Raw genomic sequence first — 72,089 nt, 5'->3', positions numbered from 1 at the left:
ACTCTCGTCGTGCTCCTCTTTGTAGTGTCTCTGAGCCTCTCTCTCCTTGTGCTCAACATAAGCCTCCAATATGATTCCCTTGTTTCTAACTCCTTTGAGATTCAACGCCATCTTTTGCTTCCACCTTAGCTTCCTATTGTATAATAAGAACAATGTTTTAGCAAGAGAAAAAAAAAAAAGAGTTTTAAGGAGTGTCCTCGAGGGCAAGAAAAATTGTTCCCTTGTCCTCTAAGTTTATTGGAAACCCAAATAAGATTATTTAAACAAAGACAAACCTTGAAATCAAGGATAAGAGTTCAATTAACATAATTAGTACTGTAGTGACCCGAAGAATAATAGCATTTTAATAATAAGAGGGAGAGAAAATAGAATCAGAAACAGAAGGAGGCCGTAGACTTCGTCGACGAACGTGGACATTGCATTTTGGGAGATAATATTAAATAATTATAATTTCAGGGAAATTGCCAGCTTCGTCGACGAACACAGGGTTTCGTCGACGAAGGCCTTAATGATTTTGTCGACGAACACAGGGCCTCGTTGACGAGAAAATACCGAGAGGCGGTTCGGGCTGCTCTGAATTTCCTCGATGAACACAGGGCCTCGTTGATGAACATAGGGTCTCGTCGACGAACCTGGCCCTATAAATAGTAGAAAGACAAGATTTTTATTCATTTCTCTCGCCCATCTCTCTCTCTCCTATGACTCCCTCTCCCTTCTCTCTTCATTTTCGGCCTCACCGGTCGCCGGATCGACGATCCAAAGCTACCACGACGCTCCTGGTGGAGTTCTCTACGCATCTACCGGAGCGGATCGTCGGGAAATCAGAGTTGGAAATCATCCCAAATTCAGGGTAATACCTTTTAGTCTCCTTTTGGCCTTGTGGTAGTTATAGAAAATGATACAGGTAAAAAAATACTGATATTTAGTTCTGCCAAATATTGGTTTCAGGGTGTTTTGTAGGAGGCCCTGTGGGTATCAGGCTAGAGTAGAATAGGGGCTTTTTAGAAATAAGGTAAGGGAAATATGCTATACTAGAAAATTTCTAAATATTATACAGTTTATTTATTTACGAAAATTATGTATTTTAGTATGGTGTGGCTTATGAAACGTATATGTGGTATGGGGATATGTTTTATAAATCTAGTTTCATGATTTTATGAATTTCAGTATTATGGCTATACGAATTTCAGTATCATGATTTTATGGATTTCAGTACCATGATTTTACGATATTTCAGTACCATGATTATACGAATTCCAGTATTACGAATGTGCAGTTCCATGTTATGATTATTCAGACTTCAGTACGTTATGCAGCATCATGATTAATTCAGTACTCAGAATCATGGTAAATCAGTTAGTTATGTATAGAAATATATTATATGATATCAGACCCTGTTGGACTTGCAGCTACAGAGCACGGTACCATTGCTACAGATACTATGTTACTTTATGAGTGCAACCACCTATTCAGATATACGTGGTACGGTCAACCACCTAGGCCCTAGAAGAGGTTAGGCTCCCCATCCAAATATGGGTTGAGGAGGGCACATCAACTGACGAAGTTCAGTGATTTATTCTTGGTTGGCTAGCCAGGGTAAATCCAGCCTACGGGCCGCACAACCTCGTCATGAGGGGCATGTCATGACGCAGATAGCCACAAGGAATAGTTTCAGTTACTATTACTTACGTATTGATTTACAGAAACAGGGATCCTACTATATACACTAGAAGTATTTTGAATTATAATCATAATATTGATATGTTAAACAATAGGGAAAAAGGGGTGGTGTGTTTTATTATTTGTACTATACTCAGTTATTCATGTTTATATGAAACAGATTTCATGATATGTAGTAGCTCAATTGTCATACACTAGTAATAGCATATTTTCTCTTACTGAGTGTTGGCTCATCCCAGTGTTGATATATTTTTCAGGTGATCCAGGTAGGCGAGCAGACAGGCTCGCAAGTAGAGGGGCGTTTGTAGTGCCCTGTCAGCAAAGTGAGTACAGAGTCGGATTTTTGTATTAACCCTAACTAGTTTGGGGTATTTTTGGGGAAGAGATGTATTTATATTTTGGGAAAACAGTGATATGTATATAACTCTGGTATTATAATGCATGGATATGTTTATTATGATTTACGCTTGTTGCTGCTTAGGTTAATGACGTAGATGGTATCCGAGTCTGTATATATATATATATAAATCATGTTAATTAAGCAGGTCGTTACAAGTACTCCCAAAAACACCCAATTATGTCATTAATGCCAAAATACCCTTAAAAGGAAATCTCCTTCAAGCGCATGAAGTAAAAAAAAAATGGTCAATAAAATGAGACTTGGTTAAAATGGGTATTGACAAGACTCTAAAAAGAAAAACTACAACACCTTTTTTTTTTTAAGAAAACAATTTTTTATTTAAGAAAAACAATTTTTTATTAAAAAATAAAATAAATAATAAAATGAAAAATGAAAAATAAAAGGAAAACCTATGAAAATTATTCTTAAAAAGTTTTTTTTTTAAAATTTTCTCATATTTTTGGGAATTAATTAAAAAAGAAACTATTTTTAAAGTTTAAAAAATAAAAAACAGGGTGAAAACTGGTTGATTGGATAATAATAGGTTATTATTTTTTAGTTTTTATTTTTATTTATGATAGAGTCACATTCTTAAGTTTGGTTGTGGAATCAAGAGTGAAATTATATTATGACCAAAATACACTTTTTATGGCCGGTAGAATTGTGATTCTAGTTCAAATGGGTTGGATTCCATCTCTATTCCATGAATTCAAATTCATTTTATAATTAAAAATTTATAAAAATAACAACAACTAGTAATAATACTAATAACAATAAATGAAAAGAATAAAAATAACTATTATTTTAAGGATAATAAATATTAAAAAGATAAAAAATATTAATAACTAATAATAATTATAATAACAATAGTATCTACTATTATGAAAATAAAATAACAAAAAAAGCAATAAAAATAAAAATAAAAAGACAATAATAAAATTATTATTAAAAAATAGTAAAAAATAATAAGAACACTAAAAATGTAACCACCTGAAAAAAAAATTCACTTAAAATTTCTCTGATACCACCTGAAATGACTTAAATATTTCATACAACGGAAGACCTTCATAATAATTACCAAAGTACTAAATTATCCCAATACAACAAAAATATCATTTCCAACATCACAATTTACATATTTATAAAAGAATAGTCTAAATACATCAAGAACATAATTTAATTAAATATCTATTCTAAATAAAACCTTCTATCTCACTCACACTTCCACTGTGCTACCCTGATTATTGTTATACTCCTCATGGCATCTGAAAAATATTTGATAATAATGGAGTGAGAAACCTCTCAGTAAGACGGAATAAATTATCATCAATGTGTGGCAGCATGAGTTCTGGTGTAGCATGAATATATACTTCAAATAATTAACTTTAACTAATAAAATCATGTAAGTCTGTACTCACACACACACACGCACATATATATATATATATATATATATATATATTGAAAATACATACTTTTCAACATAAACATACTTTGTTATAATAAGTTTCTTTATGTACATAAATCATTTGATATATATAAACATAAAAGAATTTCCCTAGATGGGTAGTCATATAATATCATATAATAACCCCACATGATCAGGTTGTGTGGCTCGTGGGCAGGACTTAACAATGGCTGGCCTACTACGCTAAGTCAAACATAACGCGTCTGTAAATACAATTGGCCTACCTAGGCTGGTCCAAATTGCTAGGGGGGGTACTCTACTCTTCTTTGGGTACAATTGATTATCTATTCACCAACACTCTATCTTAGTAGTGTGGTGGCACTGACTGATTTGGTTAGTTACAATACCGTGCTCTGAATATAATGTGTCCATGAGGGTTCCAATACCATATAATATTGTCTACACACACACACACACACACACACACACACACACACACACACACACACACACACACACATATATATATATATATATATATATATATATACATATAATAAAACTGATACATGATTTCATTTTCATAAAACCTATCTAAAAACTATCATGTCATAAATCTGTCTAAGTATTGTCATGTCATAATTCTGTCTGTATATTGTCAGATTATAGATCTGTCTGAAACTGTCATATCATGAATCTAAATAATATTGGTCTGAATAATATTGTCGTATCATGATTATGTATAACTCTGTCATAATCATAAATCTGTCTAAATTCTATCTTTCCATAAATCTATATAAAATCATTCTTTGTCATGTATCAACATAAAATATTTCATAAGCTTATCTATGCATTGAAAATAGTCATACTCATGCCACACGATTTGAGTGATGATTCATAATTTCATAAAGTACTCGAGAAAAATTCCACAAACATATATTCAGTAAATTTAAATAAAAACACGGGTACGATCAATTTCACCTATTTAATTTAATTCCATTAAATACCAAAAACCTGATATAATCAAATCTTTGTAGTTTGATTTAATTCCAAAATATTCCCAAAAAAAATCTGATTTAATCAAATATCTGCAGTTTAATTTAACTTAGGCATATTTTTAAAATAAAATCTGAATATAGATATAATTAATTTCACATACTCAATTTAAATCGGATATATTTTACTTAACATAAATCTAATTAAATTCAAGTACTCAAAAATTAATCAAGAATGTTTTAAAATAAAAACCTGACATAATTTATTCCCCTTATCTTAGCCTTTGAGTGGTACCTATGACGTCCCAACTACAAATCTACTCTGGTTAAAGTGTTAAAGAGCAAAGTTAGGACCCGGATATGACATTCGTTTTTCAATTTGATTGAAAAATGAATAGAAATCTTAGAGAGAGAGAGAGAGAGAGAGAGAAAGTGTTTGAGGAGAGAGAGAAAGAACGGCTATACGGGGGGTTTAATTTGGGTTTCCAAATTCAATCTCAGGAAGTGAGACTTCCTGAGTTGATATATATATATATATATATATATATAATATTATATTATATTAATTAATTAATTAATTACTTTTTGGATCACAACATCTTACTGTCTTCCTTTCCTATAATATACATAACGCTTCTCATTAAAGGGAATTAATTTTAAACATTGTCTAGTTAATTTTCAGCATTCACGTATACTAATTATGTTTATATACACTTATATGCATATTATTTTCTGGGGCGTTACATTTTTCCCTCCTTATAAAAATTTCGTCCTTGAAATTTGCTAACCATCAACTCTAAATGAAAACTATCGTGAACCCAACGATTATAAGTTATCTCGTGAACAATTCTATTAAAATTGAGAACTAACACGAATCGATAGATTACACCTCCTGTCCTAACACTCCTTGCTTCAACATCAACACTCAACAACTTTAATTCTCATTTCTAGTTCCCAAAGATCTAGCACCAACATAACCTTTTTCTCTCTCAACAGATAATATATTCTGGATCCTTCTTTAAAAATAGTACCTACAAAATTCAATAATCAAGTTGCAATACGATTAGGATCCCTAGTAACCACTCCCTTATCATCCTCTAGCTCCAAAATCAAATTCCTTCTAAATAAAAAGGTATTTAAGACTTTTATCATTTAAATACAGTTCAAATTTGTTTCCATATAAGTATGAACGCTATAATTTTAATGCAAACATAATAGCAGCTAATTCCAAGTCATGGATTGGATAATTGAGCTTATAAGGTTTTGAGTCTCATGATCCATAGGCAACCACCTTTTTTCCTTTTTCATCAATACACATCCCAATCCATTCAAGGAAGCATCTATAAATTCAACACAACGATCCTCATTATTTGGAAGAGTTATTGTTGGAACTATTGTTAATCGATGTTTTAATTATTGAAACTCTTATTCACATTCTATATAAATTTTTTTCCTTTCCTTGTCAACTCAATCAGTGGCACAGACATTCTAGAAAAATTCCGCACAAACTTGTGATAATATCCTACCAAACCCAGGAAGCAATGAATTTAAGCCACATTTTTAGGGGTTTCCTAACTCAATACAACATTAACCTTAGAAGAATCAATAGATAACCATTTTTTGATTATGACATGATCCAAAAATTCCGCACTAGTTATCCAAAACTCACATTTCCCGTTTAGCATATAATTGATACTCCCATAATGTTTGTAAAATTATTCACAAATGTTGTTCATGCTCTTATTGAGCCTTTGAATATATCAAAAATCATTTATAAAAACTATAATAAATTGATCAAAGTATGGTTGAATAACTTGATTCATCATATCCATGAAAATGCAAGGTGCATTGGTAATCTCAAATGGTAACACAAGAAACTTATAGTGATCATACTATGTACTAAATTCCGTCTTTGGGATGTTTGATTCCCAAATCTCAATTGGTGATAATTTGATTGCAAATAAATCTTCAAAAATTTTGGGATTTTGCCAATTGGTCAAATAATCCATCAATTCCAGAAAGTCGATACCAATTCTTAATATAACGTCATTCAACTTCCAATAATCAATACATAGCCTCAATGACTCATTATGTTTCTTAGTAAATAACACAAGTGTAACCCATGGAAATACACAAGACCGAATAAATTCCTTGTCGAGGAGATCTTCTAGTTGCACTCTAGGTTGTCTTAGTTCAACTAATGTCATTCTATATAAAGTAGTGGATATAGGCTCTATTGTTAACACCAAATCAATATTAAATTCAATCTCCTTTTGGAGGCAGCCCCGATAAACCATCTGGAAAAATATCTTAAAATTTATCACCTATGGGTAAAGAAGTTTGGGTTTCATTAACTTGGGTAATTCCTTTCATTGATGTTACAAACCCTAAACATGTGCCCAAATTCCATCCTTTCACAATCACTCAATATATCAAACATGAGAGCTTGTTAGTTGGAAGGAAACTGTCACTCCATTTGGATCTTCGAGTACTACTTTCTTTTGGAAACAACAACTAAATGTATGATAAATAGATAACCACTCTATTTATAGGATTACATCATAATCCACAATATCCATGTTAAATAGTCGACTAGGAAGTCATTCCCACAAATATTTAAAATGCATGTTTGCATATTTTGTCCACATTTATAGTCTTCCCCAGTACAATTGGTTTATCTGCAAAATAACTTTTAACCCAAACCTTATCATCGACTTCCAGTTAAACTTCTGAAACACAATGGAATGGAGAAAACTTACCAAGACTAGTGTATCCTAAACTTCCTTTATGCTGCATCACCTCCATAAAAATTTTGAAAAACCCTAAGTACAAAAACATAACTGTAAGACAAGGCAATATTCCAACATGCAGTGATACAGGATCAATATCCAACAACTTTAATTCTTCATCACAATCCCTCAGAACTAATGTATGCGGCCCTCATAGACTTATGCTTGGAAGATAAGGAAACTGAATTGAACAAACTAATTAAACAAAAATATCAATTTCCTAAATAACCTAAGATCTTGATTCCTAAGCAATAGTATCATAGAATTCCAAAGATTTGCTCCCAATGAAATCACCATAAATAAATAACCTATACCGTTAACATTAGGAAGTTAATAATAATCTTTTGGTAACAAACTACATTATTTTTCCACTATCAGAAAGAATTTAACCTCAAACTTTAAAATGCAAAAGATGAATAACAAAGACCACAGCTATTTTTCTTCTTCAACTAACACAACATGTTGTGGTTTGAATCCCAAATACAGTGGTGCAATAATTTCAATAGCAACTTCCTCAACTACCTTTTCTCACTAGTCAACCTCTTTTTGAATGAACCCACAAGGAAGGTTTCTCTTCTAATTAACACTGCCCCAACACAAAGAACGATACTCATTTAGAACCATCAAAATTTCCACATTACCCCCCACTATTCACCAAATATGAACAACCAGATAGGGCCTCCTTCCATCCTTGGGACGACCGTTTGCAAATTGAACCACAACTACACTCATCTTTTCCAAACCCACAATCGTTAGTAACTCTTGCAAGAACCTTTACTATTCATTTGTAAACCTAACTCTATAAGCTTACCATTCGAATTTTCTTTTGTCCCAATCCAAGTCTTTATTTCGCTAACTTTTTGTAATGAGTACTTTTCTTCAATTTTTAAAAGCAAAGACAAACATTCCCAAATCCATTTAACTACCAAATAAGGGAGTCTAACCCCATTAGCTGCAAATCTGGGCTTTCTCCTCCAAGCAAACAAAACACCCTATCCAAACTTTTCCATTTGCAAATTGAAGGGTTCTATTTCAATCTGACACTATTTCGTGGAAGTTTCGCTTCCATACTATATATGTGTGTTCGTTTATTTGAATTTTAATTCCATACATTAAAGAATTTTGATGGTTTCCAACTAAATTTTTCCTTAACTTATCAACTTAATATACTGGATTATCTTATTACACAAATGCAAAAATTGTAACTTCCAAATTTGAGATGACTGGCCCGACTGATCATGGGACGAGTCTTAAGCATTTCTATGGGCTAGTAATATGATTTCTTATTGCAGGATCTTCTCACACTCACCTGAATTTATTATTTCCATATCTTTCTGTGTGTGTGGCCCCATTTAATTTAAATTTATTCCATTATTGTTGCCTCGTTTTCTTTAACCACTTAAAAAAAATCTTCACTCTTTGAAATTTTAAATTCATTGGATGCTTGACTTATGGGCTATAAAAGAATATCTTCTATTCCTCTTTTGCTCGAACAAAATTTACATTTACTTCCATGACATTTTTATAGCAGCTTGGAATTGAATTTCACCCTCTACCCTCCTTAGAAAGTGATCTAATGACCCATGACTGACTTATGGAAAGATTGATTATTTTATTTAAGCACAAGAAATACGAGAGAGAATAACATACACCAAATAACTATAACTTTTCATAAAACCTTAGGATAACTGTAGAAACCCGAACCCAAAAAATAAAATAAAATAAATAAGGAAGAGATAAATAAAGGAAAAGAAAGGAAAAAGAAGGAAATTGGTATGGCAGGACCCAAATCGTCGACAGTTTTATAGAGCTTGGGAAAAATCGTCGCTGGTTTCAGTCAATAGGGGAGGGTCAACTGCCAAATCGTCGACAGTTTTGTGAGTGCAGGGAAAACCATCGACGATTTTCATGCGAGCCTGCTTACTTAAGGGCTAAGTAACACATATTTTTCATAACTTCAAAATTCACTCTCTTTCTCTCATAGTGTTTTTGGACTCTCTCTCTCTTTCTACTCTCACTCTCTCATGGTTCTACCTCTTCCGTAGGCTCACCCGGATCTCGTGATCACTCTCTGATCACTTTCCTCTCCTTTCTCATTTTGTCGATTCATCTTTGGCGGTAGATCAAAAAGCTAGGGTTTTGGATTTTCAGAACGTTAGTGGTTTATTTTTCGGGAACAAGTAAGGGGATTAAGTTAAGTCAAGTTTTTATTAAATTTGAACCGATTAAACTGCTTTATATATATATATATATATATATATATATATATATATGTATACTTATGGTTTCAAAGGTTATTTCGAAAACCAACCGTTCAAAATAAACTTTACAAATATAGGATATATGATATGGTATTTTGAATAAAATGAACGGTGGAAAGCTTGGTGTTGTCATACGAACTTCATATATTATGTTTTCTTAGTTGTTTAAATGGCTATATTCAAAATACTGAAAATCATGTGGCAGGTGAATAATCGGTATGGTTATTGTGTAACAGAATTTGGGTATGGTTGTGAAAATATAGAACTATTTGTAAAGCATACTGGAACTGTCTTTGCAAAATACTGGGATTTGATATAACGGCCGGGTGTCGGGTTTTATTTAAAGGCCGGGAGCCAGGTTTCATTTGGTGACTGAGGGCCGGGTTTTATTAAATGATATGTTTTGTACAAAATGAGTTTACAAAACAGTTTTTATTATCGAAATTGCATGATATGGTTTAAGAATCTTGATGACCAATTGTATTGTGAGCACGGTATCATTACTAGGGAATTACTATTTGGTCATGTGCGCTCACACTGTATCGAGAGGTGTAGGGTGGTTTCAACCGATTAGCTTGTGTAAGGATGAAGTGCAGATGGTTACTTTGACTGTGTCTGTGTTGATCCCCCATAACATAAGTCCAGCCTTCGGGTTGCGCAACCCGTACCATGGGGGAAGTAAATGGTGTGTAAGTGTAACGACCCGAATAATAATAGTATTTAAATAATAAAATAAAGGGAAATGGAAACTAAAAATAGAAGGAGGCAGTCAACAACATTGCATTTTGGAAAGGATAAATCCCGAGGATATAACAAGAGCTTGTTGACGAGGATGGGATTCGTTGACGAAAATATAATTAGGCTCATCGACGAGGAAATACCGAGAGGATGATTTTGGGGTTTCTAAATTTCGTCGATGAAGGGGAGAGTTTGTCGACGAATATTGTATTGACCTCGTCGACGAGGTGATGTGGCTCGTCAAAGAAGGCCACAATTTAAATAGGCCTAAAGTTCATTTTCAACTGAAATTTTCTACACAGATCTTTTCTCTTTCCTACCCTTCGGTCCCTCCACCTTCTCTCTTCGATTTCGGGCCGGATTTCCTCCTATTTGAAGATCTAAAGCCACCACGACGCTCCTGGGAAAGTTCTCTGCAAGTCTGCCGAAGCGGATCGTCGGTGGGGCTGAATTGGAAACCATCCCAAATTCAGGGTAAGGCTTTCTACTCAATATTTGGTTATATGAAAGTTGTAGAAAGTGATATACGCTTGGAAATACTAAACTTTAGTTTTGAGAAATTCCGTTTTCAGGGTGTTGAACGGGGAACCCTGCGGGTGCAGGACAAATTTTCTTAGGGACTTTTTAGGAATCAGGTAAGGGGATAAACTAAGTTAGTTCTTTTTAAGAAAATGTATGTATATTGTTATAGCATTTTGATTTCAAGAAAATAAATATATTTTTATATGATTATATTTGGGAAAATACTGTTGAAAGTGATGATATGTTAAATATATGAAAAACCTATTTAGTGTGGCATAAGTAGAATTTTATATGAAATACTGTTTCTGGGAATGTGTTAATGATATGGATTTTTTTTATAATGGAAAACCGGTGTACGGACCGATATTTTTATATGTTTTGCCGGCGTACGGATCGTGCTATGTGTATGATTTGCAAGCATACAGGTCGTGCTATGGATGTGATTTGCCAGCGTACGGGCTGAGTTATGTATATGATTTGCCGGCATACAGGCCGAGTTATGGATGTGATATGCTAGCGTATGGGCTGTGCTATGATATGATTTGCTAGCGTACGGGCTGTGCTATGATATGATTTGCTAGCGCACGGGCTGAGCTATGGTAAAATGTGTAATACTGGCGCACGAGCAAATGATTTTCATGATAAACGTATATATGCAAAATGATATGATTGATCTAATAATTAATGATATGAGATATCCATGTATCACAGTTTCAGTATATGTTATATGATATTAGAACCTGGTTGGCTTGGTCTAAGCTAGCACTTACACGGTACCATTGCTATGTGTCCATGGTCTTCGTGATCATGATATTTGTGTTAATGCCGCTGTACGGAGTGGTGTGAGATTGGATGGTTGATGTGGTTTTTAAGAAGTGTGTGAGCGACCCTGGTGTACGGACCAGGTCTGGCAGACCCTTTAGACTTATAGACTGTAGTTTTGACTTGGCAGTGGTCGACCAACCATTGTCAGGTCTCGCCTTCAGGCCACACAACCTAGTCATGTGGTGGTAATACATGACAACAGTCAGCTAACCTACCAGGAATGTTTTTGTATTATTATTATATGAGATGAAATATGTTTATGAAAATGCAGTATGTTTTACCATGTTTTGATGATATATATGTTTTCCCAGATTGACATAATAGTTACTGAATATGTTCTGTATGGTATATGTATAACACAGAATACTTATGTTGCCATTAGTTTATTTCTCTTACTGAGAGGTGTCTCACCCCAAAAGTTTATAAACTTTTCAGGAGCCCTAGATAGGAGAGTGGGAAAAGCCCCGCTGATCTAGTGTTGTTTGACTGCCCTCTTTGAAGGGTAAGTTTTAGTAGGGACAGTTGGATTTTGTGAGAAATGTCCCTAGATTTTATTTTTGGGATATGTATACTGAAATATAGTAGATATAGTGACTCTGGTATTTATGGCAATGTGATGGATGTTTTCGTATTTATAATATTGTGATTGTATGTTTCCTGTTGCTTAGGCTTCCGTTATGTGTTCTGATGTATCCTTGGTACCCATGGGTCCAGGTAGATATGATCTGCTGAGATTTGTGGTATTGAATTTATTATATTATGAAAAAAAAAATAGGGAAATTAAGCAGGTCGTGACAGTAAGTCCTAGGGAGTGTCTTTTATGCATATTTGTTAATTTATGTAAATTGTGTTATTATTTGTTGAACTGGTTTATACCGAGGAAACAAATGCATATTTTTTAACTATAAAGGTGTGAGTACTTGTATGTGAATTAAAATGCATGAATGTTTATGGCGAAGTAAACTCTCCGCCCGAGCGCTTGTTGAGAAATGCAAGTACCCTGATAGGTATCAGTTGCAGCCATATCAGGTTGCATAACGTATTAGAGTAGAGGGGAGCTACATGCATGCGCGTGTAATCTCCCCTATCATCGAGAACTTTCACTAATAAATAATTGTGTGCGTGTGTGAGTATAGTATGAGAATGATTTTATAACTGTGGTTAATTAACAACTGGTGATATTTTGTATACACTAAAACTTATGTTGGCCACACACTGATATTAATTTAACCTGCCTTAGTGAGAAGTGTCTCACCCCAATATGCAAATCATATTTTCAAGACCATCTTGAGATCGAGTTTAGCAAATTCGGAGGCAGGGTGACTGCTAGTTTTTTTGAGTGTCTACAATAACTCTAATGTGTTTCAGTTAGGTCTATAGTCCCTGGATGTGTGTAATGGTTGTATGGACTGAGTTGGTTTTTGTATTGTATTATGGTATGTAATATGGATATTTGGAAACCTTTGCGTATAAAGGTAGTTTAGAACTCTGGTAATGTATTTTGGAGAATGTATCATTTATTTCCGCTACATCATTAAAGTAGCACCCTAGGCCCCACATGGCGGGTCGGGGCGTTACAATAACTAGTATCCTCAAGAACTTTACCATTAAAGAACCCCTGAGATTTCTAATCATCTAAATCCTAGGGTAACCACTAACATTCTTTCGATTGCTCTCAAATCCATGCACACTAAATCATAAGGAAACCATAGAGAACTAGGAGTATGCTCTAATGTGCAAAGATGCGCACATACCACAAATGCACAAAATTCAATTTCAAATATTCAAATATTGCAAATGTTGACTCATTCCTTGCAGTGACTATTTACACAAGATAAAGAACATAGTGCAGCATTCCGGGAGAAAAAGGTCAATGGTTTGCCGTGACCCTTCCAGAACTGCTGGTTGTTCTAGAAAAAGTTATAGAAAACCCTTGATGAATTTATGCTTTCAGTTGCGAGTCAAAACTCTAAAATTCCAATTGTTTACTATATTTTACTCTGCTACGCATCCTATATTCGATTGCTTTTACCACACCTAGCCTATTCATTCTTATCCCCATCCTACTTTATACCTATACTCTGGTAATAATCATCCCTAGAGTTTACATAATTTGAATTCTAAGCTTTGATACCCACTATAACGACCTGAAAAAAAATTTGCTTAAAATTTCTTTGATGCCACCTGAAATGACCTGAATATTTCATACAGCGGAAGACCTCCATAATAATTACGAGAGTACTAAATTATCCCAATACAACAACAATATCATTTCCAACATCACAATTTACATATCCCTAAAAGAATAGTTTAAATACATCAATAACATAATATAATTATATATTTATTCTAAATAAAACCTTCTATCTCACCCATGCTTTCATTACGCTACTCTGATTACTATTATGCTCCTCATGACATTTGAAAAATATTTGATAATGATGGGATGAGACATCTCTCGGTAAGACGGAATAGATTATCATCAGTGTGTGGCAACATGAGTTCTGGTGTAGCATGAATATATACTTCAAATAATTAATTTTAACTAATAATATCATGAAAATCTATTCTCACACCTACATATATATATATATATATATATATATATATATATATTGAAAATGCATACTTTTCAACATAAACATACTCTGTTGTAATAAGATCCTCTATGTACGAAAATCATCTGATATATATAGACATAAAAGAATTTCCCTGGATGGGCAATCATATAATATCATGTAATAATCCTATATGATTGAGTTGTGCGGCCCGTGGGCGGGACTTAGCAATGGCTGGCCTATCACACTAAGCCAAACATAACGCGTCTATAAGTACAATTGACTTATTCAAGCTGGTTCGAACTGCTGGGGGGGGGGGTACTCTACTCTTCCCTAGGCATAATCGACTATCCATTCACCAACACTCTATTTGAGTAGTGTGGTGGCACTAACTGATCTGGCTAGTTACGGTACCGTAAACTGAATATAATTGGTCCATCAGTGTTCAAATACCATATAATACTGTCTACACACACACACACACACACACACACACACACACACACATATATATATATATATATATATATATATGATTTGATAGTATACGGACAGACTTATGATATGACAGTATTCAAACAGATTTATGATATGTTTTATGAAATCATGTATCAGTTTTATTATATATATTTATTTGTCTGAAACTGTCATATCATGAATTTGAATAATACTGTTTTGAATAATATTGTCGTATTATGATTCTGTATAATTCTGTCATAATCATAAATTTGTCTGAATTATATCTTTTTATAAGTCTGTATAAAATCATACTTTGTCGTGTATCAACATAAAATATTCCACAGGCTTATGCATGCAGTGAAAATAGTCATATTCATGCCACACAATTTGAGTGATAATTCAAAATTTCATAAAGTACCCAAGAAAATTTCCACAAACATATATTCAGTAAATTTAAATAAATACACGAGTACGATTAATTTCACCTATTTAATTTAACTCAATTAAATACCAAAAATCTGATATAATCAAATCTTTGTAGTTTAATTTAATTCCAAAATATTTCAAAAAAAAAAAAAAACTGATTTAATCAAATCCCTGCAGCTTAATTTAACTTAGATATTTTTTTTTATATCAAATTTGAATATAGATATAATTAATTTCACATACTCAATTTAAATAGGGCATTTTTTACTTAAAATAAATCTAATTAAATTCACATACTCAAAATTTAATTGAGAATTTTTTAAAATGAAAACTTGACATAATCTAATCTTCATACCTTAACCCTCGAGTGGTGCCTACAACGTCCCAAGGACAAATTCACTCCAGTTAAAGTGTTCAGGAGCGGAGTTAGGACTCGAATATGATGTTCGTTTTTCGATTTGGCCGAAAAATGAAAAGAAATCTTAGAGAGAGAGAGTGTTTGAGGAGAGAGAGAAAGCATGACTATAGGGGTGTTCAATTTGGGTTTCCAAATTCAATCTCAGGATGACTTCCTGAGTTGATATACTTTTATATATATATATATATATATATATATATAATAATAATATTAATTAATTAATTAATTTTTTTAGCACCACTACATCTTACTTTATTCCTTCTATGTAATATACATAATGCTTCTCATTAAAAGGAATTAATTTTAAACATTGTCTAGTTAATTTTTGACATTCATGTATACTAATTATGTTTATATGCACTTATATGCATATTATTTTCTAGGGCGTTATAAAAAAATAATAAAAATAATTAATAACTATAGTAAAATAATAATTGTAAAATTAGATAATTATACATTAGGATATTTATAAAAAGACTTTTTTCCCCTTCTATTGTAGAAGTTAGTAAATAATACAAGATGTTGAAAAAAAATATAATTGAAATTTATACAATCATTCTATATTATTAATAAAATACAAAATTATATTCAAAAATACTTTTACCTTTACTTTCATTTTATTTTTTCATCATATTGTGTCTAGAGTATAAATTTTGCTTTCAAAGTTTGAATTTAAATAAATTTAGATAAATTTAATATAAATTTATGTTATATTATATTTAAATTTAATACAAATTCAAATTAACGTAAAGTTAATTTTTTTATAGCTTCAACTTATGAAAGGGGAGGTAAGAGTAAGTGGGTTAATTGATAATATAAGTCGGGTTCAATTCCTGACTTGCTGAGCAAAAACCCTGAATTTACGTCCTGCATGGACTGTAGAGTCAGACAGTGTAGGTGATGGATTAATCTGAGTATCTCGTGACGCTATTAGTGATCAGATCTCATGTAACTGGATCAGTCGAGAACGTAGGATACTTATTGTAACCCCAAAAAAAAAAAAAAGGAACAAGTGAAAGTGTTAATATAATTGGATGTAGTTTTTTTCAAATTTGTGCTTTACTGCTGCTTTAGGCTCCCCTTTTAGAAAACGAATCCCACTTCTCCCTCCCTGTCTACCCTCGTAGCCGCTGGATTGCTGTCTGCGTATCTTGTCCGTCGGCGGGCACATACCTCCCTCTTTTGGCGTTTGCCGTAGCCACGTCCGCCGGCTTCGTTCCAGGTACTCTCTCTTTCTCTGTTTGTTTGCGTAGGGCTTGATTTCTCCCTCCCTCTCCTTTCTTGCTTCTTCTTCTCTCTCTCTCTCTCACACACGCACACACTTTTGCACACACACTCTCCCACTCTGTCTTTAGGGCTCGATTTCTCTCTCCTTCCCTCCCTCGCCCCTCTCTCTTTATTGTTTGATTGTTTCAATTTTCTTGAAAGTGGGCATGCAAAGAAAATTTCCTTCCAATTGTCAATTCATGGATTGCATACTCATTTTCTAGAAGATCAGCAAAGCATGGCATGGTCACTCCACTCTTTTGAAGTTGCCCTTAATTGCGCCCAAAACAGTAAAATCCCAAAAATCTGATTATGAATTTGCATTTTTTTGGTGCTACACAGAAATACCATTTTATCATCTGGCTGTTTTATATAGATATTAGATTGAATTCTCACATATGGACAGCCTTGTTTTGTTTTCATTTTCATCTTTTGAAGTTCTTTATTTTTTATGTTGAGCTTATTGATGTTATGTTCAACAAAATAAGTTGAGTGCGTGTTTTTTTTTTTTTTTTTTAAATATTTTCAGGAGGTTCGTGCTGCATGTCTACACCAAATTTCTCCTCCTTCGTTGGGGAAATATAAGGACAAAAAGCTCCCTGATTTAAATTGGTCAGTCTGGTCCTTCAGAAACCCCCATTTTTTGTAAACTAATCACCAGAGAGGAAGAGACACAATGTCTGGTTTCACAGGCTTTACATTGTCCACAAACCCTTCTTCTTCTTCCTCATATTCAACGCCTCCTTTCTCTTCATTCACATCATCTTCATCATCATCCTCAGCTTCATCTCCATTCACCTCGTCACTTTTTGCATCATCATCATCAACAACATCAGCACCATTTTCATTCACACCCACTTCTTCTTCCTCTCCCAGCACTTTCCCCTTTGGTTCATCTTCAAACCCTAGCTCCTCTGCTTCTACATTTTTCACCTCATCGTCTCAGACCTTCTCTGCTTCACCCTTAAGCTTCTCCTTAAATTCATCATTGCAATCATCGTCATTGTTTTCTTCTGCCGTGCCTTCATCACTTAACTTTGCTCCAGTTTTTCCTTTGTCTTCAGCATCTGCTTCAGCTTCTTCAGTGCCTCCACCCTCGTTTGCATTTGGTTCCACATCAGCCACAGCAAGTTCTGGTTCACCTCTATTTGGGACATTTTCATTGGCTTCTTCATCTAGCGGTTCCTCTTTGTTGGCTAATTCTTCCGTGTTTGGATCTACTTCTTCGGGTTTAGCTAGTTCTGGTTCTTCTCTGTTCGGAACAGCTTTTTCTGGTTCTTCATCAGGTGCTTCCTCAGCATTTTCTGCCTCTTCCTCGTTTGGGTCTTCAATTTCGACTACTGGGACTACTGCTGTTGCTAGCACTACCACGTCTGCTACGCCTGTCTTTTCCCATGCCTTTCTTGGGACTTCTTCATCCTCTTTGTCTTCTACTGCTCCATTCTCTGGCATGTTTGCCTCAAGCCCAAGTTTGGGTTCTGGTTCTAGTTCCAGTTCAGCTTCTAACTTCTCATCTGCTTCAGGCGCTGCATTTTCATTTTCCAGCGGTTCAGTTTTTTCAAAGGGCTTAACCTCCTCCTCCTCCTCCTCATCTTCTTCTTCTTCTCCTTCTGTGGCAGCATCTTCATCAAGCTCATCGAGCTTTTCATTTGCAATTTCATCATCTCCTTTTCAAGCCTTATTTGCATCTGGCAGTGCTACTTCTACTAGTTCTAATGCTGCCTCAGGAGCTGCTGTCACTAGCATGACTGCTGCAAAGCCTCCTTCACTGGGTTTTGGTCCATCTGCAGCACAATTGTTTTCGACGGTTACCACAACAAGAAGTGCATCAACACCTGCTGCTAGTACAGCTCCATCTTCTGCTGCACCAACACCATCATTGCCTGCTTTTAGTGTGAGTTCGTCTTCCTTGGCTACAACTACAGCTACCAGCGCAGCTACTTCCTCAGCCACAGCAGGTTCTTTTTCGGGTTTTACTGTAACCAGCACAACTAATTCATCGGTCACTAGTGGTTCTTTTGCTAGTTTTTCATTGTTAACTAAAACAACAGTGCCTTCTTCATCCTCACAACTGCAAGCAACAACTTCTGTACCTGTATTCAGTGAGTTTGTTAATCCTCTTTGTGTTTGGAATCCTTAAATATATCTGAACTATTAAAAGATAGTAATTATTTTTATATTTCATCTGAGGGCTATTGATGTGATAATATCAGTGTCATTGTGCTCTTCAAGGTTAGGCTTCTTCCTTGCCATAGTTGTTAGTTCAATTGGTTTTACATTGAACTGACAAAAAGCAAATAATATACGGTATTGTCTCTCAATTTGTTGTCCCAGTTTTGGACAGAATTGATTGTGTTTTCCAGTAGTTAAATTCTGCAAAGACTGAAAGTGGCCAAAATTTTCATGTAATTTAAATTGTTCATGTAGATCTCCCAGCTTCAACCTCTGCACCTGCTACAGCTTCCAGCACCAGTGCTGCTACAGCTTCCAGCGCCAGTGCTGCAACTGCTCAGACATCATCGTCCCTTGTTGTAGCTTCCAGTAGTGGGTCTGTGCTTATTTTTGTAGCCCAACCTTTTATTTTAACATTTTTTTTCTTATCAAGCTATAGAAATATTCTACTAAATGTCTAATAATTTTTCTTGGTAGTTAATTTCTTCTTCAAATTTCATACTATTTTGCATAATTGAAAATCGACTGATGATAATGTTTAAAGATGATAGAACTTTTGTTGTTGATATTTTTATTAACTTGCTAAATTATCTGTGATGAGAGCCATCTCATAAATGTTACGTATGTCTCTGCATAAAAAAAATTGTCTGTAACATTGGGAGGTGGCAATATGATTATCCTTTTGGCCTTTTGTGTTTCCCACAGGACAACTTCAACGGTCAGTGCAGCTGTGTCTCCTGTTCCAAAATTGCCATCAGAAATCACTGGGAAAACTGTTGAGGAGGTACCTTCTGTACCATGCCTACTCTTTGGTTTGTATGCTTCTATCCATTTTACTCTCCCCTGAGCTTTGGCTCAAATAATTCTAGACAGTAAAATTTGTATGACTTCTAAAAAATAATCTAGGGCAAAAAATACCATAAACAAAGAATTGTATTAAAGGAGGAAAGAATACAGTAAAGGGAAGAAAATAAAAATCAGAAGAATGAGATATCCTCTCGAAACAAAAGGAAAGGAGGAAAAAAAAACGGAAAATAATTATAAGGCAGCTCTAATGAAGCAAAACAATCCAATCCCACTGTGAGTCTTCCAAAGATTCATGCCCAAAGAAACCATTCACTAACATCAAAGCAACACAAGAAATACCACTATTTTACAAAGCAAGTTAATAGAAGTAGCATTACACTTACACATTATGGCATTTCTCTCTAGCCGAATACACCAAATTGTAGCAGGAACAGTACAATGCCACAAGGCTTTCCTCTCTCCCCAACCAAACCCCCCAAACATGTTTGTGCATGAAAAACCTCCAAAGAAGAGGGGGCAAACTCAGTTCTTGTCAAAAATACTTGGCTACTTATTCCAAACCGAAGCAGAGGGGTATATATTATTATTATTATTTTTGGAGATTGGCAAAGAAATAATTCCTTAAAAGTGCGCGTGCCACCCATTTACAAACAAGAGGAGAGAAAAAACGGAAGAGAACAATCAACACTGTGATAGTATTTCCTGACTGTCCAGCATGTACTGCCCAATAAACCAGGAATAGAGTGTAGAATGCCCTCTACCTTGAGGATTGTGGGATAATTGAATCCATGAGCCCTGGCATTTTTTTCTTTCTATGTAATCTAAAAGATGGCAAGAGGGATCAAGGACAATGTTCTTTCCTTTCTCTAACTGTAGAAACACCCTTCCTAGCCCAGATTTTCTTTCTCCCAGATTCAGCAGTGACCCAATGCTGTCCTGAGATAGCAATGCCCAGAGCTTTCCCTTGGGAACCTGGCAAATTACTCAGCAATACCCTGATTCTTCCTTTGTGGCTTTGTCCCCCACTCAGACCTGGGGTAATTCATGAGCCAGAAACAAAAGCTGCCGTAGTTCTATTTGTAGATGCACAGTTACAGATTGTCTTGAATCAAGAAGTTCCTTGTCAAATTCCTATGGTAGCTTTCTCCTAGCAATTTTATAGTCACATCCTTCAGTCCATAGTTGTCAAATCAAGATTTGAATTGTGAATCAAAATTCCAATTTTGGGAATCAAGAATCAAATAAAATCTTAGGACTTGGTACAAATTTCCAAATCAATTCTAAATGACAAGCATATATTGATATACAAACAGCAAGAAAAATAGTTAAATACTTTTTAAATTTTGACAATAAAAAAAAATCATATTTCATGTGTATGCTTTCCCTAAACAAATGAAAAGTTAGACAATAAATCAGGAGATATCGATAAAAAAATGAACTCTGTGTTGTTTAAAGGAAGGAATCATGAAAAAAGAATTAAAAAAATGGACTTTTGGTGTTTATCAACAATTAAAAAAAATATTTCATGCATATTCTTTCTTGGATTGAAAAGAAAAAAATTAAGCTAAAAGATTATAATAATTGAAAAAACTACTAAAAACCAACTTATGAATCTTTACAACACAACAAAACAAGAGTACTACCTTAGCGGGTGAGTGTTTCGTTGCTTCTTCTCAATGGTAGGGCACTATTCTCCTTCTAGAGTGAAGAAGATTTTGTAGATAACACGTCTGACCTAAAGTTCTATTTTTTTCTCTTTTTTAGCACAAAATTGACATAGAAGAGAAATGGAAGATAATCATGTAAAAATAAAAAAAGGAAGGAAATGTTGCTTTTTGGGGTTTCAAACTAGGTGAATATGATAGGTCCAAAATCATGTGAATTGTTAGATTTGGATTAAATTGTTATATTCACAAGGGTGAATCAATAGATTTGCGATAATTCAGTTGTTTTTAAATTCGTTAGTAAGATTCAGATCGATTTTCTGTACAAGTGATATGAATTGTATGAATCGAATCAGAAATTGTAAGATTCTAACAACTTGGAAATGACCAAACAGAGGTCCAGCGGGTAAACAATGTGGTTTCTTAAAGTTTTATCCCATATTGTGGAGGTTTCATACAAAATTTGGGGCATCATTGTACCATGGGGAGCTAACTAGAGTAAGGACTCTTTCAAATCCATGGACCTACAAGATGATGAGAGGCAAAACCACGGTGCCTAGGATCTTCTTGTTGAGTTGGATCTGGGCCTGGTGAATTCAAGTGGAAATAAAGTTAGGTTGAGGCGTGTGATTTTGGGGATAGGAAAAAGTCTAAAAAATTGACAAAAGGATTAGGTGGGTTGGTTAGTGGCATCTGTCAGTTATGAGGGGTCCCTAGTTGTGTCAAACGAAGATTCTTTCTTGGAATGTCAAAATTAGTTCTGGCATCCTTCTTTTGTAGGAGACCAAGTTAGGTGAAGTTGATTCTTTCTTGATTAGGACTTAGGAGCACTTGGGATTCCAGGAATAAATATTGGGCTGTCCTTCAGGGATGTCAGGGGCCGAGATTGTGGTGTGGGACATGAGGGTGGATTCTATTGAGGATTGTGATGCAGGGGCAGCATCAAGGATCTGCAGCCATGGGAGAGGCTAGAAGAGATTGAAGAGAGGAAGTAAGGGGGAAGAGAGGAGTGGAGATACAAGGAGGAAAACTCACATTCTATTCCAATTCAAATTCAACAATAACTGTCTACAACATGGCTTTAATGCACTGTTTATAAGAAAGCCTCTATGCATGAAATTACACATGTATCGCGAACATTACATAAAACTACAAACAAACCCCCAAATTATACAGGTATTACAAACAACCTCCAAATACACATAATCATATACTAATTAATATTGAACACATCAGAAACTACTAACTAAACCCCACAAATCATTGATCCACTTCTTCTTAAGTATTCTTCAAAGAGGATCTTCCCAAGGCCTTGCTTCTTGTCTTACATCAACTCTCCCTTAGTTAGAAAAAATGGCCTTGAATTTTGAAATGTTGGAGGATCAAGAGTGAGAAGCAAACTTGGATTCTTCGAAAGTTAGTGTTTGAGTGATACAAGAAACCATGTTCCATTGGCAGCGCTAGGGGTGTACTCGGTTCGGTTCGGTTCAGTTTTTACCAAAACCGCCAACAGAACCGAACTCCTCGGTTTTCAAAATGACAGAACCGTATACCATCGGTTTATGAACAAACCAAACCGTGAACTCTACGGTTCGGTTCGGTTATTTTCGGTTTTACCGAATTTTGAACTATCAAAACAAAATATTACTTGAGCTGGGCTGCATCAATAGGCCACAGCCCATTGTGAAATTATAAAATTCCTGGGCTAAGACATTAATAACGAAGCCCAAAACGTAAGACATGTTGAAAGGATGATCCACATAAAATATATAGGGTGGGATACCAGTTCTCTTCCCATTTCCAACCGATGTGGGATGGGCCGATGGCTAGCATGTGGTTCCTAGCTTCCTGCATATGCCTCGGCAAATCTGTACTTCCCCAGTTGCCCTCTTTGCAGTTCGTCGGTGGCCTCTCTCTCTCGCAAAAACACACACACACACAGAATGTGAGCAACAGGTTATTCACAGGGACATAAAGACCAGTAATATAATGCTGGATGGAAACTTCAACGCAAGGCTTGGGGATTTTGGATTGGCGAGGCTCATGGTCCATGGATCATGACAAGAGCCCTGTTTCGACTCTAACTGCGGGAACAATGGGGTACCTTGCCCCAGAATATCTTCAGTATTGGAAAACAACTGAGAAGACTGATGTTTTCAGCTACGGTGTGGTCATACTTGAAGTGACTTGTGGGAAGCGGCCAATTGAGAAAGAGATAGGTAGAAAATGATCAATTTGGTTGATTGGGTCTGGAAATTGCATTCTGAGGGAAACATTATTGAAGCAGCAGATAAAAGGTTGAGTGGGGAGTTCAAGGAGGAAGAAATGAGGAAGCTGTTGCTTGTGGGTTTGAGCTGTGCAAATCCAGATTGCATGGAGAGGCCTTCCATGAGGAGAGTCTTTCAGATCCTTAATGACGAGGCAGAGTCTGTGCTTGTGCCAAAGATGAAGCCAAGTCTCTCTTTCTCTTCCAGGTTGCCTTTGAGTCTAGAAGACATCATGTCGGATGGCGAAGAGTGCAAGACTCCGTAGCACCGTAGCATCTCTTGTATAAAATTATACAATTATTATTTACTAATTCGGTTTTCGGTTTTTCGGTTCGGTTTTGGTCCAAAACTGAAACCGAAACCGAAACCGAAATTTTTTGTATTTCAAAACCGAAACCGAAACCGCAAACCGAAAAACCGAACCAAAATGTGTTTCGGTTCGGTTTTGGTCCGGTTTTCGGTTTTTCGGTAAATTTTGTACACCCCTAGGCAGCGCCATAGAATTGAGTTGAGAATTAGCATCAATAAGCACATTGGGGATGACACACTCAACAATAGGAATGTTTGAAAGACTTTGGATGTCTTTAAACACATTCATTTCCTTGCTTGTAGTGTCTTCAAGTTGAATAACTCTGGGGATTCTTTGTCTTGGTTGATTGGTAATGCGGGCTTCAAGATGATATTTTTACCATTATAGTGGAAGGCATGTGTTCTCATGTCCTTGAGCCACACCCAAATCATCCAACCAAGGAGAACCAAGATGTACACGGCTAATGTTCATGGGTATGATATAACACCGAACATTACCAAATATTCATCCAGTTGGATAGGAACCAAACATCTTTCTCAAACATGAATAGTGGAGTTATCAACCCAAGATATCACATAAGGCTTTGGGTGAGGTTCCAAATGAAGCCATAGTAGTCAGAGGTGCGAGGCAAGCCGAGGCGCGAGGCGAAGGTGCGCGCCTCATGAAGGTGAGGCGCACAATTATTAAAATGGTGTAAAATGTCTATTTGGGGTAATTGATATTTGAACATATGAATATCTAGTAATATTAGAATTTAAAAAACAATGTGTCATATATTTCAGGCAAATTAGGCAATTACTCATTTTGTATTAGTAGCTAATAGCCTAATTCAGGCAATAACCCATTTAAAATTTAAAACTTATATAATGCATTTCCAAACAAATTAAAAAATAGTAGTTAAATTTCAATAAAAAGAATAAATAGTATGTATTAGTTATAATTTATAAACTTACATTAATTAAACTAAATATTACAAATTAAAAAACAGTAGCTAAATTTCAATAAAAAGAATAAATATTATGTATTAGTTATAATTTATAAACTTACATTAATTAAACTAAATATTTAATTAGTAATTACATATAAAGAAGAAGAAGAAGAGTAGCTAAATTTCAATAAAAAGAATAAATATTATGTATTAGTTATAATTTATAAACTTACATTAATTAAACTAAATATTACAAATTAAAAAACAGCAGCTAAATTTCAGTAAAAAGAATAAATATTATGTATTAGTTATAATTTATAGGCTTACATTAATTAAACTAAATATTTAATTTATAAGCTTACATATAAAGAAGAAGAAGAAGAAGAAGAAGAAGAAGAAAAAGAGAAGCAGCAGTCAGCAGCACGCAGCACGCAGCACGCAGAAGAAGAAGAAGAAGAAGAAGACTTACAAAGGTTTGAAGGCTCAAAGACAAGCTTGCTGCTGGTTCGAAATGTCGAAGACGACGTGACGAACTCACAGCTGGTTCGAAGGCAGGTAGACGAACTCGCGAAGACTCCTGCTGGTTTGAAATGAAGTCGCAAAGGGTTGTGCTTCTTCAAAATGTCGAAGACGAATGTCGAAGACAAACTCACGATCCTGGTTCGAAGCTCGAAGATGAAGTCGCGAAGGCTTCCAGCTGGTTTGAAGGCTCGGAGACGAGCTCACGCTGCTGGTTTGAAGGATCGTGAAGGCTCCTGCTGGTTCGAATGTGCAAGACGAACTCACGAATGGCTTTGAAGGGCCTAAAGGGGCTAGGGCTCTGTTCGTTCGAGTCAAATGAGGGCTACAGGTCTGGCTGTGGCTATTTCTCTCCTTTAAATGACTAAAAATTCACGAGGCGTGACTCACTGCACCTCGTCTCGCCTAGCATCGCCTCTTGCAGGTCGCGTCGCCCCACCTAGTTTGGGGCGCAAGCCTCTTCACCTCACTGCGCCTTGTGCCTAGGAGGCGCGCTTTTAACTACTATGGATGAAGCTGCATTCGAGTGACTCCATTTATATAAACCATTTTCATGGGGCATTCATCCATCAATGATGATTGGGCAAACATTTCTTCCATAGTTGAGAAAGGAGTGGAAAAGCTTGAAATTGTGCCTGAGGTATGATTGATGGTATTTCTTTGTCCAATAATTTGTCATCATATTGCTAGATTTATATTTACATACACTGCAACTATATATCACCAAAATTTTTTTAACACACTTGCCCACAATTCTCAAATTAATCATGCAAAACCATAAACGCGACCAGTCGACCTCCAATTTTCAAGAAATATCTTCAGTTCACCTTAGATCTTGAGTGTTGTCATGCTGAAATGAAACAAATTCACTTACAAAACCCTCAAACTGCAGCAATAAAACCTGATGTTTGATGCTGTCAGTGACAATTTCAAGGGTTTCATTCCAAATTATCACGGTTGCTTGCAATATATTGCGTCCACAATCAAAATATCGCCTCCTAGGTAAAAATATCGTGGAGTAAACCAAAAATCTCATGGTTGAAATTACACATATATCCCTAACATTATGTAAAACTACAAACCAACCCCTAAATTACCCAAATATTACAAACGACCCCCAAATACACACAATCATATACTAATTAATGCTGAATATCATACACTCCTAACTATACCCAACAATCATCGATCCACTTCTTCGTAAGTATTCTCTAAAGAGGACCTCCCCAAGGCCTTGCTTCTTGTCCTACATCAGATTGCCTTGTAGGGCCCTACGTGTTGGTGCTTTTAGAGTGGTTTCATTGATTGGTGGTCTATGTTGGTTTATGGCCTAAATTCCTCCTCATTGCATGATTCTTTCGTTGATGAGTTAAGTAGCGTTTGGCCTTTGTAGCCCAAGGTGGGTTGGTCGTGGGGGATATCAATGTGTGTGACAACTCTAGGGACAGTTTAGGGGGTGCAATGGTTTGTAGTAGTATGAGTAGGTTTAACTTCTTGATTAGGGATTGCGAGTTGTGGGATATTCCATTAATCAATGGATGTTTTACTTGGTTGGTGTCTAAGGTAGACTCAAGGTCTTAAATTTCAATTTTGACTCAAATTTCGAAGCTCCAAAAGTACGGAAATTTCGATTTCGATGTCGATTTTGATTTCGATTTGAAAAAATAACGGAAACTAGTAGTAAAGCATGGAATTCTTTGTGAAACTTTAGAAATGGTTAACAAACATAAAAATATAAGTTTTAAGACTAATATATTACAAATTAAATACATCTATGTTTTGTATAAGGTGGAAAATTTGTAAAATAGTTTGTGTATCAAACATGTTTGTAAGATAAAGTACATTAAACATATTCAGTTAATGCAAATGAAATTCATAAATCATTTAAATATTATTTATTATACAAATATTGATAATTAGACATGAATGGTTAAATAAAATATTACTATAAGTTTATTTTTTCATATAATTTCAAAAGCACTTGTGATAACCTTTTGTTTCAATAAAATAAATGAAAAGAAAAATTTCCCTTCACTCTTGAGGTTTTGATAAATTTCGACAAATTTCACAAAAATTTTGAGGTTTCGATAAATTTTGGATGATTCATTGAGATTTTGACGGAAATTATGCAAGACGGAAATCGACTGGCGTTTCGATTTTGAAGGTGACGGAAATCAGAAATTTCGACAGTTTCGTGGAAATTTAAGACCATGGGTAGACTTCCTCCCGTCTCTTCACCAACAAGATGTTTTTCCAAATGTGGTGAAGACTGTTTTTGGGTTACCTTGGACCATTGTCCTGTGCTTCTAGACTCTAATCCAGTGCAGTGGGTCCCTATCCCTTTTAGATTTGATGAATTGTGGGTGTTGCACCAGCTCGTTTAAGGATTGTGTGAGGTCTTGGTTTTTTTGGGGGGGGGGGGGGGGTTAAACTGATGAGAAATTGGAAACATGTTAGGATGAAGCTCAAGCAGTGGAACAAAGAGGTTTTCGGAGACGTCAAAAGACTTGAAAAACGCCATATTCTCTAAAATTGTAGGCTTGGAAAGTTTGAAGATTGTGCCATTTTAAATGAGGGCAGGGCTAGAAGGGTGAGTCTTTGCAATGATTTGGAGGGTGTTGTTATTAAGGGAAGACATGGGCAGGCGTAAGAAATCTAGGGTGAGATGGGTGAGGGAGGGGGGCTGCAATTTTTATTTTTTTATTTTTCATTTTTCATAGAGTGGCCAATGTTAGGAGGAGGAAAGACCTTATCAAAGAATTGGAACTTGATTCAGGGTGCCAGTGAGATTACTAGTTTTTTTACAAGCACCTGTATACAGCAGAGTGTCTGCACAGTTTGATGTTAGAGGGTATTGATCGGATTAAAAAAAAATGTGTTTGAGATGAGTAGGAAGACTGGTCCCGATGAATTCACAATGGCCTTCTTGTAGGATAATTGGGAGCTGATGCTGGTGGACGTCTTGAGGTTTTATTTTTGGAGGAATTTCATCATAATGGGGTGGTGGATACTAGTGTGAATTCAACTTTCTTAGTCCCCATTCTGTGAAAGGAGAGGTCAATGAAGGTGCAGAATTGTGCACCTAGGGCTGCAAATGAACCAAGCCGCTCATGAGCGGCTTGGGAGCTTGGCTCGATAAGAGCTTTGCTTGATAAGAGCTCGTTTATTATCTAAATAAGCAATTCCCGAGCTCAAATTTTAGGCTCATTTAATAAATGAGGCGAGCCAGAACACTGTCAGGCTTGGCTCGTTTGGATTCGTGAGCAGCTCGGTTAGGCTCGATAATGAGCTCGATTTTATATTTAATTCTAAAAATATTTTATTTTATTATTTAAGTTCATTAAATTTTGCTTAACATAAGTCAAACAAAATAAATTCAAAAGACTAATAATTATTAGTTTATTTATTTATTAATAAAATAAATGTGAAACAAAGGAGGCTAAATGGCTAATATAGAAGAGGCTTCACCCAGGAAGATTTTCAATCTTTCAATGTGAGATATGGAGTTGAAGTGGGGAGAAAGAGAAGGCATGGGGAGAGAGGCTGAGAGTTGCACGCCTGTATGTTTTTCAGGTTTGTCCCACATCGGTAATCCACTACTTCTTTACCTCCTCAACAGCTTATAAAAGCTCTTGCCCACTACACATTTGCTCCACCTCTCTCATGGCTGCGTGCCAGCTTTAATGCAGGCCTGCTTAATACTATCTTTATGTTGTGGGCTTTTTTATTGTGGGTTATTTTTGTGTAGTTTGAGTTGTATTTGGGCCTGTTTATTGATGGGCTTCAATACCTCATTTTAAGCCCAACTGGCTGACTGACTGAGGTAGGCCTTTAAAAGTTAAAGTTGGCTGGGCTTGATTTATTGGCTTGTTTTAAACCAAGCTGAGCTCGAGTCGAGCCCGATCTTGTGATTAATTTTTTGAGCCGAGCTCAAGCTTAATATTTGGAGCTCGAATTGTACTGAGCCAGAGCCTGAGCTGAGCTATTCTTTTTTCAAGCTAAGCCTGAACATGTGAAAGCTTGGCTTGGCTTGGCTCAGCTCATTTGCAGCTCTATGCGCACCTATTAGTTTGGTCACTAGCCTATGTAAGATTCTTTAAAAAATTTTGTCTAAAAGATTGAGAGAGGTTTTGTTAGATAGGGTGACCATCTTCCAGTTTACTTTTATTTGACAAGCAAATTCTTGATGCAGTGCTGGTTGCTAATGAGGTGGTTGAGGATGTGAGGAGGAGGTGTGGAAGGGGTTTAATCTTTAAGTTGAACTTTTGAGAAAGCTTATGATATGGTGAAAGTGAATCAAGGGATGCTTGGGTTCGACCCATTTATCAATCATTATTAATAGTCACCTAGAGAATGGTTTAGGGCTTCTAGTGGTTCATACAAATGGATTCGTTGTCCCTGTTTTTGTTTACTTGTATTGTGGATGTCTTGAGTAGGATGTTTCTGCACCTGGTTTTAGGACCTGGACTGTTAACTGACCCAGTAAAGTCAATGGGTTGGTCAAACCAGTCAAACTGGTTGTTGAATCAGTTAGCATGACATATATGACAATAATATTATGCTAACCTGTAATAATATTTTAAATATACTAGTAATCACTTATAGTCAATTATAATAAATAGGTACTAGTAACAATTTAAATAAAATTTGTACATTTTTCTATTTTTAAACGTTATTCTTGAAATTTATTATTAATAATAACCATTTGTTAAATTTTTAAATAAAAAAATATTAAAAGGTAAATGAAGATTTCGATTCAATTAAAAATCATTAAAATTAATTAAGTTTTTGTGCAAATATAAGTTACTTCTTCCATAATTTTAATTATTTACAGCATGTGTAAACTTGTATATTTATTATTTATAGCATGCTGGAACTACAAGTGATAGTAGGTGCTGTGATAGCTCCTTCTCTTGTTGTGTTTTAGGTCCCAGGTTCGAGTTTGCTTCAATCCAAAAAATTGCATCCCTTTTTTATTAAAGAGAAGGGTTGATCCACCCACGAACCTGGTTCAGACCGGTTAGTCTGGTTTCAATCGGGTCAACCGGTTCAATTCTGGTTTGCTTCAAAACCAAGCCTCAAGCGATACCCAGACTGGTTCAGGTTGAACGTGGTCGGTCCGTCCGGTCCTGTCCAAGTTTCAAAACCCTGCTTCTGCATGCTTTGTTTTTTCGTTTTCCCCTTTCTTTTTAAAAATTTTTATTTTAGGAGGGGGGAGGTGATTAGAGGTGTATTGATCTGGACGGAGAAGGTGAAGGTGTCTCATCTCCAGTTTGCGGATGATACTATTTTGTTTCTTGAGGACAATTGCAAAGTCCTTTGTTGAAACATTTTTGAAAATATTTTTGGATTAAAGATCAACTTGTTTAAGAGTGGTGTTGCTGGCATTAAATATGGGCAGTTGGGAGCTTAGAAAGTTCAATGTTTAGTGGGCTGTGTCACCTTAGCAGGCTGTTGTCCTATGTTGGTCTCTCCCTGAGGAGCAATCCAAATTGTGTGACTTTTTGGGAGCCTGTGATTGAGAGGGTTGGTAGGAGGTTGGAGGGGTGGAAGAGGGCATACTTCATCTCTTAGAGGTCATATTTCCCTCATTAGAGCCTCACTTTCCAACATGCCCATTTAATTCACCTATTTTTTTAAGTTTTTAGGATTATCAAGAGTGTCACCAGGGTTCTTGAAAGGTTGACAGGTGATTTTTGTTGGTTCGGATTTTGGGAAAACAAGGGACACCACTTGGTTATTTGGGAGACTGTTAGGAGACTCAAATCAGAAGGGGGCTTGTGTCTTAACAATGTGGTTTCTTAAAACATTTCTCTAATTGGAAAATGGTTGTGGAGGTTCCTTGAAGTTAACTCCCCAGGGTATGTGGTGATAAAAAGTATGTGGCCCATTGCAATTTTTTTTTTTTTTGTAGGGGGGGTGAGCACTAAAGGAAATGGTGTTGTTTCTTTTGCAAGACCCTAAATGTTTGGGTGTTCTTATACATGCACCCAGTTTGCAACCCCAACACAAATTGTCAAAGCATTGTCCAAATTAAAAAAAAAAAAAAAATCATCCAATAAGTTAGTATGCCCTCTAGGCTCAACTTAGGGCATCACACCTGAAGGAGCATGGTTTCCTTATGAGGCCCTTGAAAAGCCCCTTTCTAAAAATTGACGTTGCATTTTCCTTTTGTACTCAACACACCTGTTGGATTAGGTCTAACCTAGGATACCATCTTAGTTTAAAATTGGCATTTCACTTGTATCAAGTATATCATTTGCGTCATGCTTAGCATTTGCATCTACATCTTGCTCAGCATTTGCGTGGCATTTTCATTAGAAATAAGCATTTCACTTGCATCGAGCTTAGCTGAAGATTAGTATCTGCATATTATCCTTCATTTGCATCATGTCTTGTAAATGCATCCTCGTCAAACTCAACAAATTAAAGCATCATCTAGCTACTTTGGAGGAACATTTCATTTGCATTAAGTCCAACATGTGAATAACATTAGACTTGAAGAAAAAGAAAAAAAACATAGGAATTATTATCCCTCTTCCGTCTAGTTGAGCCTAGAAATGTCACATCAGTTCGTTGAGGTTGAGAAGAAAACAAAAAGAAAGCTAGCATATCATTTGCATCTAGTATTTCATTCTCAGGTCAAAAAATGACATTACATTTGCATTTTGTGCTACATTTGCGTCTTGCATTACATTTGCATCTTGCATTCCATTTGTGTTTTGCATTTCATATGCATCTTGCATTTCAATTGCATTTTCAACTTTTCCTAAACCCCATTTGTTGCAACTATGATTTGGTTTGTGGTTTCACTTTTGATCTCTTTTTCATAAACCGAGTTGGTTTACAACCAATATAGTCGCGACTCACTCCCATGACAAAGGCATCTTTTGTAGACCGCATTGGTCTGCGCCCTAGCAATGACTCACTACAAGCCCCATGTCAAAGGTAGCCCTTTCCATAGACTGAGTGGGTTTATAGGCAATATTGCTGTGTCTTAGTCCTATGGCAAAGGCATACTTTGTAGACCATGTTGGCCTACACCCTGCAAATGACATGTAGCAAGTCTTATGTCAAAGGTGGTCCTTTTCGTAAAACTGAGGTTGTTTACAACCAATGTCACTTAGCTCATTCCCATGACAAAGGCATCCCTTATAGATTGCATTGACCTATGCCTTAGTGTCCTATCAGTGACGTGCTGCAAGTCCCATGTCAAAGGTAGTCTTTTTCGTAAATTGAGTTGGTTTATAGTCAATGTTGCCGCGGCTTAGTCCCATGACGAAGCCATTCTTCGTAGATAGTGTTGGCCTACGTCCTACCAATGAAGTGCGGCAAGGCCCATGTCAAAGGTAGTCCTTTTTGTAAGCTAAGTTGGTTTACAACCCATGTTGCCATGGCTCAGTCCTTTGACCGACATCTTGTACACTGAATTAGTCTACGCCTTACCAATAACGTTGCGGCAAGTCCCATGTTAAAGGTATTACTTTTCATAAACAAAGTTGGTTTGTAGCCAATGTCGCCGTTGCTTAGTCCCATGACAAAGGCATCCCTCGTAGACCGAGTTGGCTACACTCTACTAATGATGCATGACAAGTCCCATGTCAGGTAGTTTGTTAAGATTTGATTAAAATGAATGAACTAACTTGAAGATAGGTCTCTTCCTCTATTTATAATACAAATTAAATACATTTTAATCAAAATAATACCCTTACTAACTCTCACTAGTTAACATACTAACACACTCAATAATAATACTAAAGGACATTCATAACCTAACACTCCCCCTCAAGCTGGGGCATAAATGTCATATGCTCCTAGCTTGTTGCTAATGAATTTAACACGAGCAACCCCTAATGCTTTGGTAAACAAATTAGCAAGCTACATGTCCGACTTCACATAAACAGTTGTAATGAGCTTTTGCACAAGTTTTTCCCAAACAAAGTGACAATCAACTTCAATGTGCTTCGTCTGGTCATGAAAGACTGGGTTGGAGGCAATATGAAGAGTAGCTTGATTGTCACACATTAACTTCATGGGTTGAAGAATAAGAAGTATCCAATTCTTCCAACACGTTCTTCAACTAGACAAGTTCACAAGTAGTGTGAGCCATAACTATATAATTTGATTCAGCACTTGACCTTGCCATCACAATTTGTTTCTTAATCTTCCAAGCATGGTTCGAAATCGCGGTCGCGGGTAACGTCGCGTAATGGTTGCGGGTGTTGCGGGCTGCGGGAGACGCGGGTGTTACGTAACGGGAAGCAGGCGTAACGGTCGTGAATTTTTGTCACGCATGCACAACCATGCCAAAATCAAAAAATAAGCATGAAATCCATTAATACTTGATTTTTAATGAATTTTGAAGGTTTTCATTCAACCTACGAATGCTTTTTAATAGGCATTATGATTTTTATATTAATTTTAGTGCACTGTTTACAAAAAAATACATATTTTTTTTTATAATTTACATTAATGAGTAAAAAGATGTAGAAATGTAAGAATCAATTAATTAAAGTCAAAATATTACTAAAAATGAATCAATAGATGACTCAATACTCAATATACACATTACACATACATGAATTTAAAAAGTGATTAATATCAAATATCAATAAATAGTTGAAAATACATGAATACAATATTACAAATTTATAACATAACATATGTCACCACCAAAAAGAATGACGTGGAGGGTCTTCATAATTTGCATATGTATCTTGAGATTGGGATGAGAAATTATCTCCCCATCCTTGTGGAAATATATAGTTGAATAAACCCAAGTTTGCGTCATTTCATTGTTGCTCTTGAAAATGTACTAGTGGTGAAAATCCTCCTGAATAATGTCCATAAGTTGGGGCAGGGGCTAGCTCTGGGTAGTGTGTAGAAGAAGACTCACTAGATCCTGAGATTCCTAATCTACTAGGATAAAAATATGAGTCACAAGATGCATAATGTGGATATGCTGGATGAGATCCATATGATTTTGATGATGAACTATCTAAACCAAAGTCGCCAAAACTACGAACCACACCATATGAATCTTCACTAGGGTCACCACGAGCACTCCTTCTCTTGGGTTGTGAAGATTGGTTCCCTGGAGGAATACCCAAGTCATAATTTTCAAGTATGTCATGTAGTCCATAAGGATCAGAAGGATGTATATGCTTGCAAATGATGTCCCTGTGTCATATCCATAATTATATTCTACACCGCTGCCTCCACCACCACCACTGCCACCCCCCCAACCCCAGTTCCAGCACCACTATTACCATCATCACCACTTGGTGGGCTCAAATCAAGATTGTCATCACTTTGTGTACGTTCAGAGCTTGAACTTGAATCATCATGCGCGTTTATTGGTGATTGATCTCCTCCTTTTGTAGCACCACCAACTTCTTCATTTAACCAATTTGAATTGTCCTGACCGTCGAGTAGTGGTGTCTCTCTCTCCTCTAACTATTGACTTAAAGGATCATCTTCTCCGAAAATGTAGTCCAAATTGATAGGATTGAAACCTTCTTCAATTTCTCGTTGGCTTCTTCACGTTGTACGTCTTAACTTTAACCTCATGTTGTAATGTACGAAAACAAGTTTTTGTAGTCTCATGTACTTTAATCTATTTCTTGTTTTCGTATGGATGAGGCTAAAGGTGCTCCAATTACGCTCACAGTTTGAAGCTGATGTGGTCTGACTAAGAACTCTGATTGCTATTCTTTGGAGCTCAAGAGCACACAAGGCATAATGAATCCACCATTCAGCTGCATGAATAATTAAAAAGAGTTTTATGTTAGTATAACGTATATTTCAAAAGTCAAATTTGAACATAAAGAGAGAAAATAGAGTCATTCATCCATTGTTTAGCTATATAGTCATCCATTGTTTAGCTATGTAGCCATATTTACTAGGATTTGTTTGTTTCGCTGCCCTTTGAGCCAACGGGGTTCCAAGTCTCCTGCTTATCTCGATATAGCAACAACTAAAAAAGGATGATTGTGAAATATAATTAATTAATTAGATGTATTAATAATTATTCTTGAAAGTATTACAGAATACTAGAACAATTCATTATTCAATTTAATGGAACCAATACTTATTTGATTAATAGCCCGAATTTGAGTATCTATATCGGGTACCAACTTAGTTATCACTTTTTTAACCCCATCCATGACTTCTCTAGCAACTTCAGGAGAGGGTGGGGCACCATAAAAAAATTATGGGTTCAAAAAATACCCTAGAATTAAATTTAGAAACATATTAATCAATAGTTTTGTAATGCAACTATGCATAATTTAAAAGTTAAAATAATAAGAAATTGTATTTGATTTACACTTACCAGCAGCGTGCAAATCTTGGTACAATTGAAAACTCCACCAGTTGTCAATAATTTTCCAATAGTCTTTGTAAAACCGGCAATCTTTTTGAATGGCCAACTTCGCCCTATCAATTGCCTCGTATATGAAGTTCATGGTTGGTTTTTCATCACCATCAACTAATTTAAGAACTTTCACTAAGGGTTCTTGCACTTTAATTATATCAGAGGCCTTTTGTCAAAACTCTTTGCCTAAGATAATTTTCTTTGAATCATATGCTGGGCCTGATTTTGCCATCCCAAATCTTGAGTTTTTCCAAGCATCAGATGTAAAGATTTCCCTTAATGCTTGTTTATGCCTGACAATAGTCTCCAAAGTAATGAAATTTGTGGCAAATCGAGTGATGGCAGGGCGAAGTAACTCTCTATTATTTGTGAATTTTTTCATGAAATTCACTGTCCATGTATAGTTGTAAATAAATGAGGTTATTGTTCTTGCATCTCCTAAGACCTTCTTCACGTTACTTTTTTTACCAATATTTTCAAGAATAAGGTCTGCAATGAGCTACACGTGCTGTCCTACTATTTAATTAAAAACATGCAAGTTCATAATACTATTTGTATATACAATTAAAATTAGAAAATTACCTGAAATAATATTTAACTGTTTTGCTTGGCACATCAGAGGCATCAACTGATTTATGAAACTCGGTGCCTCTATCGCAATAAACTAAAAAGTTTATAACGTGTTTTTTAGTTGGTCTTGACCAACCATCACACATAAGGGTTATACCTCTCTCCTTCCAAATTCCAGCAAAAGAAGCCATATAATTTTTCATTTCTTGATACTCTTGCTCCAAATAAATTTCAGATATCTCATAAGGTGATGGACCCTTCATCCCCTTTCCAACCTCTGTAGCAATATCAAGCATAGACTGCATAAATGGAGAGTCAGCTACATTCGCTGGAATCCAATTATAAATTAGGAATTTTCCAACTGTTTTTCCTAATTTACTTCTTAAACCTTTCAGTAACTTAGTGTTGATTTTTGATTGTTTCGCACTCTTGCTTCTTTCTAAAATAGGATCCATTGCCTTTAGTCTAGTTTCAGGGGCATCAGGATTGATCCATTGTCGTCCACTACCTCCAGCTTCTCGACCATTATAAGATCGAGCTCCTGCTCTATTGAAACCACTAGTAGCACCACTGCCAGAGCCACCTCCCTCTTCATAAATATTACCCCCTCTAGTTGTTCTTGCTCGAAATCTTTGTCTCTCTTCCCATTGTTGCCGTGATCGTATGCTTTCTTGTCGAGCAAATCTCATACTTTCTTCTTCCAAGTCTTCTTCATCGCTCAAATTCTCAAAATCTCCTCTAATTTGGACTTCTGCTTCTTCTTGCCTTTTCTATTTATCTCTTTTCTTCTGAGCATACTGTTGTAGATGTTTCATCATTTGTTCTCTTACTTGTGTGGTCACATTTGAGCATCCAGTTATTTGACTCTTTTTATGTGCCAAGTGTTGTTTCAAGTGTGTAATGCCCCTTTTAATTATCTTCCCACGTAACTTACACATAATAACATGTCTATTACCGTCCACCGCAGTACCAAAATGCCATCCAATATCCTCACTAGGTAAGTTCTCATTTCCTCTATCACTTGACATATTGATAGACTTAATTTGATGATCTCTACGCAAAACATAGAGAAAATACAAAGTTACAACCTTTCTAAAAAAATGACAGAAATAATATTATAATTAGTAATTTAGTAAATATTAAATAATAAGTACTAAATAGTCCTTCTAATTTTAAATACTTATTACGTAAAAATAAAATAAAATATTTGATTAAAAATAATAAGTAATGTTTAATTTATTTTTATATTTAAATAAATAAAATTATAAAATATTAGATATTTTATTACAAAAAAATATATTCCTTTATCTTTAAAAAGATATTTTCATTATTTTTTATAACTTAATTTTATTTTCATTTATAACTATAAGAAATTAACATTGTAATTTTAAAGGTGGAAAAGACTTTTGCTCTACTTTCATATACATCACAACATCACTAACAGAGATTCATACAGTACAAATTGACTATTTAACTTTTTAAGCATTTTCTCAGTATATGGATTAAAATAAAATTTTTCTACAAATTCTAGTAGTAAACTAGTAATTAGTAAAAATCTAAATTATTAATATATTAACTATTAGGTTAAAATTTTTTTTATTAAGTTATCAATTTTTACTTTATTTGGTAACTAAAAACAAAAAATAGATTATGTAACGATTTATTTTACCAAATTTTAAATTTAAGGTCAAAATGATGTTTTAAAACTTAAAAAATATTTATAAACAGGAAATATGTAATGGAACTAGATTTTCCTAATTACCTTTCAAAAAATATAAAACAATTAAAATATTTATAAATTAAGAAAATTTTATTTTACATAATTAAGGAGGTTCCATGGTGTATGTTGTTTGCAGATGATATTGTATTAATTGACGAAACTAGGGATGGAGTAGAGACTGAGTTAGAATTATGGAGAGAAGCTTTGGAATCTAGAGGCTTTAAGATAAGTAGAAATAAAACAGAATATATGAAATGTAATTTTAGTAATGATAGGAGGAATATTGGAGACAAAGTTAAACTTGATGATGAAGAAATAAATAACACTTGTAGATTTCGATACCTTGGATCTATTATGCAAGCTGAAGGAGAAATTGAAGATGATGTAATGCATAGAGTTAAAGCAGGTTGGGTAAAATGGAGAAGTGCTTCAAGTGTTCTATGTGATCGTAGAATACCCTTAAAATTGAAAGGAAAATTTTATAGAATAGCTATAAGACCAGCCATGCTATATGGATCAGAATGTTGGGCGACGAAGAAACATAATATCCAAAAAGTAAAAGTTGCCGAGATGAGGATGCTTAGATGGATGAGTGGTATAACATTGAAAGATAAATTAAGGAATGAACATATTCGTGGTAAGTTAGGTGTAGCTTCTATAGAAGATAAGATAAGGGAGGGACGACTCAGATGGTATGGACACTTGCAACGTAGGCCTTATAGTGCACCTGTGAGGAAAAGTGACTTAGTTACTGTGGGGGGCAGTAGAAGGGGTAGGGGTAGACCTAAAATAACTTGGGAGGAGATAGTGAGTAAGGATTTAATATCTTTGAATCTATCAAAAGAAATGGTCTATGATCGCATAAATTGGCGGAAAAGGATTCATATAGCCGACCCCACTTAGTGGGACTAAGGCTTGGTTTTGTTGTTGTTGTATTATTGTTTTCTAATTTTTTAATCTATTAAATTACTCTTTTTTTTTAATTCGATTTAACAAACATAATTTACAATAAATTATAATTAAAAAAATAAAATAAAATAAAAAGTTTAAGATGTGGGTGTTGACTGAAATTTTAAAGCTTATCTCATACGCAGAGAGTCTGAGTGAGACCGAGAGAGGGGAGGGGACTCGGAGAAGCCTCGAAGCTTCGTGCGACGACTGGCGGAGGCTGCTGAAGGGCTATCGATGACTCCAAGCTCCATGCGATGACTGGTAGAGGGTTGGCTGGTGGCGGCGAGTGCGACGATTGGCGGAGGAAGTTGCCTTCGGCCACTCTCAGGCTTCGAAGAACTTAGTTAGGATCAGGATTCAGGATTCAAGAAGGCTAGACGAAGGCTGCGAAGATGAGTAGATCTACTCAAGCTTCGAAGAAGTGAAGGCATGAATCCTTCTTATTGCTTCGGCGGCTCGGCCAACAAAATTTCAAGGTAAGTTTTTTTGCTCTTTGAATGTTAGATTTAGTTAGATTGAATGGTAGATGGGTGGTTGGGACTCGGGAGAGGGGGAAAGGAGCGCTGCGCAGCAAGAAAGGAGATTCTGCAAGCTGTCGGCATGTAACGGTCCGTGACGGACCGTTATGAAGTGTAACGTTGGGGTAACGACCGTTACGGAGATGTAACGGTCGTTACGACTGTGAATTTTTTCCGAACCGCATTATCGGCCCGTATCGGTTTTGGAGCCCTTGATTTATGTTACGTATCGGCCGTTACGCTACGTAACGGCCATTATTTAAAACCATGCTTCCAAGAAACCAAATTACTACCAACCAATATACAATACCCCGTTGTGGATCTCCAGTTGGAAGGCGATCTAGCCCAATCTGCATATGTATATCCATGGATATAAGTGTGACCCTGATCACGACATAAAAGACCTCTTCATCTTGGGTGTACCTTTGAGATATCTCAAGATGTGAATTACTACATCCCAAGGACTTATCCTTAGAGAATCTAGAAATTGACTCACATTTGTTGCAAACGATATATTCGGCTGAGTGACTGTGAGATAATTTAGCTTTCCAACAAGTCTCTGGTATTGTCCTGGATTAGGTAGCAAATCACCAATATTTGGTGCTAACTTGTTGTTAGGATCCATGGGTGTATCAACCGGTTTAGATCCCAACATGCCAGTTTCATCCAATAGATCAAGAACATACTTCCTCTCTGACAAAACAGTTCCGATACGAAATCTAGATACTTCTATACCCAAAAAGTATTTCAATGGTCCCAAATATTTGGTCTGAAATTTTGTTTGTAGAAAACGTTTGAGACTCTGAATACCTTTATCATCTTGTAATAACAATATCATCCACATTAACAACAAAAAGGATCCTACCCAATGAAGTATGACGATAAAACACGAAATGATCCACTAAACACCGCCGAAGACCAAACTCAAGTAATACAACACTGAAACGACTAAACCATGCTCTAGGAGACTGTTTTAAACCATATAAAGCCTTTTTGAGCTGACAATAAGCTTGACTCCTCCTGAGCAACAAATCCAGGTGGTTGCTCCATATAAACCCCCTCCTCAAGGTCACAATGCGAGAAGACATTTTTCTCATCTAACTGATGCAAAGGCCAGTGACAAGTAGTAGCCAAGGAGATGAACAAATGTATTGATGTAAGTTTGGCAGCCGGAGAAAAAGTATCAGAATAATTCAGACCATACATTTGCGTGTATCCCTTGGCAACAAGACGGGCCTGATGACCCACTGAGCCATTAGGGTTGACTTTAATAATGTAAACCCACAACCAACCACAAACTTGTTAGGAGGAAGAGGTCCCAAGTAGCATTGTCATGTAAAGCATTCATCTATTCAACTATAGCATCCCTCCACCCAGAATGGGTTGGCTTCCAAAACAGATTTAGGAAGAATAGTAGATGTTAAAGCAGTAACAAAACTATAATAGGAGAGTGATAAGGAGTCATAACAAACTTAGTTGGAAATGGGATGTTGAGTACATGTGCGTTTATCTTTCTAAACAGCAATAGGAGGATCAACATCATGGAAGTATGATCATCAAATGAGGAAACCAAAGGCATGGTCGTAGAAGCTAGAGGTGACTCTCTTCATTGGAGTCGTTGTCATGAGTACAACTGCAAATTAGGATGATCAAGACGATGAGAAGGACTCAAACTACATGGAGACTCAGATGGTTGGTTGAGCAAGGACAACAACGTAGAATCTGGAAGATTAGGCAAAGGAAGAGACTCATTGAGCTCAAAAGTACTCAGTGTCTGGGTGTGGAAAGGTTTATACTCAAAGAAGTTAACATTGGCAGAAACAAAGAAGCGATGAAGCACAAGACTATAACAATGATATCCCTTTCGAGTATCCTAGGAAGTTACATTTTATAGCACGAGGACCCAACTTATCTACCCTAGGAGTTAGTTGATGAACAAAGGACACACACCCAAATAGACGAGGAGGAAGAGAAAATAAAGGTGAATTAGGAAAGAGAATGGAGTAGGGAATTTCATCATTAAGAATAGACGATGACATTCTGTTGATTAGATAACAAGCATTACGTATTTGAACTGGAAAACCAAACTAAGTCTTTGTTTTAGAACAAAAGACACAAAATACATGGAATAACTCAGAACAACCTTTTATTAAACATTATAATGAACTAACATAAAAGGGCTTGCAGCCCGTTTATTGACTCGAAAAGCTAAAGGAACACGATGGTGCTTTCCTAAATGATCAGACTCACAATTGAGATTAGACACATAACTCAAACTAGGAAAAAGACATTTTAACTTTTCCAATGAAGGATGACCATGGCAACAATGAATTTGGAAAGGTGTGAGTCGTGTGACAGCAGCAGTGCAGGCGGTAGAAGGAGATAGTGGGTCAAAGTGATAGAGTTCACAAGCTTCACATCCTTCATGCCCTCCACCAATCATCTTCAAATCCTGTATAACCACAGAATTAAGGAAGAATGTCACTGAACAATCATGGATTTAGTAATTTGCCAACAAACATAAGATTGAAATGAAATTTGGGAATATATAATACCGAAGGAAGAGAATTAGAAGAATTGGGATTTACAATCCCAATTCCCTTGAGTGCAGTGGTGGATCCATTCGCAAGAGTACCACAACGTAAATTTGTAAGATATTGAAGAGTGGAGAAGAAGCTAGGTACACATGTGATATGGTTAATTTCAGTGGAGCTATGACCCAAGGACTAGAATGAGAATTACTAGATGATAGGCATACTGTGTGATTACCTGTTTGGGCAGGAGATGCAATGAGAAGAGAACCTTGTTGTGATGCTTGATATTGCTGAAACTTGGAATACTCTTCCTTTGACGTGGATATAGTACATTGCCCCCCTACTCGGCTCCAAAGGTGTGGGGTCAGTGGTGCCTGCATTGGCTGCCCCCAAAGGTGTGAAGTGGTTGCTGCATTGGCAACACGTGAATGTTTGCTGTGAAGATTCCAACACTGCTCAATAGTATGATTACTTCGTCCTCAATGAGTGCACTTGCGAGGAGTACTTCTACCTTGTCCATCTCTACCACTATGTCCACTTGAACCACCTCGATAACTTTTGCAATCGTTTGGTAGAGAACTAGAGTCCTCTTGTGTAGCAAAGGCTGTCCTCCTCTCAGAGCCGGATGTATGAACAAGAGAATGCATGCTAAAGGAAGCACGAAGGACACGAGATTAAACATCGACAAATGATGGCAGCTCGGCACTACTAAGTATTTGGGATTGGACTGCCTCAAACTCGGATCTAAAGCCTGCTAGAACACAAAGAATTGTTATCTACTCCCTTTGATTCTACATCTCACGAATGTCCGCAGTTATAGGTTGCATGATATGACATTAAGCTCCTCTTGAATACGTTTCATCTCTCCAAAATAATCTGCAATAGTTTATATCCTTGTTGTAACTGAAAGTACTCTCTGGATAAATCATACATTTGTGTAATGTTACTGGAGTATAGAAGGTTTACATAATCTCAAATCTCCTTGCACATATCTAGATGCATACACATCCATGCAATTTGTGGCTCCATTGAATTCCATAAGAGGGAAACAATCAAGGCATCTTCTTGATTCCACACGTCGTTTCTCTTCTCATCAAAAGGATTAAATTGGAGCAAGTGGTCAAATTTCCCTAATCCTGCTAAATAAATCCGAACAGCTTTAGACCATTGGACATAGTTCTTTCCATCCAACTTTGAGTTGTTATTTGTAGCAGTGATGTAGGAAACAAATTTTTGGAATTCATTGATTCCATCCCAACACCAACAATTCAGCAACCACACCAAAACAAGGAGAACAATAAAAACTAATTGGGACAATCACAAACTATGTGAAGGACTGAGACAACCACGAACAAGGTGAACAACTCACCAACGGATATAGCACTGCCACAGCCCACAACTGAACACACGAACACTGCCACGACTCCAAAAAACTCACAAAAGAAGCCTTCACAAACCCTATACAGAGATTTACGGAATACCGCGAGTGCATGGTTGAAAAAGGTTGAATTTTTGAGCAAAAAACTGACCTAACAGCTTGATAATATAGTCTAGAGAAGGAATCAGGACATGGCAGAGGAAAAGAAAAGAAAAAAAAAAGTGGTTGGAACTTCACACACGTGCTGGAGCGTGGGGTTGGCACTACCGGCATTTGGCTGGCGCATGGGGACTCCTTATACGATGGGCTTTTTTGGTGTTAGGCTTTTTTGGGGGGGGGGGGGGGTTTGTGGTGTTAGGCTTCGGGGGGGTTTTGTTTAAGGGGCATGGTTGGTTTTGTGAAATGATATGGGATGGAGGCGGATTTGGGAAGGACAGCCGCGGGAATGGTGTTTTCCGGCAGACTGAGGGGAATCGGGTTTAAGTTGGATCATGCGCTGATACCATGTTAAGATTTGATTAAACTAAATGACCTATCTTGAAGATAGGTCTCTCCCTCTATTTATAATAAAAATTAAATACATTTTAATGACAATAATACCCTTATTAACTCTCACTAATTAACATACTAATACACTCAATAATAATAATACTAAAAGACATAAATAACTTCTAACATAGTCCTTTTCATAAACCGAGTTGGTTTAAAGCCAATGTTGCTGCGGCTCAGCTCCCATGACAATGGCATCCCTTGTTAGCATAGAGATGGTGAGTGATCCTCTTGCCATTGCAGGCTTAGTAGGTAATCCTCCTACCCCTGCATTCCCTTGATTTTACAAATGGCAAGTTGTTCCTTTGTACCATCCTTTCATCTTCAGCTTAAGACACTTTGGAAGATCCCCATGTCAAATGTCTCTTCCTCTTTTTTATCATTTCCAAAAAATATCCAAAAAAAAAAAAAAATCATCCACAGTTGCATGCATTTTCATGTCACTTGGAGCATAAAAAAAAAAAAAATTTCAAAATTTTAACTTGCAAACATAGGCATTTGTTTACTTTCTTGTTCTTTTCTAAAGAACCAAGATTTTGCTACATAATGCCTGGTTCAAAATTCGTGTCTTCATATTTATATTTCTATTACCATAGAATATCAAAAGGTGATCCTTCCAACATTCTAAGTAACAAACATATAAAGAGGGGCAGCTGTAGACACCCCATTTTGTCCTAGCATCATATAGAAAAATCAGGTATCTCCATCACTTCTCTTGATTTTCAAGCTTTCAGAAAAAACCAAAAAATTGAGTTTTGATAGTCTCGAGTCATTTTTCATTTTCTTGTAATTAATCCTTAGTTTTTAGGGGGTTGGAGAACTTCCTTTTCAAATTGCAAAAAGGTAATAATATGCCATTTGAGGTCTTCCTATCACAAATAGGGAGAAATTATATGGTAGACTGAGTCCACCATGTCATCCATAAACTAACCCAATAAAGTGGTGACAACTCATACACTAGAAATCATAAGCAAATCATGATTAATTTTCTTTACAAATAAATAGAACAAAATCTATGATTAATTTCCCTTCCTATAAAAATTACCAAAAAAAAACCATAGTTAATCTAATTATTTAACAAAAGATTGGTGTTTGAAGTGTCAATTCAATTATTGGTTTTAGTAGATTCATTGGCTGTGCATTGGAAACGTTTATCTTTTATTTAATAGGAAATGTTATAAAATTACTAAGCTATTTTTTTCATAGAAAAATTAATGGATTTATTTAATTTCCAAATATTCATAAAACTATTCAATCATATGATTATTTAAATTATGTTCTAAAATTTTCTTTGGCCTAACTATGAAAATAATCATTAAATGATAACATTTTTAAAATTTTTTTTTTTAATATAAATTGAGTGGACAACATTGAATAATAGAAAAAGTATCGGTTTACAAAGAAAATTAATTATGGTTTTTTAAAAATAATTTTTAATCATGAATTACCCGTGGATTTCTTTGTAATTTGTTTTGGGAAGAAAAACTACGGATTTTTTTTGTTTGTAATTTTTGTGAGAATAGAAATTAATCATGCTTTTTTTTTTTTTTATTTGCTTTGGAAATAAAGTTATGCTTATGCGGACCAGTGTTTGAGTTGTTATTACTTTGTTAGGTTAGTCTATGGATGATGTGGTGGATTTGGTCTACCTAATAATCTCTCCACAATAAGGGACCTTGTGTAGGTTCATCCTCTCACTCTCACTTTTGTGGGCTTTCTTACTCTCATACTGGTACTCATTAAACTTTCAAGTGCTGATAGGGGGCAATTTTTAGTAGGTTTTCTCTCATTGGGCGAATCTCTCTCTTGGCATCATGTCCCTTATCTTTCATGTTTTCATCTCATTGTGAAGCAATAAAAAGAAAATGTTTCACTAGCTTAATGCCTTCTACATTGTTTATGCACGCATATATATCCATTTCTCATAAAAACACAATAAGAAAAAAACAAAAAAAAAATGATAATAGACAAAAATTGCTATAGTCTTCGTGTCATCTTCACCTAGACATACACCTAGACATACATTTACACGCAAATTCCAGATTAATGGGATGCTTGCATTCCAATTGAAGGCTCATTGTAGGCTTGTGCTCAATTATGAAGCCCAATATGGGCTTGTGTTTGATCTAAGGTCCATGGTCGGCTTGTGTTCAATTATGAAGCTCAATTTGGACTTATGCTTGATCTAAGGCTCACTGTGGGCCCGTACTCCTGCTGAAAGCCCAATGCAAAAATCTCTGACCCATAACTCACTTAGGACCAGTCCATAGCCATTTCACATGCATACCATTCCCACACTAAAAAATCACAATCCCCTCTCACAGCTTCCCTATGCCCCTGCTTCCCTTCTCAACTCAATGTGCTGCCTGGCAATCCCACAAAAAAGGCCCAAATAAATGAAAGGAAAATAAAAAATAATATTCTCCCCCCAAGTAATTTGGCCACTTTGCTCTGAAAAAAATCTGAAAAATAGAAAACAAAACAAATAAAAAAAGGGTTATTCTCCTCTAACAACGGGCATCTTTTATGGACTTTGCAGTCTGACCTCTTAAGGGGATTTGATGTGAAAAGAAAAGCAGCAGGAGAGAGAGAGAGAGGGAGAGAAAGAGTAAGAAAGAGAGGTAGGGAGAGAGAGTAAGAAAGAAAGAGAGAGGGATCAGGCTATGGTGATCCCATGGTCCTCGATCATGGCTTGGGAAGCAGGGATCATGTTGGGGGCGGGGTGGGAACAATGAGGCTTAGGAAAAGGGGTATTTTGAAAATTAAACAAATTATCCGAGGTCATTTAGAAAAGTAAAAAGCCAGTAATTCTCATGGGATAAATAGTGATTTCGCCCGTCACAATTCCATCGCTTGCAGGAATCATGATTCTGCTTGGTTTTTTATTCTGATTTTTTTTTTTTTGAAACCAAACATGGGAATGATAATCAGAGCCTGAATTTAAATTCCATTCCATCCTTGATTCCATGGACCAAGCGCCATGGAACATAAATAAATATTTTTTTTGGTGGCTTATTACTGATCTTACAGGTGTCCGACTATCTTAAATATTGTTCCCTTCTCTTATCTTCTATAAGTTTTATTTCATGCATATAATGGATACATTGACCTTGGGAGCAGAAGCTAGATGCTACTGTCACAGTGCTTGGCTCGACTTCAAATCCGATCCATGGTGACCAAGAGTAGAGTAGTACCTGCTCTGAAAACAGAAGAGAGAAAGAGATGGAATTAGAAAGGTTGGTTTCTAAAATTTCAACTAGTATACTAGAAGGGGATTTTTCTCCTGTAGAGGAGAGGATTGCTAGTGCATGAATTATCCAGGATGAGATAGGGGGAGTTTCCTCTAAGAATCATAATTTTTGAGGATGAATTTCAGGATTTTATTGCTGGTTTGGAGAGAAATTCAGCTGATAAGGGAATAAATTCAGATAATTTGAGTCGTCAAAAGGTTTATGCTTCCTGTAAGGAAGTGCTAGTTGGTTTTGAAATGAGGAAACATCTTGAAAAAAATTGAGATTCTTTTGGCGAGAAAACAAAAAAAAAAAAGAAAAAAGGTTCTTAAGAGAAATTTAGAAATTGTTTTTAAATATAGTGGGGGAGCCAATTGGTGAGAGGGTTACAATTGCTAGGATAAAAATAAGTAGGGGTTGTTTTGGAAGACAATAGCGTAGGCAGTAGGTGATTTTGAATGTGATAGGGGTTTACTTTTGGATGAAATTCGGGATTTGCATGGTTGTTCTTCCAACTTTTCTTCTGATTGCCTTGGGGACCTATCTTATGTGCCGCCGCCTCCACTAGAAGGTTTGGATGGAATTAGTATTTTGAGGATGATGTTTCAAATAAGGAGCAAAAGGTTAGTGATGGAATACTGCCCAACCCAGTTCAAGAGATTATTGGGAAGGACATTTAAGCTGAGATTTTATTGGATTATCTGGGTCTCTAACTGTCTGATTGTGGAGGAAATGAAGTTCAACTTGATAGTGGTAAATCTATGGTGAAGAAGGGTCAGATTAGCTAATTTGGAGTGTTTGGTAAACTATGATGTGAAAGGCTTAAATAGGGGTTTTCTTGATTAATTTATTAACTAATTGATTATGTATTTATCTTCCTAATTTCTTCTTGTCTTTGCTTTTGTGTTTGCATTTTATTTTTCAGAATTTGATATCTTTGCACTGGTTGTATATTCCCTCTCCTCTCTCTCTCTCTCTCTCTCTCTCTCTTAATATGTCTTTTTTTTTCATCAATAAAATCATTTTTTTTTTCCATTTTAGAGTTGTGCTAGTCAGCCATCTTAATGTACTCATTTTAGCTGCACTTACCTTTTGTGTATGTTATTTCTTAGCTGCTTGTCATTTTGATTCATATAAATGAGCAATCTTTCAGTTCTATTAAAAATTTCTTTTAATTTTAGAGGTATTTTACCATCACACAGTGCATCCGATGCACTTCTCCATTTGAACGAACCTGCATGAACTATGAGCGTGTCTCATTTTTAATTTCTTCTTCTACTTGCATAATTGTTTGAAGGAATCTATTGCTCGTTGGAATTTCTTGACCAAGTTTAACTTTCTTTTTATTATCCCTCCTAGAATAACTGAAATTGCATTAATGTATTCTATCTTACTTTTACCCATCTTGAAAACTCTAGTCCAAATCTTCTGTGGTGTAATGTGATTGACCAAGATTGACATTACATTTCCCTTCATGTTTAATAGCGAATCTAGCAATTGCTCTTCACTAATAGCTTTTATTTTCCATGTCTTCTCTTTCCTCTATATTTTTCAAAATTTCGCTATTTTTGCCTTGCTACCATGTTTTACCACTTCCTTTCGTTTTAACTTCTTTTTATACATCCTAATGCCACCTCAAGTGCTCTTTATCAGACCCTTTTCCTTTAGTTTTATCTAAAACCCATGTTGCTATTTTATTTCTAACTAGTTGTGTTACCGTGTGATGCACAGGTTTGATTTGCCTTATTATTTATGCTGACTTTCTTATTATCTAGGCATGTTGTTGTTTCATCCCATGTAAATGAGGTTTTTTTAAAAAAATTATAATTGGGAAACATTCCCACTGAATAAATAGGTGGCAAGAACGCTTCATCTGAACAATTTAATATTTAAACATGTGACAATCTCTCAATGCTTATAAACAACACTTAGATTATGCGTGTGGAGGGGCAAACAAAGGTAAAGAAAGGGGGTTTCAGTTTCAACAAACTAGAGTTGTGCAGGAAGGGCCGAGAGGCAAAACTCATAGCTCAAATGATTATTCCTTTCAGGCATCAAGTAATTTTCAGAAGGGTTTTTCTAAGCTCCTTTGTTGGTTTAGGTGGTTTGAGTGGAGCTGGAAAGAGAAGTGTGTGGGCTATGGAGGTATCTAGGGAGACTTCTTTGGCGGCTGGTGGTGGTGGGTGTTTATGGAAGGCGCTAGAATTTAAAAATCTTGGTGATCAGTTGACTGTTCGTGGTGATGAGGGAAAGAATGGTGAAGAGATTCTTGATGAGGGTGAGAAAGTTGTGAAATCTAAGTCTATTTAGGTGTTTTCCTGTAGGTTGGCATTAAAGGAGGGTTTAGACACGTAGGATTCTCTTGTAGCTAATTAAAATAATTTTGATGGATTTTAAAAAGGGCGATGGATGTTAGTTTTTGTATAGAGAAAGATACCAGTGTTTCAAGAGCAGGAGCAGTTAAGAAGATTAGTGGGGGGAATCATAAGGAAAATAAAAGTCGGTGTTATGTCTAATTATGAATTTATGAGAGAAAATCTGATAGCGATTTTTCTTGTCATGGCGGGCTGTGGGTTAATGTTGGATAATGCTCAAGATGAGCTTCGGTTTATTTCAGATTCATCTGATTTAGCAGGCGATATTTCTCATGTTTCATCTATACCACTTGAAAGATTCGATGGTGTTTCTATTTTTGAGGGTGATGCTTTGGGTAAAGAGCATGAGATAAGAAACCAAGTAAGGGATGGTATTTTTTCCACACTTGTTTCTCTTGCAATGGAGGTAATGCTATGGAAAGGATACAGAAGAGTAACAATTGATGGATAACATGGGATTACTCATTACAGCAACTGATCTATTTGGCGAGGAAGTTCGTTTGGATGGTGGTAAAAGCAAGATGAAAATGGCCCTGCTTGAAGTTACAAGTTTGCGGTGCTCTATTAATTGCAATGACAAGGATTTGACAGGGGGCTTTCTTAGTTTTCTTTTGGTAGGTTTTGTTCTTTGTTATTTTATTTATTTATTTATTTCTTTCTTTTGGTTTCCTTTTTTGAGAATTTCTGGTCCTCTCTTAGTTTGTAATCTCCATTTCTTCTATCTTAATACATTTCTTTTGTCACAAATTTTTTTTTTGTTGTCTGTGCATGTGCACACACAAACACAAACATACATTCTTAATTTAAACAATATTAAATAGCATTTTTAAAATAACTTTTAATGTAGTGTTTAATACTTGGCCCTAAATAACAATTTAGTATGCACTTGAGCAATATTAATGCTAGCAAATAGCAATATTTGAGGTTACCTTAATCGAGTTAACACTAACAATTTGTTGCAAAGTAGGAGGCCTTCTAAGGCATTATCTCTGGATGCATGCTTTGCTTCGATAGTTCCGGATCTGCCTCTCATTGATATGGAACAAGTTATTTGGTATTATGAGATAAAATTGGGTTTGTCTGGATTTGGTGGAGGATTTGCTGGTCATTTCCTTTTTAAAGTTTTGGCAAGAGTCAAGACTGGTCAGCCTTATGTAGATGTGGGTTATATGCTGTGTGTTTATTTGGAATTTTGGATGGACAGGAAAACTCACATTTTCAAGGGGAAGAAGACTTATTGATTTTTGGCTTGGGATAGGATTTGGCTTCTTTATGGGCTGTTGCTGCAGGTTGCTGCTAGGGGATGTGTTTGCAGAAGTTCATTGTGATTGATTATTTGATTGGCCGTATTATTTTTACTGTTATCTTCATTTTTAGTTTTTCTGATTTGCTTAGGAGGATTCCTTATTCTCCTTTTTTATATTCTTTCTTCCTTGATAAAATTTCTTCTTTTTCTATCCAAAAAAAAGAAGCGTGCTTGTGTGTATAAATATGTGTGTGTGTGTGTGTGTATATAGGGGGGGGGGGGGGAGAGAGAGATCCAATTCTGTTTTTTTTTTGGTCCTTCAGTAGTTCTGAATCCGCCTCTCGTTGATATGGAACAAGTTATTTGGTATTATCAAAGAAATTTGTTTTTGTCTAATTTGGTGGAGGATTTGCTGGCTATTACCCTTTCAGGTTTTGGCTAAAGACTGGTCAGCTTTATGTAGATGTGGGTTATATGCAAGGTGTGGGTATTTGGATGGAGAGAAAGACTTACATTTTCTAGGGGAAGAAGACTCCGTAATATTTGGTTTGGGATAGGATCCAGTATTTGGCTTCTTTATGGGCTGTTGCTGCAGGTTGTTGCAATCAGATGTATTTTGCAGATGTTTGGTGTGATAGATTGGCTGTATTATATTGGCTGTTATTTTCAATTTCAGTTTTCTAGATTTTCTTTGGAGGATGCCTTCTTTCTTAATGGTTTTTTTTCCTTTTCTATAAAGAAATGCTAGCATTATTTTAATATTTGAACCATGTGGTCTCAACAACTATATAGAGCTTCCTTACTCTTATGTATGTGTGTGTAGCACAAGTAGCCATTTTGAACCTATTTTAATTTTTGAACCACGTGATCTCAACAACTATTCTATAGAGCTTCCTTACTGTCTGTCTGTGTGTGTAGCACAAGAGTAGCCATTCTGTACCTTGAAGCATTTGTATCTTTGTTATCATTATCCAATAGTTTTTATTTTATCTTTGTAATCATTTAACTTCTATCACATAGTTCTCTTTCATGGATCTGTCTTACCTCTTCTATTCCTTGTTTTGGTGCATGTGTAACATTGTTATCTTATTTATGGAGTTAAATCTCTCCAAGGATGACTTTACAATCTTTACATAGAAGATTGACTCTCCTAATTAAGAAAACAAAATGCTATTTTGAGATTGTTTTTCCCTTATAAACGTTACTAAGTTCTTAAAACATGTTTTCCTTTTATTTATTAATTTATAAATTACAAGTCATATTAACAAGTCTAAAATCTTATCACCTGACTTTGTGACTCATTTTTGTCTCATCTGCGGCCTCTATGTACCTTATTATGCTTTCCTTTGTGATCATTTGGCTCCTGTAAAATTTTCTTCCATAGCTTTCCTTTGTATAATATTATCCATATCCTCCTAAAATTATCTTTTCATGTTTTCGAGTAGGACTGCATGAGGAGAATAGGTCCTAATAACATTTATTATCTTTTTGACTCAAACCAACTTAATTTTATAATTTTTCCTTTTATTCTTTTAGCATCTAGGCACTATCTTGTAGGTTTCTCTCTCTCTCTCTCTCTCACTCACGCACACACAGACATCTATTCTAACTTCCTGTGCATTTGTTGTTCTTTTTTTTTTTTTAAGATTGTCAAAGAATGGAATGCTGAGTTACAAGAACGTACTGGGAAATTCCGAAAGCAGGCTAATGCAATAGCTGAGTGGGACCGGAGGATCTTGCGGAACCGGGATGTTCTTCTCGGCCTTGAGGTGATTTATTTTCTTTTGAGAATTTGTGGAAATGAAATTTTTATTGGTTCTAGGTGTTAACTTTGTCAGGTTGTTGAATTCTATTCCATACATTTATTTGGTCTTTATTATGTATTTGTGACATGGTAAATTTTTTTTAAAAAATAAAAACATATCAGCCACATTTCTAATGACATGAAAGCATGATTGCGAATCGTATGGGCAGATGTGATTGGCCTTGGCATTTGTTAAGAATCATTTCTAGGTTTATCCCTTTTCATCCATTGTTTTATTACTAAAACATCTAAATTGACTACTTTGAATGTAGTATTAATCTTGTATTTGCATTGGTTATTTATGACTAGCTCTACTGGTCTGATTTGTCATAATAAGCTTTGTGAATATCTCAGCTATGACCTAATGCTTGAGTGCTTAAAATATAGGTTGAAGTGGCAAAAGTGGTTGAAACTCAAGCTAACTTGGAGCGACAGCTGGAGTTAATTGAGACTCACCAACAGGAGGTATTTGAATAAGAACTTCCCTCTTTTGATTTGAATCTTAGTTTTAGATTTATTTGCAAATTTAGAGTTAATGAAGTTAAGTATGCACTAAAAAAGATGAAAAGTGGAAAAGCTATAGGACTGGATAACATCCCAATTGAAGTTTGGAAATGCCTAGGTGATAACAAAATTATATGGCTAACTAATTTATTTAACACAATTATGAAACTATGAAAATTCCAGATGAATGGAGGAAAAATACTTTAATGCCTATATGCAAAAATAAAGGAGATGTATCAAAATTGTAATAACTATTGTGGAATTAAACTTATGAGTCCTACAATGAAATTGTGGGAAAGAGTAATTGAGCAAAGATAATGTTAGAAATGAAGGTCTTAGAAAATCAATTTGGTTTTATGCTTGGGAGATCTATTATAGAAGCTATATATCTTTTAAGTTGATTGTTGAAACTGTAAGAATATTGTTTCGTATATTAATTTAAAAAACTGTACAATATGCCCTACTATATAACATGTAACCAGCAGCTAAGTGAAGGAAATAAAATCCTAGAATAAAGGAATATACAAGAATCACGGAAATCCTTATTGACCAACACCCCTTCTGTAAATGCCTAAAATAAGGCAGTCAAGAATCATTCCTTAATTATAGAGATCACGCATGACTCCTAAACTGTAGGGATTTCTACACTCCCCCTCAAGTTGGATAATAGATGTTGATAATATCCAACTTGCCAATGAAATTTTCAAAGAGTTGCCGAGGTAGTCCCTTGGTGAATGTGTCTGCAATCTACTCCTTAGTAGGGACATATGTCATGCAAATAGTTCCTTCTTCCACCTTTTCTTTAATGAAGTGTTTGTCGACTTCCACATGTTTGGTTTTGTCATACTGGACAGGGTTGAGAGAGATACTGATAGCTGCCTTATTATCACAGTACAACTTGATAGGTAACTCTAACTCAGCATGAAGTTCTTCCAATTGCCTCCGGAGCCATAATCCTTCACAAATTCCCTGAGCAACAACTCTGACTGCTCCTTGCTACAACATTTTGTTTCTTGCTTCTCCAAGTGACTAGATTTCCCCATACAAAGGTGCACTATCCAGTCTTGGATCTTCTATCCGCTGTAGAGCCAGCCCAATCAACATCAGTGAATATTGCCAATTCCTTTTGTTCACTTCGCTTGAACAATAAGCCTTTCCATGGAGATCCCTTTAAATATCTTAGGATCCTGAAGGCTGCTTTTTGGTGTGTTTCTTTTGGAGATTGCATATGCCGACTTGCTATGCTTACTACGAAAGCTATGTTTGGTCTGGTATGTGACAGGTAGATTAGTTTGTTGACTAAACTTTGATATTTCTCCCTATCTACTGTCTTCCCAACATCTTTTGTTCTTTTTTTAGCTTCAATAGGTGTGTCGCTTGGTTTGCAATCTAGCATGCCTGTTTCAGTCAGGAGATCGTGTATTTACGTTGTGAAACACTAATTCCCGTCTTTGATCTAGCTACCTCCATCCCTAGAAAGTATTGCATTTGCCCCAAATCCTTCACTTCGAATTCTGTGGCTAGAACTTTCTTCAATCTTCCCATTTCCTCAATGTCATCTCCGGTGAGGATAATGTCGTCTACATACCCAATCGGAATAGTCTTCTTCCCATTTTTTTGTTTGAAAAACATAGTATGGTCGGACTGTCCTTGACGTATCCCTCTCCTTTTATCACCTTTGTAAATCTATCAAACCATGCCCTGGGAGATTGTTTGAGTCCATATAAGGACTTTCTTAGTTTACAGACTTTGTTTTACTTGCCCCTTTTACTGAATCTAGGGGGTAATGTCATGTACACTTCTTCTTCGAGCTAACCATTTAGGAATGCATTTTTGATGTCGAGTTGTTGAAGTGGCCAGTCTAGATTGGCTGCCAGGGATAAGAGCACTTGGATAGTGTTCAACTTTGCCACTGGTGCAAAGGTTTCTGTGTAATTGATGCCATAGGTCTGAGTAAATCCTTTTGCAACCAACCAGGCCTTGTATCTTTCAACTGTCCCATCTGCTTGGTATTTTATAGTGAAAACCCATTTGAAGATTACTGGTCTCTTTTTCTCGTGGCAAATTCATAACGTCCCATGTTTCATTCTTTTCGAATGCCCTTATCTCCTCCATTACAACCTCTCTCCATTCTGGAATTTCAAGTGCCTCCTCAATGTTCTTTGGAATTTTGACCCTGTCAAGGTTAGAAGTAAAGGCACGGTATCCCCTGGACAAGGTATTATAGGACACAAATTTTTCAATTGGATGAAGGGTACATGAATGAAGATGTTTTCTAAGAGCAATGGGCAGATCAATATCATTAGATTTATTAGGAGTAGGTTCTATTACCTGTTTTGAGTTGTTGGGAGGTTCTTGGTTGGGCTCTTGGTTGCTCGAAGCTGTCACTAGTTCTGATTCTCTTGGTGCTTCGGGTATGAGTTTTTCATTACCACTTGGCTTCGGCCTTCGTAAGTATACTAGTGTCTCCTTGTTATTCTTTTGTTCTATCTCTCCCACTGAGTTTAAGTTTCCTTCTGTGACTGGCAAGGAAGTGGAGGAGGATGGTAGATTGGTGAGAGGAAAGTCTTGGAAAAACATGTCACCATTGGAATTATTCCGAGTCTGAGATTCACTCACATTTTCCCCTTGAATAGAAGACTTGGGATAGAATGGAGTGGTCTCGAAAAAGGTGACATCAAGGCTGATAAAGAGACGACGAGAAATAGGGTCATAACACTTTTAACCTTTTTGGGATTGAGAGTACCCAAGGAAGACACACTTGGTGGCCCGAGGATCCAGCTTGGTGCGCTGGTGAGGATGGACATGCACAAAGGCAGTGCAGCCAAATAAACGAAGAGGGAGATTGGAGTCCAACCAAGAGGTAGGGAAAAATTCGAGAAGAGTGTCAAGGGGTGTAGCATAGGACAGAACATGACTGGGCATTCTATTGATAAGGTAAGTGGCTGTTAGAACAGCATCACCCCAAAACATTGTAGGCATGTGGGTAGTGAGCATTAAGGCTCGTGCTACCTCAAGAATGTGTCTATTTTTGCGTTCGACAACCCCATTTTGTTGAGGGGTGTCAATGCGTGAGCTTTGATGAATTATCCCTTTTTCTTGAAGGAAGAAACCCAAGGTGTGGTTGAAATATTCCGTGCCATTGTCAGTATGCAAGATTTGAATCTTGGTGTGAAATTGTGTTTGGACCATGGCATAAAAGTTAATAAACATTGAACATACTTTAGACTTATCTTTTAACAAGTAGGCCCAACAAGTACGAGTGTGATCATCAATGGATGTCTCAAACCATTTTGCGCTAGTGCGATTAGAAATCCGAGAAGGTCTCCATACATCACTATGAATGATTGTGAAAGGTTTTGTGAGTTTGTATTTGGATTTTGGGAATGAAGTTCTTCGATGTTTTGTGAGTTCACACAATTCACATTGAACATCAAGAGACATTTTATTCGAACATAGCGAAGGAAATAAATGACACACGTACTGAAAATTGGGGTGACCCAATCGAGAATGCCATAACATTAGGTCACTATTCTTAGGAATAGAGACAAAATTACAAAAAACACTTTGACACTAATCACTCATTTTGCCTTCCTCGAAGTAGTAGATTCCCTTATACTCCTTAGCATCTCCAATCGTCGTCTCCGATGACAGGTCCTGAAAAACACAATGGGATGAAATAAATTTAGTAGAGCAATTGGAGCGTTAAGTGAGTTGGTTGACAGACAAAAGATTACAAGATAATTTTGGAACATGAAAAATAGACTCTAAAGTAATTGAGTCAGAAATCCGAATACTCCCTTTGTCGGCAATAGGAGCAAGAGATCCGTCATCAATTTTGACTCTTAGATTACCAGCACATGGGGTATATGATAAGAAAAAGTGATAAGAGTCTTGTCATATGGTGAGAGGCTCCATAATCTATAATCTAGGGTGTATGGTTACGAAAGGTGTATAGGGCTTGTGAGAAACTACCTTTGTGTGCCAAATTACCTGATGGAGTATTTTTTGGTGACTGACTCGAGGCTTGGAGAGCAGATAGCATCTCCATGATTTTCTGCAATTGGTCATGGCTGGAGGTGCTGCTGCTGCCATTGTCAGAATGGTTGCTCGCCACTTGTTGCCTCTCGGGTTGAGTCTCAGAACAAGCTTGATAGCCTATGGTTTTGGTGCTTTGCCATGGTTTCCAATCAGTTGGCTTGCCATGAATCTCCCAACAATTATCCTTGGAGTGGCCAGGCTTTCGGCAATGTTCACACTAGAGGCGGCCTTTTGGTTTCTTGGTATTTGGCCCACTGTAGGTCTCACTGGATACAAATGCTGAGCCCTTTGGTACCGTGGCTGTAGCTTCCTTTAACATGACTTTGCGTCTTGCCTCTTCATGCCTCACTTCAGCAAACACTTCTCGAGTGGATGGTAGAGGTCTGCGGCTGAGAATCCTTTCTAGTACAACATCTAAATCTCGATTAAGGCCTGCAAGTAACTCAAAAACTCTCTCCTTTTCCAATCTCTTCTTGAACAACGCATTGTCCTCAGCACAACGCCATTCTTCTTCGTTGCTTAAATCTAGTTCTTGCCATAGTGCCAGCATCTCCATGTAATAGTCTCTTACCTCCCTCTCGCCTTGTTTTATCTGCCATAGGCGTGTCTTAAGTTCAAAGACTTGGGAATCATTCTCCTCGTTAGAGTAGGTTTCTCGGACTGCATCCCACACCTCTTTTGCTGTGGCAAGAACATATATGTTTTCTCAATAGTTGGCTTCATGGAGTTGATAAGCCATAAGGTAATCAAGGAATTCTCCAATCTCCATTGCCCATAGCATTTGTTGAATCAGGTTTCTTTGAGTCGCCGGTAAGATACCTGAGCTTTCCTTTGCCGTTGACTGCGAGTTTCACGGACTGGGCCCATTCTCGAGAATTCTTCCCATTGAGTTTTTCTGCCGATAGTTGGACAGAAAAGCCATCTAGTCCATTCGAATTGATGATGGCATTGGTTCGACTCGTTTGAGTCTCTGAGGTTGTTGACTCTCGACTATTGATGGAGTCGTCTCCTATAGTTAGATTGGTTTAGGGAAAAACCAGCTCTGATACCATGTTGAAACTGTAAGAATACTGTTTCGTATATTTTTTTTTAAAAAACTGTACAATATGCCCTACTATATAACATGTAACCAACAGCTAAGTTAAGGAAATAAAATCCTAGAATAAAGGAATATACAAGAATCACGGAAATCCCTATTGACCAGTACCCCTTCTGTACATGCCTAAAATAAGACAGTCAAGAATCATTCCTTAATTATAGAGATCACGCATGACTCCTAAACTGTTGGGATTTCTACAAAGATCAATGAAAAAGTTTAGAGAAAAGAAGGGGGACTTGCATATGATATTTATTGACTTAGAGAAAGTGTATGATTAGATACTTAGGGAAGTTCTATGGTAGGTTTTAGAAAAAAAGGGTGTATGTAGTCGATTTATTGATGTCATTTAGGATATGTACGATGTAGTAATGACTTGCGTTAGAACTATAGGTGGAGGGACTAGGACATTTCCAATCACAATAGGATCTGCTTTAAGCCTTTATCGTTTTGCTTTAGTGATGGATGAATTGACTAGGAGAATCTAAATGAGGTTCCATGGTGTATGTTGTTTATAGATGATATTATCTTGATTGATGAAATTAGGGGTGGAGTAGAATCTAGGTTAGAATTATGCCATTATGGAGAGAAGCTTTAGAATTTAGAGGCTTTAGGATAAGTAGAAATAAGACAGAATATATAAAATATAATTTCAGTCATAGTAGGAGGAATATTGGAGACAAAGATAAACTTGATGATGAAGAAATCAATATCACTAGTAGATTTTGATACCTTGGATCTATTTTGCAAATTGAAGGAGATATTGAAGAAAATATAATGCATAGAGTTAAAGTAGGTTGGGTAAAATGGAGAAGTACTTCGAGTGTGTTGTGTGATCGTAGATTGCTCTTAAAATTAAAAAGGAAGTTTTATAGGACTACTGTAAGACTAGTTATGTTATATGGATTAGAATGTTGGGCGACTAAGAAACAACATATCTAGAAAGTAAAAGTTGTTGAGATGAGAATGCTAAACGTGAAAAGATAAATTAAGGAATGAACATATTTGCGGTTAGGCATAGCTCCTATAGAAGATAAGAGAAGGGAGGGACGACTCAAATGGTTTGGGCACTTACAACATAGGTCACATACTTCACCAGTGAGGAAGAGTCGGTTATTGTGAGGGGCGGTAGAAGGGGTAGAGGTAGACCTAAATTAACTTGGAATGAGACGGTAAGGATTTAATAGCCCCAAATTTGTCGAAGGGAAATGTTCATGATCATATTAATTGGCAGAAAATGATTCCTGTAGCGGGCACCACCTAGCGGGACTTAAGGCTTGGTTTGTTGTTGTTGTTGGTCCACTTGTCCTCCTCCACAAAATATCATGCTATTTTTATCCTATTAAGATTTCATTTCTTGGTCAGGCAGCATGTAGTTATACTTAGCTCATCTTGGTTGTCTTGCTGGTAAAAGTATTAATTACATGTGCTCATTGTTGGGAAGATGAGTCATTTTCTTTAGAGAAAATACAGTTGAGAACACACTTTGCGTGTGCAAGTATCACACATTATTTTTGATCGAAAAAGAAGCTTTATTGAAATTAGGAAGGAGAAACAAATACAATAAAGGAGAATAAATAGTACTCACTTCTGAAAACAGAGAAAGTAAAAACCAGCATCAACTTAATAAAGCCACCCAGTCTTGGGTTGACATCCCCAAAACAGCAGCCCTTAAAACAACCTTGCCATAAGCCCAGAGAGAAGCTGAATACCGCACCCTGTCCCAAAGAAGCCCCATTGATATTCTCTTCGCTGAAAAAAATTCTAGCATTCCTTTCCATGCGAATTCCCCAAAACCAGCTAAAGAAATACTTAAGAGCTCCTCCTGTGACTGTGGACAAAGCCATACTTCACCAGGACTCCAAAAGATGTACTCCACAAGCCGCATGCAAAGTAAAAGTATAGAAACAAATGAGATGCATCCTCAGAACTATTTCCCACCTGAGACACATATCGGGAGTTGTATTTGCCTCGCTCCCTCCATATGATCTTTGTACATCTTTTTCATTAATGAAACAATTTTATCATTCCCCAAATATATGTGTGTGTTGTGTGTCTTTGTGTAAGCATATTATTTACAAAAAAATTCATAATGCTTTCTGATTGCTACATTACTATTATTGTTGTTTCTTAAAATTTGTTTTTTAGGTCGATATGGCTTTGCAAAGTATGGAAGAAGAAGCTGAGCGCATTTACAAGGATGAGCGTGGATTGCTTCTTGACGATGAGGCTGCATCCATGAGAGATGCGATGTGAGCACCCTGATTTCTTGTCAGTTTTATTCCACACTTTCTTTTGGTTCACCTTAAGTTCTCAACTTGCTTATGTCCATTGCATATTCTTTGTGCTTTTGTGCTTCATTGCATGCTTTTTGTTTTTTTGGTCAAAAGATGCACCCTTTTCTTATATTTTGTGGACCCAATGCCCGGGAAAGAAATGCGCCCAAGTAAAACTAATAACACTTAAAATTCAAAGATTATGGTTTTTACTTGGGTTGCGACCCTTGAGAAAGTCATATACTAGAGTTATTTTAGAAATGAATACGTTAAAAGACACTGTCTTCCGATGTTTATTTCCTTTGCTTTATGAGTGGCGAGAATTGCTTGCACATGTTTTTACATTGTCCCTTCATGTGGGTTCTTTGGAATAACTTGTTTTAGATTTTCAGAATTGGGTGTGCTCTCTTCTGTGGAGAAATTCTGCAATATTATATTCATGGGGTTTGGCAAGAGGAAAGCATTGTGGTGGTATACTGTTGTAGGCTATAGCTGTCATTTGGTGTATTTGGTTGGAAAGAACTGCTAGAATGTTCAAAGGTACCACTTCTATTAGCTTGCTTTGGAGCAGAGTGGTGTTTCTTGCATCCCTTTGCTGCTCAGAAAATGGCTTCAGTCGTCATGTATTCTTGGAAGATTTACAGTAGGATTGGTTGGTGCTACTTTATTGGTTTTGACTTGTAATTATTTTCTTTCTTGTCTTGTTGTTTTCCTTTTGTATTTGGAGGATTTCTTTTTCTCCCTTTCTCTTATTTTCTTTCTTGTACTCCTTTCTTTCTCTAACGTAATTCTTTGTTTTAAAACCCTTAAAAAAAGAAAAAGTAATAGTAATAAAACAGGACAAAGAGAAAAAGAAGCCAGCAGCAGCCCAATGAAGCCACCCATTCATGCTGGAAATTCATTTTCATTTCCTTGAAACAGCCAGGAGAATATACTCAAAAGATGCTAGAAAGTCAATTCATCCCTAGCTAGCTACGGTGGAAGAAACTGGTCCTTAAAGATCTGTGCAAGTCTCTGCAGGCAATTGCCAAATTGCTGTGAGAATTCTTTAGTTTTCATCATTTTTACCCCTCTCAAAACACTTTTAAAAAGTTGGCAAAAAAGCCTTCCAAGAGTCCTGCTATACCCAACTCTCCAAAATAACCATATAAATTAGTCCACATATTCCAAGCATTTGAGAAATTCAACAAAGGATGAGAAAATGATCCATTACTACAATGACACATAACTAAACATCAGGATGGAGCCTCTTGATCTACAATTCTTGTTGCTAACTTTTTAAGGGCTGTGAATCAAACAAAAAACTTGTCCTTAGACACAGCTTTGGCTTCCAAATGATCTTTGTCAAAGTTAAAGGAGCGAAAAAAGTGTGTCAAAAAGAAGAAAATAAATTAACAAAAAAAGGGCCAAACCTATCCAAATCCAAATCCAAATCCTACCCTCTTTCTTAGAGGAGGGCAAACAGAATCCCATAATGTTTTTAAAGTTGGATCCTGCCTTGAATCACAGTGAGGTTTTTCTGGATTGGATCAGTGTTGGATTGTAGGATCGTAAGATTCTACGAACACAACAACAACAAATAAGCCTTGAGCGCTACTAGGTGGAAATACTTTGTGAGATATTTGCAGATTGTTACTAATCACTGTACTTATTTAGTGTTATTGCTGTGTGCTATTGCTGTGTTAGTGCATAATAAGGGTAATATGATCATTGTTATGACCTTGGCATATATTATAGAGTGGGAGACCTGTCATTGTGATTAGTTCTTCCAATTTACCCAATACTCCAACATGGTATCAGAGCAAGATCCTACCTAAACACTAAGTGCATAGCCACCAGCAAACCAAATCCGAAACCTCATAATCTTATGCTAACTTGCTGTTATAGGAGGATAATCTGCACCACTAAAGAGATCAAAAACTAGTTTAGGAGTCGCTGGAAAAATTCCTGGATGTCGCTGTCCTTTCAGAATTTCAAGAACCCCTTCAGATTTTGCAAAACCAATCCCATTTAGAGCCAGCCACAAAACCTGCCAATCTATAGGTCTGTGGAATTTAATCACTGGAAGAGGCCCCACGAGTTCCCACACTCGGCGCATGAGAGTTTGTTCATCCCTATTTTTTGCCCAAATTTATTTCTGAAAGACTTAAATACTTTCATGTTGCATATTATCAAGTTGTTAGTTGAATTTTATTCAAAGATCCAACTTTTTCCTGTCATTCACTTGTGGCACCTTGCTAATGGTTGTTTGATACCATAGGGCCATGTTAGTTTCTTCTGACTCTGGCTGTGTTTGTGTTTTAATTTCTTGGGGCTGTGGCAGTGCTATTCTTGTTTGTTTGAGACTCATTCGTGGTTGTTTCAGTTGTTCACCTTGTTCGTGCTTGTTCAGCCATCATACTTGTTTATTGTTGGTCTCATTTGTGTGTTGAGGCAGAGTTCATGATTATCAAAAGTATGTTTTCCTTGCCAATCACTTGTTTGGTCACTGAAGAACTACTATAACTATCTCAAAGGATGGGTTTTCAAGTTTGTGTAGTGTCAGACTTCTCAACAAGCATCTCATCACATTGCATCTTTTGCTCAAAAATGTAATTGTATGATCTGCATGTCATATGGTATCACTCCCGCTCCTTCTCCCTCTCCGGTGACTTGACGAAGCTTTAGTAGCTTTCCTCCAATGCCTTCTCCCTCTCTGACGATTCCTCCAAGCTGTCGTGGACCCTTCAATTTGATCTGCCTTTGTTTATTTAGTTTTATATTCTTTAAAATTAGTGGATGACTTTAATTTGGCCTTTTCTATTCTTTTGGATGATGCTTTAATTTGGCTTTTTTTTTTTAAAAATTCTTTTGGTAATGTGGCTCATGTTTTTTTTTTTAAAATCTAAAATTGGCTTATATGATATTTAAAAATTATATTTTTATTTTTTTCTCCATTATTCTAAAATTTTTCTCATTTTTTTTACTATATATAAATTAATTTTATTTATTAATTATTTAAAAAAATACACTCTCAAAATGCTTACGCCTCGCCTCAAGGAGGGTAAAATGCCTTGCTTTACGCCTTCGCCTTTTAAAATACTGGTATTTAATGAAAGATTATTTTAGCTTGTTTAATATCATTTGTGCCTTCTGTTCTAAGGTAAGGATTTAGTTTGATGTACTAGGGATCTTTCATAGTGATAAATCTAGAGAGTATTTCAGTACCTATATAACTAACTCCCATATGATACTTAAGTCATCTTATGCCCACACTCCACAACAAAATGGAATTGCAGAGTGGAAAACAAAAATATTCTTAAAGCCACTTGTACCCTATTGTATCAAATGAATATCCCCAAAGGTTTTTGTTGTGATGGCATGCTCATTGCTTGTTTCATAAATAAAATGCCATCCTCCATCCTTTGTGGTAAATTCCCATATTTAGTCATCTTCCCAAGGGCTTCTTTATTCTCACTTTACCTTGTATATTTGGTTGTGTGCCCTTTGTCCGCAAGTTAAGTCCAAGAATGGATTAGTTGGATCCTCGTGTCTCTATTGACATCACCTTCTTTGAGTCTATACCATACTGTTATGATTTCTTGAGGTCTTTGATGAGTCTACTCCTCTGCCCAGCCTTCTAGATCCTAACCTATTATGTCTACTTGTCCTCTTGCATCTTCATCCAGTTTGAGTTCTTGTCGCTTGGATCATCCTAATTTGCAGGTGTAAACATGATGAGGACTCAAGGGAGGGGAGCCGCCTCTAGTTTCTTCTTATATGCCTTTAGTTCCCATGTCAAATGATCTTATTTCTTAAGATATTGATCTTTGTATTGCTTTTGGAAAGGTAAATGTACCCAACACTCAATCTCTAATTTTGTTTGCTATGATTTCTTATCACTCTTGTATTATTGTTTTGTTAATACTCTGTTTTCTATTGCTCTTTGAAAATTTGTTTTTGAACTTCTATTCCATTCTAGGTGGAGGATTGCAATGGATGAAGAGATGTGTGCATTACAAAATTTTGATACTTGGGAACTACTGTCTATTCCTCTTGATAAGTTTGTGGTTGGTTGTCGTGGAGTGTGTGGCTAGATGGTTTCATGGCTTCTTTGATGGCTTATCTTGTTGCTAAGGGATACACTCAGGTGTACGGTCTAGATTTTTGACACATTCTCCTTGGTTGCCAAACTAGCCCCTTTCGTTTGTTCATCTCCTTAGCCACATGTCATTGACTTCTACATCACTTGGATGTGAAGAATGCCTTCCTATATGGTGATTTTTCAGGAGGTGGTCTATATAGAGTAACCACCTGGGTTTGTTACTTGGGGGTGTTTTTTTTTTTGTGGGGGGGGGGGGGGTGGTGAGGGATCACAATAACTGTGTTGGCTCAAGAAATCTTTGTATGGTATGGAGCAGTCTCCCAAAGCATGGTTTGGTCAATTTAGTGTTGTAGTGCTTGAGTTTGGTCTTCAACAGTGCATGGCAGGTCACTCTGTATTTAATTACTGCTGTTAGTTGGATTCTACTCATTTTGTATGTGGATATTCTGATTATTGGTGATGATGATCTAGGTATCCAGTGCCTGAAGCATTTTTTACTAATTAAATTTCAGATCAAGGATTAGGGCTATTGAAATATTTAAGGGATTGTTTTGTCATAAAGAGAGTGTGTTCTAGTCTTCTATACCTTTTAGATGAGATTTGGCCGTGGCATCCAAACTTGTGATATGCCTATGGATCCTAACAGCAAGTTAGTGCCATATGTGGGTGACTTGTTGGCCAACCATGGAAGACCTTAGATACTTGTTGGAGAGTTGAACTATCTCACAGCCACTCAACCTGATGTATCTTTCACAACAAATGTTGTGACCTAGTTTCTTGATTCTCCGAGAACAAGTCACTAGGATGCAGTCATTTGGATCTTAAGATGCCTCAAAAGTGCATCTGGGAGAGGTATCTTATATTTGGATTGGAGTTACACTTGTCACTTTTCGACAGAAGATCCACAATTGGTTATTGTGTTTTTATTGGTGGTAAATTGGTATCCTAGAAAGTAAGAAATAGATTGTTGTCTTGATCAGTGCTGAGTCAGAGTATCAGACCATAGCCGACACCACATAGCACATGTGAGCATTTGACTAAAGAACCTGTTAGAATGTTAGATTAACACATTATCTAAAAAGTTTGAGCAATTAGATTGTGGGCAAATAATCTATATCAAGCTTTAGCAATCCCCTGCACGTGCATCTTGACAGCACGTGGAGGGATGAAGGATTGATACCCATTAGAGGGAATGCAATAATTTTTAAACACCACACGATAAATGCAGCCAACAAGATTAGAACCCATGCCCTCCTGGTAACCGACTCCAATACCATGTTAGATTACCACTTTTCCTAAAAGCCTAAGTTATTAGGCTGAGGGCCAATCATGCATATCAAGTTTTAACGTAGAAGAAGTTGGTTTCCATATTCTCGGCCTATGCAGTTAATTAACTCCAATCCAATCTTTCTTGAGCGGATTAAACACAATGAAGTTGATTGTTTGTCACTTTGTTCAAAAGAAACTTGTGCAAAAGTTCATTACAATTATTCACGTGAAGTTCGAATTCCAAATTGCTCATTTATTCACTAAAAGCCTTGGAAGGTGCTCATGTTAAATCCTTTTGTAACAAGCCAGGAGCATGTGATATCTATGCTCCAGGCTCCAGCTTGAGGAGTGTTACTAGTTACTGTTAGTTTATGTTACTGCTGTGTTAGTAAGCGTGAGTTAGTGAGGTTAATATGCTCATTGTTATGGACTTGGCATATATTATAGGAGAAACATCACCGTGATTGTCTTCCAATTTACCCAATCCTTCAACACAGATTTTTGTTTGAAATGTCAAATATGGGTGACACCATTGAATTATGAATAGTTCACTAGCACTCTTTCTTTGAAAAATTATTTTTCATTTTTATTTTTGAGCTGGCAGTTACTTAAACTGACAGCGTCCCCATGGCACAAAGCTCCCTACTTTGTGAGGGTAGGGGAAGAGTCGTCACAGTATATGCAGACTTACCCCTGCTTTTATGCAGATAGACTGTTTCCTTGGACTTAAATCAGTGACCGATGAGTCAAAAAGGTCAACCTTACCATTGTTCCAAGGCCTGCCCTCTCAGTTTCTTAACCTAAAACTGACTTTTTTGTAATTGAATTTGTAACCAAGCAAGACCTATTCAGCATGGATTAACCAATATCAACTAGCTGTCATATATATTAGAAAATTCTAATGATATATGAAAAATTATTACTGTGTTGGTTGGCAGTCTTGGGAGTTTTTTTTTTTCATGTCAAGAGAATTTCAATATGACTTGTGCAGTTTTAGTGCAAATTTAGGTTGCAACTGTTATTTCTTTTGTTTTATTTTTCCTTATCGCTAATCTGATTGTATTTGATGCACAGTTCAGATCTCTCTCTCTCTCTCTCTTGCATGATTCATGATTTGTGTGTGTGATGGCAGGTATGAGCAGGCTGAGTTTATAGAGAGAGAGATGGAGCAGATGGCAGAACAGATCAAATCAATTATTCAGACATTAAATGCTAACCAGGCATCAACTTTTAGTTCATTGTGTTGCACTTTGTTGTGGTATTGTTTTTAATATTGGTAACTTACCCTCTTGTTTTTCTTAGGGTGGTGAACTTGACACCGTTGATGGAATGACTCCATTAGATGTTGTTGTCCGAATTTTGAACAATCAACTCAGTTCACTAATGTGGATTGATGAAAAGGTTAGTGTCAGGGTTGGCACTTTGTTATTTCAATTTAGCAAATATGTCCTGCACTTGGCCAGACGTCATTACACAAAACTGCTAGTTGGTATTTAACTCTAGTGTTACTATTTTTCTTTTATATTACTCCGTTCTTGTTGGCCTGGTGAGATGCAGAGTATGTTTAATAGTGCTGCTTATGAGAATGTGTTTTTTGTACCATTCACTAGTTTCCAGGATGTATTAATTGTCGAAAATGACATCTGTTTCACTAGAAAATGTCATGATGTTCACAATGTTTTCATAATAAAAGAAACCTATACTTTCTTTCGGTGTATCAACGGCCTGCTCTTTATTTCTTTCCTTTTTCAAGGGAATATTATTTCTCTATGCAGTTGCCAATGATTTTATTATAAGAAGTAAACAGAATATGCTTCCTTCTAACCCTTTTATGGAAGCGAGTGCATAAATCAATAGTTCTTTTCATATCAACTCTTTTTTTTTTTGATTTTATTTTATTTTTTTTTGTTTGGTTTTTTTTTTTTTGTTTTTTTTTTTTTCTGTTGTTGAGTAGCTCCATAATTTTCCTATTTGTTGAACTGCTTCTATGACTGGGTTTATTTTCCAGAAAGGAAGTCCCATTTTTCCTACCACCCAGTCTCTGATTCCAGTTTGATTCAATACTTGCAATGCTTGTCAGTATACTATAGAGGAACTCGTTATGCAGGGAACAGTGCTTTTTTCCTTTCTTCTTCTTCTTCTTCTTTTTTATTTTATTTTATTTTTTATTTTTTTTGGGGCAGTTGTTATCTTCAGGATGAAAATCTATTGTCATTTCTCCCTCAGGGTTCTATTTATTTTCTTATTTGGACATCAGAATCTTAGGGTGAAACTTAAAAAAATTTCGACTATCCATAAGCAATATTCGCATTTCCTCTTGGTTCCAGAGTTTATACTTTAAAGTAGCATGACCACCACTTTTGTTATGTGCCAAAAAAATTAAAACAAAATCATAGTCTGCTGTAGGTCTCAACATATGTGCCTGCCTATTCTAGCGCTCACAATTTCTGACTGAATTTTATTAGGCGGAAGAGTTCTCATCACGAATTCAGAAGCTTGCAAGCCAAGGTTCTGGTGCAGATCGTGAATTGCTGGGCCAGAAATTTTGGATGACCTGATTTTTGGATTTGTATGCATTCCTAGTTTCTTAATTTGGTTCCTGCTGTGTGAGGGAGGGAGGGAGCTCGTGAGAAAATTTTGTTACAACATGGTTTGTGTTAAAACATTAACTTATGCTATTGTCTGCACATTTGGTTAATGTCATTTTATGCGCATTGGTAACAACAGATTTAATCTTTTGATGATATTTCTTGGTTCAAACTGGTAGCATGAGCATCAGTTATGAGTCATTTTACATGCATCCTGCTATGATTTTAGGTCAGACAACTTTTGGCTTAGGAATTTATGAGTCGCTAGGCTTGAGGCAAGAAAAACCAAAATGATGGTGTTTCAAGCAATCTCTCAAAGCAACGGTGCCTGCAACTTGACGTGAACTTGTATCCCTCGCTTTGTCTTTCCTCTAGAGAAAGATACCCTTTTACAATGACCTGGTTTGCCTTCATTTTAGATTTGACGCCAGAAGTGTCGATTCATTTCAATTTTTGACACATTTATTTATTCCAATGTATCTAGCAATGGTCGAGCCATCCTTTAGACCCCAACAGGGCTATATATGGGCTTCTATATTGACGCCTTGTGCATGGGCCAATGCCCCTGGTATACCAGCAGCTCAGCATAACCCTATCTTTGATCAAATGGGGCAATTGTTCTTTAGACTGCCGATCTTGTAGACAAGTAATGAGGTATTTAGTCATTAGTCTTCCCTCCCCATATCTTATTAGGTGGGAAGAGATGGGATGCCTTCACTCCTGAAGAATTCGTCCGGATCAATTATGGTTGTCGCATGCACTGTATTTTGCTTGCCAGTTTATACCTTGTGTTGCCTCTGGAGACGTTTATTCCCGAGCCCTGATCCCTGTAATTGATGGAGACAGCCCTAAGAGAGTTGGAAACATACCAGGTCATATAACTATACAGCTTTCACATCCAACTCATGTTGCCTCCATTTCCTAATGCTTCTCCCTCCAACCAATCTCCAAATGCCTTGGCTGAATGATTTTTATGAAGTGAACATCAAGGGACTGAAGATCCTGCAACTTAAGAGAATGGATTTGATTCAACTCATTTCAATGCTTTCATCACCCCTAATGCTGGCAAACTCTTTTGGATTGGTGGAAGGAGCCTTCCGACCCGAAGGAATAATGAACTAAACTTGGCTTGTATAGTATGCTTATGCTTCTCACCACTGGATTTCATAGTTCGTATGATAATTGAAAAACAAATCGTCATGAATTTTGTCTACACCGTACTGCTACCGATGAACAAGTCTAGTTACATTTTCTTCCAATGTTCTTTCAAGTATGAAGATGAGCATGTTTGATAGAACTGAACCCAAGTAAATTTTCCATTCAAGAATGACTCTAAAATTGGCTCCTCCTTTTCTCCTAATGGCCTAGAATAGATCCTGCCCGTGGTTAAATTCTGTGTCCAGAATTCTGCCATTGACATTGACTAAAAGAGCATCAATCATGTGATCCGCAGTGAGGCTATATTTGTACACTGTTGTGCTGTACCCTCCTTTCTGGATGTGTGTGCCCTTGCTAATAGCAGGGCCAACGCCTCTAGGGAGCCAAGAGTTATACTTTTCTCAGTACTTTTACTCCAATTGTTGCACATGCATAAGCAATGCAGTCCTATTTTCTACATTAACATTTAGTAAAAAAATTATACAAGATTGGCAACGATAACAACTAGGATTTCATCAGCAATGTATGAGAGGCCTCTGAATTTTGATGAACTAGGATTAATTCTATCCTCTTTCCAAAATTATTGGGTAGCTTGGGGGTCCTCTCCCTAATAGTAATACACAATGCCCTCTTTTTCAATTGGCTTTTTGTGTTTTTGTGCAAAGAAGGATAAAGAGTAGTGTACCATTAAATATGGATATAGCTAGCTGGATTGGGTTAAAAGGACCCCACGTTCTCGCATAGAGGGGCCTTGTAGAAAGTGTTCTCTTACTTAAACAAACGTTTGGGAGGTGGCTTGGGTCAAAGTTGTTTGGGCTCCTCGACCTTTTTGTTGAAGGACATTTGGGCCTCTAGTAATTCCCTTGCTTGTTGATTTCTTCCACTGAGTTTTGAATTTAGTTCGAAAGAGGCTACTGTGGCAGATATGACTTATTTGAACTCCCAAAACTTAGTTTGGGATCTCCATTTAATTAGAAATCTAGAAGGCTGGGAGTCCATCAAATTAGCTTGATTTATGGTAATTTGGTCATATTAATGCAAGCGCAAACAATGAGATTCATTGGCTTCCTCCCTAAGAAGGTACCATTAAGATTAGGTCACAATACAATCTGATTTTTTTTTTTGTGTGTGATGATCATCATGTGATTAGATAAAGGACCAAGTCTATTTTCCCCTTTGATATGGTATGGTCCTCTCTCTTGCTCTCCTTTAAAGGTTAGCTTCCTTCTTTGTCCAGGAGTCCTTAAGAAAAAGCTAACACAGGATAACCTTAAGAGAAGACATTGGAGGCTACCAAATTGCTACCCTATGCAGTGCCTAAGGTTGAAGAAACCATAAATCATCTCTTACTTTTTTCTCCTTTGCACACCCAATTTGGTCTTTGTTTTTGAATTCCATCTCTTTGCATTAGGGCCATGCTAGAATTTGTCAGGGGACTTTTTATTGGGATGGAGTTGCAACTCCTCAAATCGACAAGTGAGTCAACTACACCACTCCCTTTCGACGACCTTCATTTGAGAAATCATGTAGGAACTAACCATTCGATTATCACCTTTGCAATTTTTAGTGTTTTGCTTGGTGCAAGGTGTCACAAGGCGACATATTCCCAAGGCCACAAGAATCACTTTTATCATAATTTGCATTTTGTGTGACATTGAGTTATACCTGTGTGTCACAAGCTGAACTTGTTCAAGACATTATGTTTGCTTGTGCCACTTGCCTTGTGTGCATGGGATGGGTTATCATTATGTAAATACTAATATAGATTTAATATTTTGAGTGTGTTTATGACTTTGTGTAGAATGAGAGTATAACTTCTTGGACATTTTGATTTTTCCTAGTTAGCATATAAAGCTTTTTAGGGGAGGATGAATATTCATCGGTCTTGTAAAACTTACTAGTGTTGCTAAACGTGGTTAGCGAACTTGCCTCCCCCACTAAACACACATTGCTTACATAGGTGTTTGTTAATGAATTATGTTGCTTCAATATTTACCACTTGCTTACTACTTCTGCCTACTTTACATTCAATTGTTGTGAATTTGTGATTGTGGTAGACTGCTGTAATTTTTAGCCTACTATTTAAAGAAGAGTGCTTTAACTTGTGTTGTGTGATCCTTTACAAGTTGTAAAGTTATCGACCTATGATAGTTGGTATTAGAGCTTGGTTAATTACTACGTGAATTCAAATGCCTTCATTGTGGGATTATGTTAAGCATTGGTAAGAGATCATATCGACCAATATCGAGAGAATTGAAGTGCTATAGGTGTAGGATGATACAACCAACAATGTGGCCATAGAGATGGTCAAACTTGCTGAACATGTTGATGCTTTGGATGGATCACAAAAACATCAACAAAGTTTTATAGTGGATATGTTAGAGGACCTCCACTATATGGTAGAAATTTGT

The 72,089-nt window shown here is 36.3% G+C and overlaps 1 protein-coding gene across 3 annotated transcripts; it reads left to right on the top strand.

The window, feature by feature from the left end:
• Nucleotides 1-16,528: 16,528 nt before the first annotated feature.
• Nucleotides 16,529-68,678, top strand: LOC131165882 (nuclear pore complex protein NUP62). Of its 3 annotated transcripts, none has more exons than XM_058124027.1 (10): nt 16,529-16,701; nt 17,275-18,703; nt 19,173-19,293; nt 19,623-19,701; nt 52,505-52,627; nt 53,050-53,127; nt 60,452-60,555; nt 67,065-67,152; nt 67,235-67,333; nt 68,398-68,678. In XM_058124027.1, the coding sequence occupies exons 2-10, from the start codon at nt 17,422-17,424 to the stop codon at nt 68,488-68,490; spliced, it is 2,067 nt and encodes a 688-aa protein (XP_057980010.1). In that variant the 5' UTR covers nt 16,529-16,701; nt 17,275-17,421; the 3' UTR covers nt 68,491-68,678. The 3 variants fall into 3 exon arrangements, with proteins under 3 accessions (XP_057980010.1, XP_057980008.1, XP_057980009.1); XM_058124025.1 differs by having other exon boundaries at nt 16,530-16,701; nt 17,275-18,847; XM_058124026.1 differs by having other exon boundaries at nt 16,695-17,035; nt 17,275-18,847.
• Nucleotides 68,679-72,089: the final 3,411 nt, after the last annotated feature.

Source organism: Malania oleifera, chromosome 10, assembly GCF_029873635.1.
Source record: "Malania oleifera isolate guangnan ecotype guangnan chromosome 10, ASM2987363v1, whole genome shotgun sequence".
In the NCBI taxonomy this organism is placed as follows: domain Eukaryota; kingdom Viridiplantae; phylum Streptophyta; class Magnoliopsida; order Santalales; family Ximeniaceae; genus Malania; species Malania oleifera.
The sequence above is the reverse complement of the archived record's forward strand: the minus strand, read 5'-3'. Positions and strand labels throughout refer to the sequence as shown.

Bases quoted from the DNA above. Each gene is read 5' to 3' on its own strand.
- LOC131165882 (XM_058124025.1), top strand. From the start codon at position 17,422: ATGTCTGGTTTCACAGGCTTTACATTGTCCACAAACCCTTCTTCTTCT. The intron at 60,556-67,064 runs GTGAGCACCCTG...GTGTGATGGCAG, and splicing joins GCATCCATGAGAGATGCGAT to GTATGAGCAGGCTGAGTTTA. The intron at 67,334-68,397 runs GTTAGTGTCAGG...GAATTTTATTAG, and splicing joins TAATGTGGATTGATGAAAAG to GCGGAAGAGTTCTCATCACG.